Source organism: Myotis nattereri (genome assembly GCF_964212035.1).
Source record: "Myotis nattereri genome assembly, chromosome: 9".
Classification (NCBI taxonomy): Eukaryota; Metazoa; Chordata; class Mammalia; order Chiroptera; family Vespertilionidae; genus Myotis; species Myotis nattereri.
The window spans coordinates 3,670,516-3,728,111 of record NC_138084.1 but is presented as its reverse complement, the minus strand read 5'-3'; the positions used below and the strand labels follow the sequence as shown (position 1 = coordinate 3,728,111).

Below are 57,596 nucleotides of genomic sequence, written 5' to 3'. Positions count from 1 at the left end.
GATTAACATGAAAAAGTATTCAGAGCTCATTAAAGAAAAGAGCAAAATCATTGACTCCTCCAATGACATTGGTGAAAGGACAGAACCAAAGCTCAATAGTGTCATCTCCTGGCCCTTCTTCCCTGTCTTGTCTTCTCTCTCCCTCCCTGGCCTCCCCCTGCAGTTCCTGATACTCCTGTGTCTGATTCCAGGGGAGAAGTCTGAGGCTGGCGCCCCCACCGGCTTAGGGGAGGTGAAAAAGGAGCTCCTGGTGGAAGTGGTGGGAAACTGCTCCTATAAGGTCAACAACCACTTGGACCACCTGTACAAACCACGGCCCATAGAGGAGATGCTCATATCTGGGATTGTGATGATTTATATGAAGTACAGTGACCTGAGCAGGAACTGTGAGCGCTTTGTCACGGATCTGAGATACGGCAAAGCCCACAGCCGGCAGGTAAGGCCCTCTCTGGGGGACTCCCTCTCTCTTCTGGAAGTCTGCTTGCAGTGGTGGTGTCAGGGTTGACTACCCAGAAGGAAAAAATTACTCTTAATGATGAAAACATGGGCTCTTGGGGCCCACTGGCTGGGAGTCAGGATGTCTGAGAGCAAAACTCAGGTCTGTTCCTGATCCACCCAGGCTCTCTTGACACATCACTTCTTCTCTGGCCTCAGTTTCCCCAAGTGCAGAAGGAGGGGATGTTTGGAGGTCCTCTGGGGCTCTGACCAGTTCTGTCCCTTTGGGATCTTTCGCCTCTAACACCCACCCTAAAAGCAGCTCCTCAGGCCCTGTGTGCTGTGAGGGAAAGTCTGGGCCAACCCTGAACCATGACAGGTCTAAGGCTCTGGCCAGCACTCTAAGGAGAGATGCTCAAGGTCTGTGGCCTCTAAGAGCTCAAAAGAGTTCTTCTGAGAAGATACTGTGCAACTACTTCCAGCTGAGTATTCCTGGGCAAGTCTCCCGACCTCTCTGACCTGCATTCCCTATGTGAGAAATGGGTGCTCCCTCCTCCTCTATGTGACCCAGTAATGTAAGATCTGGGCACAGCTTTAACCCCTTCCTCCTTGCCCTTTTACCAACACAAGCGAGTAGGGATTCAAACCCCAGTGGTTCCTGCTCTTCCTGATGAACCACAGTGTCTCCAGGGCTGGAAACCCAGGGCTTAGGTGATGAGGATCCCTGGATGGAGGAGAATAAAAAAAGGAAGAGCAGGTTGCAGATAGAAGTTAAGGATTTCTTGCTCAGGTGGGGTGTTGAGGTGACCAGTTAGACATCCAGTTGGACCTGTTGAGTAGGAGTTGGACCTGTGAGCCCGGAGGTGGAAGTTTCCGGGCTGCACTTGGGAACAGCACACAAAGCACAGTGATCCCTGAGGCCATGGTTTCCCATCCTCTCCCCTCAGCGCTGCCACCACCTCCCTCTGCAGAGCTGGAGCCCAGGTACAGTCCATACCACAGAGCCATTTCCACTTTCACCCCCAGGGCTCTGGCGCCAGGAGCCCAGGCATGAAACCCCTCCACTTTCCACCCCATTACGACCAGATGTCCCCACTACGGAAGTTCACACGGGCCCTGGAGTGGGTGGGACAGAAGTCTGGGGGTTGGTCAGAAAGACATGGGGTCACATAATCAGGAACAGGATGGCCCTGAATAAAGTCAAGGGGGAAAGATGAACAAAGGAGTGAATTCCAGAGAAGCTTCCAGGCTAAATGACCACTGTTGGATGTTGGCATGGAATGAGGGCAAAGGGAAGCTGGCCCTGGTCTCAGATTGGGCGGCCTGGGGTGAGCGCTGCAGGAGGTTAGCTGAGGTCAGACACAAACAGGAAGATAAACTGAAAAATTCTCAAATCAGGAAGCTGTGGTGCCCTGAGCAGGGACACTGAGGAGCAGGGAGGAGGTGATAAGGCAGGCAGGGAAGAAAGGGGACCAGGAAGGGTCGGGGCAGAGAAGACCCAGTGCAGCCACTGCCACCTGAGTGTCCCTGGGCAAGTCCCTCCACCTCTCTGGGTCTCAGTTTCCCCAGATGAGCACGTGGGTGCTGCTTCCTTCCCCTGGGCTTGGGAGGGTGGCAGTTTTGGTTGGAAATGTGCCCGAAGAGCCTGCTGGCGGACTGTGAGCCCTGTGCCCAGGGCAGGAAGCTGGGCAACAACAGGAGGCCTTCTCCAATGCTCAGGTGCCCTCAGGGTGCTGTCACCTGCTGTCTGTCAGCTCAGCATCTTCAAGGGTCCATGTTCTGGGGCTGGGAGGGCTGAGTGTGAGGTGGTGGGTGTTGGGTCCATGCACAGCCAGGCAAACACAGGATGGAGACATGAGGGTCAGTGTGTGAGAGCAGAGAAGCTCAGACTCACCTGGACAATGTTGTGGGGTTGAGGCTTGTACTTAGTCTCAGTTAACAGGATTTACATACAGGCTGTTGTGTTATAACCCTCGAGACACATGCACAATCGACCTGCATATGCATGTCTGCATCCTAATGTGTGTGCATGTACACACAACACACAAAATATCCATACACAGGACATTTTCTTCATAGATAGTTGAACTAAAATACAGAAAAGCTTCCTGAATAATCAGTGGAAAATTTGCAGGAGAGAACTCTGATATCCCAGGATTTTAAGTGGCAACCGTATAGAGACTGGTATGAGGGGCAGGAGGAGCTAAAGTGCTGACCCTGTGCCCACAGACAGCAACTGAAGTCCTGGAGAGATATCTCAGCTGTGGGGGGTGCCACTGAGAACTCTGAGATCTAATCCCCAAGCTGGGCCCTCCAGCAGAGAGCACCAAAACTGAGAAGGGTAACCTCATAACATCTGGCTGTGAAAACCAGTGGGGTGCTGTCTGCCAGGAAGTGACAGCTGTAAATTCAGGCGCCCTCTTAAAGGGCCAATATACAAAATTCCCCGTGGGGCCACCCACCTTGTGCTCTGGCAGAGGGAGGGTGAAGTGCATGGGAGCTGTGAGAGCAGAAGCCAGGACTGAACACTCGGGGGACAGAGCTCAGAAGGCAGACACCCCAAGTTTCCTGGGCTGAGTCATTCCCTCACGCAAGGGAGGACATGGTTCCCACATTGACATTTGCCTTGCCTGGGGAAAAGACAGGTGACACACCCTATTTGAAAATACCTTGCCCTGAGGCCACTTAAGAGCTTAAAAACAATTAGCCTCCAGGCAGAAGCAAGTGCCCCACCCTGTTGAAAAAAAGACACACTTGCCACACCTGAGGATGATTGCCTGGGGGGCAATTCAAGCTGAATCCTATCAGGCTGTAGGAAGAGGTGGTCTCTGGAGGCTTTGAGTATTTGCCTGATCTAATTAGTAAGAAACAGCCTTTAGCACTGTCCTGCACTAGGGATTGAGAGGTATAGAGCAAGCTGGACAATGTGGATGAAATAGACAAATTCCTAGAAAAATATAATTTCCCAAAACTGAATCAGGAAGAATCAGAAAACCTGAATAGACCAATAACAACTGATGAAATAAAAGCAGTAATCAAAAAACTACCACCAAACAAAAGCCCAGGTCTAGATGGTTTCACAGAGAAGTTTTACCAAACATTCAAAGAACTAACACCTATACTCCTAAAACAATTTCAGAAAATCCAAGAAGAAGGAACACTTCCAAACTCTTTTTATGAGGCCAGCATCATCCTAATTCAAAAACCAGATAAAGACACTACAAAGAAAGAGAATTTTAGATGCTAAAATCCTCAACAGAACATTAGCAAGTCACATCCAGCAATATATTAAAAAGATCATCCACCATGATCAAGTGGGATTTATTCCAAGGATGCAAGGCTGGTACAGTATTCACAAATCAATAAACGTGATACATCACATAAACAAATTGAAAGACAAAAATCACATGATTATATCAATAGACAGAAAGCATTTGACAAAATCCAACACCCATTTTTTTTAAAAAAATAATCAATCTTTATTCAGATTATTACAGTTGTTCCTTTTCCCCCCATAGCTCCCCTCCACACAGTTCCCACACCACCCCCTCTCCTTACCCCCCCCCCACTGTCCTCGTCCATAGGTGTACGATTTTTGCCGAGTCTCTTCCTGCACCCTCCAAACTCCCTTCCCCCCGAGAATTGTCCGTCCATTCCCTTTCTATGCCCCTGATTCTATTCTATTCACCAGTTTATTCTGTTCATCAGATTTTTTATTCACTTGATTTTTAGATTCATTTGTTGATAGATATGTATTTGTTGTCACTTTGTTGTTCATAATTTTTATCTTTACCTTTTTCTTCTTCTTCCTCTTCTTAAAGAATACCCTTCAGCATTTCATATAATACTGGTTTGGCAGTGATGAACTCCTTTAGCTTTTTCTTATCTGTGAAGCTCTTTATCTGACCTTCAATTCTAAATGATAGCTTTGCTGGGTAGAGTAATCTTGGTTGTAGGTTCTTGCTATTCATCACTTTGAATATTTCTTGCCACTCCCTTCTGGCCTGCAAAGTTTCTGTTGAGAAATCAGCTGGCAGTCGTATGGGTACTCCCTTGTAGGTAACTGACTGTTTTTCTCTTGCTGCTTTTAAGATTCTCTCTTTGTCTTTTGCTCTTGGCATTTTAATCATGATGTGTCTTGGTGTGGTCCTCTTTGGGTCCCTTTTGTTTGGGGTTCTCTGCGCTTCCTGGACTTGTAAGTCTATTTCTTTGACCAGGAAGGGGAAGTTTTCTGTCATTATTTCTTCAAATAGGTTTTCAATATCTTGCTCTCTCTCTTCTTCTGGAACCCCTATAATTCTGATGTTGGTACGCTTGAAGTTGTCCCAAAGGCTCCTTACACTATCTTCATATTTTTGTATTCTTTTTTCCTTTTGCTTTTCCATTTGGTTGTTTTTTTCTTCTTTGTATTTCAGATCTTTGACTTGATTCTTGAGATCCTCTAGTCAGCTGTTGGATCTCTGTATATTATTTTTTATTTCAATCAGTGTATGCTTAATTTCTAATTGGTCCTTTTTCATATTCTTGAGGGTCTCACTATATTTCTCAGAGGTTTTTTAGAAGATTCTTGAGTAACCTTATAACCGTGGTTTTGAACTCTATATCCAGTAGTTTGCTTTCCTCCGTTTCTTTCATTTGTGACCTGTTTCTTTGTCTTTGCATTTTGGTTGCTTCCTTGTGTTGACAGAGTGGCTTTGTGTGCTAGGTGTCCTATAGGGTCCAGTGGCTCGGATTCCCTAATACCTGAGGTGGACACTCTTGGTGCACCCCTTTGTGGGCTTTGTGCACAGTCTTGTTGTAGTTAAGCCTTGATTGTTGTAGGTATCACTGGGAGGACTTGACCTCCAGGCCAATTGGCTGTGAGAATCAGCTGTGTCTATGGTGGGAGAACTTCTGTGCTGTAGACACCCTTATGGGGCAGGACTTGCTTCAGTGGGGCTTTGGTGCTCACTGAGTCTGCCCCCTGAATGTGTCTCTTATGGATGTGAAGAGTTGTAATCTGGATGGTCTCACTCTGACCACTGGGTAGACTGGCTCTTGGATCTCCAAGGAGGTGCAAAGTCCGCCACTGCCTGATGCCACCCAGCAGGAGCTACAGAGAGATCTGCAGATTCCTCCTCTTTGTTTGGGGTTTGGAGATGCCCAGATGAGGCGCAGCTGTGGAGTAATGCAGGCTGCTGACAAGCCTTAAGCCAGTGGTTCTCAACCTTGGCTGCACATTAGAATCACCTGGGAATCTTTTTAAAATCCTGATTTCTGGGCCTCATCCTCTGGAAATTCTGTTTCTTTGTTATGGGGTGAGTCCACAACATTAGCCAAGGTTGAGAACCAATGCCTTAGGCCATCTTTTGGAAACTCTGTGGTTCTCTGACCCAGCTACCCAGTTTGACAGGTTTTTAGGCGGAGAAAGGCCAGGCCATTAGTATGCAAAAGCCTCTGTGCACAGCTTGGGTGGGGTTGTAAATTGGGTGAGGCGTGGTCTCAGGGAATCACAGGGCGATGCAAACAGCAATGGCCTTCCCCCGGATAAGTCCCTGGATCTCTGTGTCCCATAGCCCTATGCGGGAACAATAAATGCTGCAAGCACCTCTGCAAGAAAGCTGCCCTCACGCTCCAGCCCTATGCCAGACAGTACAGTTTCTCTCCATATAAGTCTGGGTCCCCAAATTCTTGCCAGGAGCTGGAGTTCAGAGGAGTCGGGAGCTTGTATCTCCCTCCTGGTTGAAAAAGACAACAGCATACCCAGCTGCCAGCCCCTTCTGCGCGCCTCCGTACCTCCACACTTCCACACCTCTGCACCTCCTACCGGACTCAATGCGCTTTTCTCTTTCCTTCTAGTTGTAGTATTTCTACTCAGCCAGCCTTCCCGTGGTTCTGAATGATATTCGTTTTGTCTTTTAGTTGTATTTTTAATGTGGTTGTGCGCGGCAGCAAGTTCAGGTGTTTACTTATGCCACCACCTTGGTTGTCTCTAACACCCATTTTTGATAAAAATTCAGCAAAGTGGGAATAGAGGGAGCATATCTCAACACAATAAAGGCCATATATGACAAACCTACAGCCAACATCATACTCAATGGGCAAAACCTAAAACCATTTCCCCTAAGAACAGGAACAAGACAGGATGCCCACTTTCATCACTCCTGTTCGACATAGTACTGGAAGTGCTAGCCATAGCGATCAGACAAGAAGAAGAAAAAGGCATCCAAGTTGGAAAAGAAGAAGTAAAACTGTTGTTATTTGCAGATGGCATATACTGTACATAGAAGACCCTAAAGACTCCATCAAAGAAATACTAGATTTAATAAATGAATTCGGCAATGTAGTAGGATACAAAATTAACACCTAAAAATCTATGGCTTTTTTATACACCAATAGTGAACTCACAGAGGGAGAAACTAAAAACAATAATACCATTTACCATTTCAACAACAAAAAATTAAGATACCCAGGAATAAACTTAACTGAGGAGGTAAAAGACCTGTAGTTGGAAAACTACAGGATGTTGAAAAAAGAGCTGGAGAAAGACATAAACAAATGGAAGAATATAATGTGTTCATGGATTGGTAGAATAAACATCATTAAAATGTCCATACTACCCAAAGCAATCTATAGATTCAATGCAATCCCCATTAAGATACCAATGGCATATTTCACAGGCCTAGAACAAACTCTCAAAAATATTTATATGGAATTAAAAAAGATCCCGAATAGCTGCAGCAATCCCAAGAATGAAGAACAAAGTTGGAGGGATCACAATACCAGATATCAAGCTATATTGCAAAGCCACTGTTCTCAAAACTTCCTGGTACTGGCACAAGAACAGACATATAGACCAATGGAACCGAACATAGAACCCAGAAATCGACCCAAGCCATTATGCTCAATTAATATTTGACGAAGGAGGAAAGAGCATACAATGGAGACAAAATAGTCTCTTCAATAAATGGTGTTGGGAAAATTGGACAGATACATGCAAAAAATGAAACTAGGCCACCAACTTATACCATACATAAAAATAAACTCAAAATGGATAAAGGACTTAAATGTAAGATGGGAAACCATAAAAATCTTAGAAGAATCAATAGGCAACAAAATAGCAGACATATGTCATAGCAGTATCTTTACCTATACAGCTCCTAGGATAGTGATGGCGAACCTATGACGCGTGTCAGAGGTGACACGTGAACTCATTTTTTTGGTTGATTTTTCTTTGTTAAATGGCATTTAAATATATAAAATAAATATCAAAAATATAAATCTTTGTTTTACTATGGTTGCAAATACCAAAAAATTTCTATATGTGACACAGCACCAGAGTCAAGTTAGATTTTTCAAAATGCTGACATGCCGAGCTCAAAAGTTTTGCCGTCAGAGGACAATGGAAACTAAGGAGAAAATAAACAAATGGGACTACATCAAAATAAAAAGCTTCTGTACAGTAAAAGAAACCATCAACAAAACAACAAGAAAGGCCACTGCATGGGAGAACATATTTGTCAATGTTGTCTCAGATAAGAGTTTAATCTCCAAATTTTACAGAGAACTCATACAACTTAACAAAAGGAGGATAATCCAATAAAAAAAATGGGCAAAGGACCTAAACAGACACTTTTCGAAAGAAGGCATACAGAAGGCCAAGTGATATATGAAAACATGATCAAAGTCACTAATCATCCGAGAGATCCAAATCAAAAACTACAATGAGGTACCATCTCACACCTGTCAGAATCGCTATCATCAACAAATCAACAAACGACAAATGCTGGAGAGGATGAAAAGGGAACACTCATGCACTGCTGGTGGGAATGCAGACTGGTGCAGCCACTGGAAAACAGTATGAAGTTTCCTGAAAAATTTAAATTGGAACTCCTATTTGACCCAGGAATCCCATTTCTAGGAATATATCCCAAGAAATCAGAAGCACCAATCAGAAAGGATATATGCACCCCTATGTTCATAGCAGCACAATTCACCATAGCTAAGATTTGGAGACAGCCTAAGTGACCATCAGCAGATGAGTGGATTAGAAAACTGTGGTACATGTACACAATGATTCAAATACTACACTGCTGTAAAAAAGAAGCAACTCTTAACATTTGCAACTGTACGGATGGAACTGGAGAGCATTATGTTAAGTGAAATAAGCCAGAGAAAAATAAGTATCACATGATCTCATTCATTTGTGGAATATAATGAGCAACATAAACTGATAAACAAAAATAGAGCCAGAGGAAAAAATATTTTAGCATATAATTGAAGTAATTTGGTTATTTGCAGATTATGAATATTTCCTACAACTTTAGTGATATTATACTGGTACTATATTAGTACGGTTTTGGTAATATTATTATACTTAAAATCTTTTTTTCTTGAAATATTAATGTTTATTGCAAGGAATATAATTATATTTAAAATCATTTTTCTTGAAATATTAATTTTTATTGCACGTAAATGGATAATTATTTTGTATCTACAATCTGGTAATAGATTTATTTTGTATATTGTAAAAAACAAACAAAAAAAACCAAATATCCATGCACAATACACATATGCCCACATGTATTACACACACATTCTGGACAAATCTTCCCTCCCCCAATGTATAAGGTCATTTTTCCAGGCTTCCATTATTCAGAAATTAACCTCTAGAGTCTAGAAGCTACAGCAGGCTGAGGACCTCACAGGGGACAAGAGTCCCGCAAACTCCCCCCCCCCACACACACACACACATACAAACACACATTCTTCCCATGGGGTGACCATCAGTAAGCAAATCCCCACAGAGCTGCAGCTCCCAGCTCAGGCCTCTGCAGCTCCCTAAAATCTGTCTCACCTTCCTGGCTGTTTTCTTGCAGTTCCGTGAAGACCCCAAGCTAGGAGACCTGATTGAGATTTTACACATCGGCTACTCGCACTGGGCCCTCTATGTGGGCGATGGTTATATGATCCACCTGGCTCCCCCAGGTAAGGGGGGTTGAAAGTATAACTTTCCAGAGATTTGTTACCATGAAGAGAACAATTTAAGGCCAAATGCCACCCTGGGAACCAGCGTTGCTTTCTCCCTGAGCAGTTCTTGTGCTCACAGCTCATCTGTGTTCCTTGGAGGCATCTAAGTGGTCCCTCTTGGTCTTGACCCAGCAGGGAAAGAGATCCATGGGCCAAGGGAAGCTGGGCTGGGGCCACATTGGACGCTCTCCAGCTCCGTGACCTTAAGCTGGGCGCGCAGACAGATTTTTAATAAACCAGCAGCGACTCTGGGTGTCCCGGTCTCATAAAGGAGAAGGGTCAAAGATGGTGGATGATCAACTAGATGATGCCCATTCATATCATGGAGCGCAATAGCAGCCACTGACCATCAGAATATTCATTAGTTTGAAAAAGTATTCACAGCTAATTAAGTAAGGAGTAAAATCCATGAATCTTCCAATCACATTGCTGAAGGGACAGACAGCAAAGCTCAATAGAGTCATCCGCTGGCCCTTCTTCCCTGTCTTGTGTCTTCTCTCTCCCTCCCTGGCCCCCCCTGCAGTTCCTGATACTCCTGTGTCTGATTCCAGGGGAGAAGTCTGAGGCTGGCACCCCCACCGGCTTAGGGGAGGTGAAAAGGGAGCTCCTGGTGGAAGTGGTCGGACACTGCTTCTATAAGGTCAACAACCACATGGACCACCTGTACAAACCACGGCCCATAGAGGAGATGCTCAGATCTGGGAAGGAGATGGTCGGTAAGGAGATGGAGTACAGTGATCTGAGCAGGAACTGTGAGCACTTTGTCATGGATCTGAGATACGGCAAGGCCCGCAGCCGGCAGGTAAGGCCCTCTGTGGGGGAATCCCTCTACCTTCTGCAGGTCTGTTTGGGGTAGAGGAGACAGGGCTGTGCATCCAAAAGAAAAAATACCCCCAATGATGTAAAATTATGCTCCCTACCTCCTCTTAGATCGGAGTTAGGATGTATGAGAACAAATCTCAGGTCAGTTTCTGATCCATTCAGGGTCTTTGAACAGGTCACTTCCTCTCTGGCCTCAGTTTCCCCATGTACAGAAGGAGGTGATGTTTGGAGGACCTCTGGGGTCTGGCCACCTCTATCCCTTTAGGATTCTTCGCCTCTAAGGCCCACCCTAAAGGCAGCTTCTGATGCCCTGTGTGCTGTCAGGGAAAGTCTGGGCCAACCCGGGACCATGACAGGTCTCCTAAGGCCCCAGAGAGCCCTCGGGCAAGAGATGCTTAAGGTCTGTGGCCCATGTAAGAACTCAAGAACATGTAATGTAAGATCTAGACACATCCTGCCTGCTTACTAAAGCACAGCTAGTTAAGAGGCAGAAGCAGGATTCAATGCCCAGTGCTCCCTGCTCTTTCTGCTGAACCACAGCACCTCCAGGGCTCACAGCCCCTGTGATTGGGTGACGGGCAGCCTGGATGGAGGAGATGAGGGAGGAGGAGCAGGATTGGGAGGGAAATTAGAGATTTGATGCTCAGGTGGGGTGTTGAGGTGACCATTAGACATCCAGGTGGACCTGTTCAGTATAATTTGGACATGTGAGTTGAGTCAGGCCTGAAGTGGGAGTGGAGATAGAAGTTTTTTGTGAACAGTTCACAGAGCACAGTGATCCCTGAGGCCATGGTTTCCCCTTGTCTCCCCTCAGCTCTGCCACCACCTCCCTCTGCAGAGCTGGAGCCCAGTTAGAGCCCAGACCACAGAGCCATTCCCACTTTCACCCGAGAGCTCTGACCCAAGCCCCGGAGGGAAGCCTCCTGCCTTATCCAGCCCTGTCACCACCAATTGGCCCCACCGAGGAGGCTCACCCAGGCCCTGGAGTTGGTGGGACAGAAGTCTGGGGGTTGGTCAGAAAGACATGTGGTCACAAAATAGGGAACAGGATGGCCCTGAATAAAGTCATGGTGGAAAGATAGCCAAAGAAGTGAATTCCAGAGAAGCTTCCAGGCTAAATGACCACTGTTGGATGTTGGCATGGAATGAGGGCAAAGGGAAGCTGGCCCCTGGTCTCAGATTGGGCGGCCTGGGGTGAGCGCTGCAGGAGGTTAGCTGAGGTCAGACACAAACAGGAAGATAAACTGAAAAATTCTCAAATCAGGAAGCTGCGGTGCCCTGGGCAGGGACACGGAGGAGAAGGGAGGAGGTGGTAAGGCAGGGAGGGAGGGAGGAAAGGGGACCAGGAAGGAATGAGGCAGAGAAGACCCAGTGCAGCCACTGCCACCTGAGTGTCCCTGGGCAAGTCCCTCTGCCTCTCTGGGCCTCAGTTTCCCCAGCTGAGCACGTGGGTGCTGCTTCCTTCCCCTGGGCTTGGGAGGGTGGCTGTTCGGGGGGAAATGTGCCCGCAGAGCCTGCTGGGGGACTGTGAGCCCTGTGCCCAGGGCAGGAAGCTGGGCAACAACAGGAGGGCCTTCTCCAATGCTCAAGTGCCCTCAGGATGCTGTCACCTGCTGTCTGTCAGCTCAGCATCTTCAAGGGTCCGTGTTCTGGTGCTGGGAGGGCAGAGTGTGAGGTGGTGGGTGTTGGGTCCATGCACAGCCAGGCAAACACATGATGGAGACATGAGGGTCAGAGTGTCAGAGCAGAGAAACTCAGACTCAGCTGGACAATGTTGCGGGGGATGGGCCTGGACCCCAGCCTCAGGGAAGGGGTTTACATACAGGCTGTTGTGTTACCACCCTCCAGACACATACAATACACCTGCATATACATGCCTGCATCCTAATGTGTGTGTTTGTGCATGCAACATACAACATATCCATGCACAATATAAACACAAGCACACATGCATCACACACACATTCTGAACAAATCTTCACTCTCCCAATGCACAAGGTATTATTCCAGGCTTCCAGTTACTCCGAGGCCAACCTATAGAAGCTACAGCAGGCTGAGGACCCCACAGGGGACATGAGGTTCCCCCAACCCCCCCCCCCACCTACCCCCCTCCACACACACACATTCTTCCCATGCGGTGAGCATCAGTAAGCAAATCCCTAAGCAGAGCTGCAGCTCCAGCCAGGGCCTCTGCAGCTCCCTGACATCTGTCTCACCTTCCTGGCTGTTTCCTTGCAGTGTCGTGCAGAGCCCAAGCCTGGAGACCTGATTGAGATTTCCCACATCAGCTCCTCGCACTGGGCCCTCTATGTGGGCGATGGTTATGTGATCCACCTGGCTCCCCCAGGTAAGGGGGGTTGAAAGTGTAAGTCTCCAATTATTTGTTAACAGGATGAGAACAATTCAACACCAAATGCCACCCTGGAAACCAGTATTGGTTCTCCCTGAGCTGTGCTTGGGTTCCCCCTACATCCAAGTCCTTTGGAGGCATCTCAGTGACCCCTCAGGTCCTGACCCAGCAGGAAAAGAGGTCCGTGGGCCTCAGTGAAGATGGGCTGTGTCAGTATTCGGAGCTTGCCAGCTCCATGCCCTTTAGCTGGACATGCAGACAGATTTCTCTAAACCAGCAGCGTCTCTGGGTGTCCACAGTCTCATAAAGGAGAAGGATCAATGACGGTAGATGATCAACTAGACGATGTCCGTTCATATCATGGAGCACAATAGAGCCACTGACCATCAGAATAGTCATTAGATTGAAAAGTATTCACAGCTCATTATGTAAAACTAGTGGCCTGGTGCATGAAATTCGTGCATGGGGGAGGGGTGTTCCTCAGCCCAGCCTGCACCCTCTCCAATCTGGGATCCCTCAAAGGATGTTTTACTGCCGGTTTACAGGGATCAGGCCTAAAACAGCAGTTGGACATCTCTCTCGCAATCCGGGACTGTTGGCCCCTAACCACTCACCTGCCTGCCTCCCTGATTGCTCCTAACCACTCTGCCTGCTGGCCTGCTCGCCCCCAACCACCCCCCACTGCTGGCCTGCTTGCCCCCAACTGCCCTTACTGCCGGCCTGCTCGCCCCCAACCACCCCCCACTGCTGGCCTGCTTGCCCCCAACTGCCCTTACTGCTGGCATGCACACCCCCACCTTTCCTCCCCACTGGCCTGCTTGCCCCCAACTGCCCCCCTGCTGGCCTGCTCACTCCAGACTCCCCCCCGCACCTGCTGTCCTGATCACTTCCAACTAACCCCCACTGATGGCCTGCTTGCCCCCAACTGGCCCCCCCGGTGGTCTGCTTACCCCCAACAGCCCCACCCCCCACCAGCCTGATCACCCACAACTGCCCTCCCCTCTTGGCCTCTAACTATCTCTACCTCAGCCCTGCCACCATGGCTCTGTCCAGAAGAACGTCCAAAAGGTCTCCTGGAAGGTCTCCCAGTCTAATTAGCATATTACCCTTTAATTAGTATAGATAGAGCCTGGTGCATGGGTGGGGGCCAGCTGGTTTGCCCTGAAGGGTGTCCCGGATCAGGGTGGGGATTCCCTTGGGGCGTAGAGCGGCCTGGGTGAGGGGCCTGTGATGGTTTGCAGGCCAGCCACGCTCCCATGGGGTGAGGGTACACGATGGGGTGTGTGGCCAGCCTGGGTGAGGGGCTGATGGCTGTTTTCAGGCTGGCCACACCCTCTTCAGGGTAGGGGTCCCCACTGGGGTGACTGGCCAGCCTGGGTGAGGGGCTGAGGGCCGTGTTCAGGCTGGCCACACCCCCTTCAGGATGGGGGGGGAGGTCCCACTGGGGTGCCTGGCCAGCCTGGGTGAGGGGCTGAGGGCTGTTTTCAGGCAGGCCACACCCCCTTCAGGGTGGGTGTCTCCACGGGGGTGCCTGGCCAGCCTGGTGAGGGGCTGATGGCGTTTGCAGGCTGGCCACAGCCCCAGGCAAGCCAGGCTCCCAGACCCTCCTTGAGCAGAGTCCACAGTGGCTGGAAGCAGGTATCTGGGATTTATTTGTCTTCTATACTTGAAACATTTTAGCCTTGAGTGGAGCCCACAGCCAGCCAGGGCAGGCAGGAAGCTTGGCTTCCTCCATTGGCAGGGGCAACCCAAGCCTCCTGTTCGCTCCAGCTCCGTGGCCACCACCATCTTGGTTGGGTTTATTTGCATACTCGCTCCTGATTGGTTGGTGGGCATGACTTGTGGGCATAGCTTGTGAGTGTAGCAGAGGTATGGTCAATTTGCATGTTTCTTTTTTATTAGTTAAGATGAGTAAAATCCATGAATCCTCCAATCACATTAGTGAAGGGACAGGCACCAAAGCTCAATAGTGTGATCCCTGACCCTTCTTCCCTGTCTCATGTCTTCTCTCTCCCTCCCGGGCTTCCCCCTGCAGTCCCCGATACTCCTGTGTCTGATTCCAGGGGAGAACTCTGAGGCTGGCGCCCCCGCCGGCTTAGGGGAGGTGAAAAGGCAGCTCCTCGTGGAAGTGCTGGGAAGCTGCTCCTATAAGGTCAACAACCACTTGGACCACCTGTACAAACCACGGCCCATAAACGAGATGATCAGATCTGGGAAGGAGATGCTTGGTATGGAAATGGAGTACAGTGATCTGAGCAGGAACTATGAGCACTTTGTCACGGATCTGAGATACGGCAAGGCCCACAGCCGGAAGGTAAGGCCCTTCTGGAGAGCTCCCTTTCCCTTCTGGAGGTCTGCTTAGGGTGGGGGTGACAGAGATGACTACCCAGAAGATAAAAATACCACAAAGGATGCAAATATATGCTCCCTGCCTCCTGCTGACTGGGAGTCAGGATGTCTGAGATCAAATGTCAGGTCTGTTCCTGATCCACTCAGGGCCTTTGAACAGGTCACTTCCTTGTGGCCTCAGGTTCCCCAAGTACAGAAGGAGGGATGTTGGAGGACCTCTGGGGCTATGGCCACCTCTGTCCCTTTAGGATTCTTTGCATCTAAGGCCCACCCTAAAGGCAGCTCCTGATGCCCTGTGTGCTGTCAGGGAAGTCTGGGCCAAACCGGGACCATGACAGGTCTCCTAAGGCCCCAGAGAGCCCTCGGGCAAGAGATGCTCAAGGTCAGTGGCCCATGTAAGAGCTTAAGAACATTATTATGAAAGATCTGGAAACAGATTTAACCCATCCCCTTGCCTCTCTTCTAAGTTCATTGTCCCAAATACACAGCCAGTAAGAGGCAGAAGCAGGATTCAATGCCCAGTGCTCCTGGCTTTTTCTGCTGAACCACAGCACCTCCAGGGCTCACAGCTTCTGTGATTGGGTGATGGGCAGCCTGGATGGAGGAGATGAGGGGAGGAGGAGCAGGTTTGAGAGGGAAACTAAGGATTTGATGCTCAGGTGGAGTGTTGAGGTGACGATTAGACATCCAGGTGGACCTGTTGAGTAGCAGCTGAATCTGTGAGTCTGGTGTTCAGGGTGAGGTGAAGCTGGAGATAGAAGTTTCCAGGCTGCACTTGGGAACAGTACACAGAGCAGAGTAATGCCTGAGGCCATGGTTCACCACCCTCTCCCCTTAGCTCTGCCACCACCTCCCTCTGCAGAGCTGGAGCCCAGGTAGAGCCCAGACCACAGAGCCATTCCCACTTTCACCCCCAGAGCTCTGGCCCCAAGAGCCCAGGCAGGAAGCCCCTTCCCAACCTATCCTGGTCATGGCCAAATAGCCCCACCAAGGCAGCTCACACAGGCCCCAGAGTGGGTAGGGCAGAAGTCTTGGGGTGGGTCTGTAAAACATGGGTCACATAATCAAGTATAACATGGCCCTGAATAAAGTCATGGGGGAAAGATGAACAAAGGAGTGAATTCCAGAGAAGCTTCCAGGCTAAGTGACCTCTGTTGGATGTTGGCATGGAATGAGGGCAAAGGGAAGCTGGCCCCTGGTCTCAGATTGGGCGGCCTGGGGTGAGCACTGCAGGAGGTTTGCTGAGGTCAGACACAAACAGTAAGAAAGGATAAAAAATTCACTTTTCAAGATGTGGTGCCCTGGGCAGGGACACTGAGGAGCAGGGAGGAGGTGGTAAGGCAGGCAGGGAGGGAGGGAGGAAAGGGGACCAGGAAGGGTCGGGGCAGAGATGGCCCAGTGCAGCCACTGCCAGCTGAGTGTCCCTGGGCAAGTCCCTCCACCTCTCTGGGCCTCAGTTTCCCCAGCTGAGCACGTGGGTGCTGCTTCCTTCCCCTGGGCTTGGGAGGGTGGCAGTTATGGGGGAAATGTGCCCGCAGAGCCTGCTGGGGCACTCTGAGCCCTGTGCCCAGGGCAGGAAGCTGGGCAACAACAGGAGGGCCTTCTCCAATGCTCAGGTGCCCTCAGGGTGCTGTCACCTGCTGTCTGTCAGCTCAGCATCCTCAAGGGTCTGTGTTCCGGGGCTGGGAGGGCAGAGTGTGAGGTGGTGGGTGTTGGGTCTGTGCACAGCCAGGCAAACACATGATGGAGACATGAGGGTCAGTGTGTGACAGCAGAGAAGCTCAGACTCAACTGGACAATATTGCGGGGGATGGACCTGGGCCCCAGCCTCAGGGAAGGGTGTTTACATACAGGCTATTGGGGTATCACCTCCGGACACATACACAGAACACCTGCATATGCAAGTCTGCATGCTAGTGTGAGTGTATGTACATGCAACACACAACATATCCATGCACAATACACACAGACACACATGCATCACACACACATTCTGAACAAATCTTCACTCTCCCAATGCACAAGGTATCATTCCAGGGTTCCAGTTACTCAGAGGCCAGCCTATAGAAGCTACAGCAGGCTGAGGACCCCACAGGGAACATGAGTTTCCCCCCGCCTCTCCACCCGTCCCCATCCCACACACACCCATTCTTCCCATGGGATGAGCATCAGTAAGCAAATCCCCAGGCAGAACTGCAGCTCCCAGCCCGGGCGTCTGCAGCTCCCTGAAATCTGTCTCACCTTCCTGGCTGTTTCCTTGCAGTTTCATGTAGAGCCCAACCCTGGAGACCTGATTGAGATTTCCCGCATCGGCCCCTCGCACTGGGCCCTCTATGTGGGCGATGGTGATGTGATCCACCTGGCTCCCCCAGGTAAGGGGGGTTGAGAGTGTAACTATCCAGAGATTTGTTTACATGATGAGAAAAATTTAAGGCCAAATGCCACCCTGGGACCCAGTGTTAGTTTCTCCCTGAGCTGTGCTTGGGGTCCCCCTACACCCATGTCCCTTGGGGACATCTCAGTGGCCCCTCAGGTCCTGACCCAGCACGGAAAGAGATTCCAGGGCCTCAGGGAAACTGGGCTGGGGCTGCATTGGACACTCTCCAGCTCCGGCCCCTTAGCTGGACATGCAGACAGATTTCCCTAAACCAGCAGCGTCTCTGGGTGTCCACAGTCTCATAAAGGAGAAGGAAGGATCAGTGATGGTGGATGATCAACTAGACGATGTCCGTTCATATCATGCAGCGCAATAGCAGCCACTGACCATCAGAATGTTCATTAGATTGAAAAGGTATTCACAGCTCATTTAGTAAAAAGATAAAATCCGTGAATCCTCCAATCACATTGGTGAAGGGACAGACAGCAAAGCTCAATAGTGTCATCCCCTGGCCCTTCTTCCCTGTCTTGTCTTCTCTCTCCCTCCCTGGCCTCCCCTGCAGTTCCTGATACTCCTGTGTCTGATTCCAGAGAACTCTGAGGCTGGATCCCCCACCGGCTTAGGGGAGGTGAAAAGGCAGCTCCTGGTGGACGTGGTGGGAAACTGCTTCTATAAGGTCAACAACCACTTGGACCACCTGTACAAACCACGGCCCATAGAGGAGATGCTCAGTTCTGGGAAGGAGATGGTTGGTAAGGAGATGGAGTACAGTGACCTGAGCAGGAACTGTGAGCACTTTGTCACCGATCTGAGATACGGCAAGGCCCGCAGCCGGCAGGTAATGTCGTCTGTGGGTGCTCCCTCTCCCTTCTGGAAGTCTGCTTGGGGTTGTGGTGACAGCGCTGTGCATCCCGAATAAAAATTTAACTCAAATGATACAAAATTGTGCTCTCTGCTCCCAGCTCCCTGCTGGCTGGGAGTTAGGATGTCTGAGATCAAATCTCAAGACTATTCCTGATCCACTCAGGGTCTTTGAACAGGTCACTTCCTCTCTGGCCTCAGTTTCCCCGTGTGCACAAGGAGGGATGTTTGGAGGACCTCTGGGGTCAGGCCACCTCTGTCCCTTTAGGATCCTTCACCTCTAAGACCCACCCTAAAGGCAGCTCCTGGTGCCCTGTGTGCTGTCAGGGCCAACCTGGGACCATGACAGGTCTGCTAAGGCCCCAGAGAGCCCTCGGGCAAGAGATGCTCAAGGTCTGTGGCCCATGTAAGAGCTCAAGAACATGTTATGTAAGGTCTGGGCACATCCTACCGCTCTCCTCTTTCCCTCTTAGCAAAGCACAGCTAGTGAGAGGCAGCAGCAGGATTCAATGCCCAGTGCTCCCGGCTCTTTCTGCTGAACCACAGCACCTCCAGGGCTCACAGTCCCTGTGACTGGGTGACGGGCAGCCTGGATGGAGGAGATGAGGGGAGGAGGGGCAGGTTTGGGAGGGAAATTAAGGATTTGATAGTCATGTGGGGTGTTGAGGTGACCAGTTAGACAGCCAGGTGGACCTGTTGAGTAGCACTTGGACGTGTGAGTCTGGAGTTCAGATATGAGGTGGGGCTGGACATAGAAGTTTCCAGGCTGCACTGGGAACAGTACACAGAGCACAGTGATCCCTGAGGCCATGGTTTCCCATCGTCTCCCCTCAGCGCTGCCACCACCTCCCTCTGCAGAGCTGGAGCCCAGACCACAGAGCCATTCCCACTTTCACCCCCAGAGCTCTGGCCCCAGGAGCCCAGGCAGGAAGCCCCCTCCCCTAACCCCCCTGTCAGGACCAATGGCCCCACCATGGAGGTTCACCCAGGCCCTGGAGTGGGTGGGACAGAAGTCTGGGGGTTGGTCAGAAAGACATGTGGTCATATAATCGGGAACAGGATGACCCTGAATAAAGTCATGGGGGAAAGATGAACAAAGAAGTGAATTCCAGAGAAGCTTCCAGGCTAAATGACCACTGTTGGATGTTGGCATGGAGAGGGTAAAGGGAAGCTGGCCCCTGGTCTCAGATTGGGCGGCCTGGGGTGAGCACTGCAGGAGGTTAGCTGAGGTCAGACACAAACAGGAAGAAAAAATGAAAAATTCTCAAATCAGGAAGCTGTGGTGCCCTGGGCAGGGACACTGAGGAGCAGGGAGGAGGTGGTAAGGCAGGCAGGCAGGGATGGAGGAAAGGGACCAGGAAGGGTCAGGGCAGAGAAGACCCAGTGCAGCCACTGCCAGCTGAGTGTCCCTGGGCAAGTCCCTCCACCTCTCTGATCCTCCGTTTCCCCAGCTGAGCACATGGGTGCTCCTTCCTTCCCCTGGGCTTGGGAGGGTGGCAGTTATGGGGGAAATGTGCCCACAGAGCCTGCTGGGGGACTGTGAGCCCTGTGCCCAGGGCAGGAAGCTGGGTAACAACAGGAGGGCCTTCTCCAATGCTCAGGTGCCCTCAGGGTGCTGTCACCTGCTCTCTGTCAGCTCAGCATCCTCAAGGGTCCGTGTTCCGGGTCTGGGAGGGCAGAGTGTGAGGTGGTGGGTGTTGGGGCCATGCACAGCCAGGACAAACACATGATGGAGACGTGAGGGTCAGTGTGTGAGAGCAGAGAAGCTCAGACTCACCCTGACAGTGTTGTGTGGGATGGACCTGGACCATAGCCTCAGGGAAGGGGGTTACATACAGGCTGTTGTGTTACCACCCTCCAGAGATATACACAGTCCACCTGCATATGCATGTCTGCATCCTAGTGTGTGTGCATGTAAACACACACACAACATATCCATGTAGATTACACACATACACACATGCATATCACACACTTTCTGGATAAATCTTCACTTTCTCAAAGCACAAGGTATTTTTTCCGGGTTTCCAGTTACTCACAGGGAAACCTCTGGAACTACAGCAGGTTGAGTACCTCACAAGGAACCTGAGTCCCACCCTCCCCAGCCCCCCCTCCCCCAGCAGCGCGCGCGCGTGCACACACACACACAGACACACACTCACACACACCCCCTTCCCACGGGGTGAGCATCAGTAAGCAAATCCCCAGTCGGAGCTGCAGCTCCCTGACATCTGTCTCACTCTCCTGGCTGTTTCCTTGCAGTTTCGTGCAAAGCCCAAGCCTGGAGACCTGATTGAGATTTCCCACATCGGCTCCTCGCACTGGGCCCTCTATGTTGGCGATGGTGATGTGGTCCACCTGGCTCCCCCAGGTAAGGAGGGTTGCAAGGGGGGTTGAAACTCTCTAAAGATTTGTTTACATGATGAGAACAACTGAAAGCCAAATGCCATCCTGGAACTCTCATTGGTTTCTCCCTGGGCAGGGCTTGTGCTCGCTGTACATCTGTGTCCGTTGGGGGCATCTCAGTGGTCCCTCGGGTCCTGACCCAGCAGGGAAAGAGGTCCCTGGGCCACAGGGAAGCCACTGCGCCCGCACTGGATGCTCTCCAGCTCCGGCCCGTTAGCTGGGCGCGCAGACAGATTTCCCTAAACCAGCAGCGTCTCTGGGGTCCCGCTCTCAGGAAGGGACTGCCTCTCAGCGCTGTGTCCTGTTGCTCAGAGGATGTCACAGAACAGGGCGTCCTGAGAGGGTTTCCTGAACACCCTCCATGGAGCAGCTCTCCCAGGTCCCACATCACAGAGAGTCTCACACAGACGCACACGAGCACCTGGAACCTGGATGGACCGCAGGGACAGCAGAAGCAGGATGACAGCCGGTCAGAGGAGCAGGCAGGCCCCACACTGTGTATCGTCCCTGAGAGAAAGGTGCTGGGATGAGACCGCGGGCTGGGAGCACAGGGGCTGGGGCCCTGCAGAGCAATGGCACCCACACCTCGGACAGCAAGCGTTTGCATTCTCGCTGGACAGAAACCGTCTCACGATCAGAAGAATCTGCTTGTCACTGACCAGGTTCTGTACGCTGTCACCTACACTGACAGAGTGGAAAACTGTCAGAATGGATGGCAAATAGTAAGCGAAACCCACCTAATGCAGACGGCACTTAGGAGGCTGGGAACAGGGAGCGTGAGTGTGAGGACCGGGTCCTGCTGTGTGAGTGCAGGTGGTGTTTCCTCAAGGACAGGTGCTGAGTGCAGCCTCAGCCTCAAGACTCAGCACATACAGGGAGCCTGCTGGTTCGCGTGCTCCTTAGCTCCCTCCTCTTAGAGAGCAAAACCTGGGCTCCAGGTCAATGGGATTTGGACGCTACCAGCTGGAAGCACTGTGTGGACTCTCCATGTGGCCAGAGCTGCCAGAAAAGCCTGATGATGCTTCAGGGTCCAATATCGGTTGCTGAACGGAGATGAAAGTGTTTACCATGACATTCAGAAGGAGAATAAGTGAGGGAATATATGAAATTTGCACAGCAGAGTCTGAAACACAGTGGGAGTAGAACAACTTTGATCTCTTTCTGAAACACACAAGTGCAAAGATGAACAAATACAATTTACTACCATTGTTTACAGTGGATAAGCTATGGACCAGCCAATACTAGGGACTGGTCAACTAGATGGTGTCCATTCATATAATGGAACACAGTGGCAGCCACTGACCATCACAACATTGATTAACATGAAAAGTATTACAACTTGTTAAGGAAAAGAGCAGAATCACTGAATCCTCCAATTACATTGGTGAAGGGACAGGCACCAAGGCTCAATAATGTCATCCCCTGGCCCTTCTTCCCTGTCTTGTGTCTTCTCTCTCCCTCCCTGGCCCCCCCTGCAGTTCCTGATACTCCTGTGTCTGATTCCAGGGGAGAAGTCTGAGGCTGGCGCCCCCACCGGCTTAGGGGTGGTGAAAAGGCAGCTCCTGGTGGACGTGGTGGGAAGCTGCTCCTATGAGGTCAACAACCACTTGGACCACCTGTACAAACCACGGCCCATAGAGGAGATGCTCATATCTGGGATTGTGATGGTTGGGAAGGAGATGGAGTACAGTGATCTGAGCAGGAACTGTGAGCACTTTGTCACCGATCTGAGATACGGCAAGGCCCGCAGCCGGCAGGTAAGGCCCTCCCTGGGGGGCTCCCTCTCCCTTCCGGTGGTCTGCCTGTTGTGGGGGTGACAGACCTCACTACCCAGAAGAAAAATTACCCTGAATGATGCAAACATGGGCTCTGGGGTTCCCCTGGCTGGGAGTCATATCTGAGAGAATAACGTAGGTCTTCTTCTAATCCGCTCAGATTCTTTTGACAGGGCACTTCCTCCCTGGGCCTCAGTGTCGCCATGTGAACAACTGGGTTCTGCCTCCTTCCCTATCCGCCCAAATTAATCTAAGCTCTCAGCTCAGCTTTAACCCCTTCCTCCTTGCCGTTTTAGCAACACAAGCTACTAACACAAACCCAGTGGTCCCTGCTCTTTCTGCTGAACCACAGCACCTCAGGGCGGGAGGACCAGTGATTGGGTTATCGGTGTCCTTAGATATAGAGGAACGACAGGAAGTAGAGCAGGTGGCAGATAGAAATAAGGATTTCTTGCTCAGATGGGGGTTTGAGGTGACCCGTTAGACATCCAGGTAGAGTTGTTGAGTAGCAGTTGGACAAGCGAGTCTGCTGTTCAGGGCTGAGGTGGGGCTGGAGATAGAAGTTTCCAGGCTGCTCTTGGGAACAGTACACAGAGCACAGTGATCCCTGAGGCCATGGCTTCCCATTGTCTCCCCTCAGCTCTGCCACCACCTCCCTCTGCAGAGCTGGAGCCCAGGGAGAGCCAAGACCACAGAGCCATTCCCACTTTCACCCCCAGAGCTCTGGCCCCAGGAGCCCTGCCAGGAAGCCCCCTACCCTACCCACCCCCATCAGGACCAATGGCCCCACCCAGGAGGCTCACACAGGCCCTGGAGTGGGTGGGACAGAAGTCTGGGGGTTGGTCAGGAAATCGTGAGGTCACATAATCAGGAACAGGATGGCCCTGAATAAAGTCATGAGCAAAAGATGAACAAAGAAGTGAATTCCAGAGGAGCTTCCAGGCTAAGTGACCACTGTTGGATGTTGGCATGGAATGAGGGCAAAGGGAAGCTGGCCCTGGTCTCAGATTGGGCGGCCTGGGGTGAGCGCTGCAGGAGGTTAGCTGAGGTCAGACACAAACAGGAAGATAAACTGAAAAATTCTCAGATCAGGAAGCTGTGGTGCCCTGGGCAGGGACACTGAGGAGCAGGGAGGAGGTGGTAAGGCAGGAGGGAGGGAGGGAGGAAAGGGGACCAGGAAGGGCCGGGGCAGAGAAGACCCAGTGCAGCCACTGCCACCTGAGTGTCCCTGGGCAAGTCCCTCTGCCTCTCTGGGCCTCAGTTTCCCCAGCTGAGCACGTGGGTGCTGCTTCCTTCCCCTGGGCTTGGGAGGGTGGCAGTTATGGGGGAAATGTGCCCGCAGAGCCTGCTGGGGGACTGTGAGCCCTGTGCCCAGGGCAGGAAGCTGGGCAACAACAGGAGGGCCTTCTCCAATGCTCAGGTGCCCTCAGGGTGCTGTCACCTGCTGTCTGTCAGCTCAGCATCTTCAAGGGTCCGTGTTCTGGGGCTGGGAGGGCAGAGTGTGAGGTGGTGGGTGTTGGGGCCATGCACAGCCAGGCAAACACAGGATGGAGACATGAGGGTCAGAGTGTGAGAGCAGAGAAGCTCAGACTCATCAGAACAATGTTGTGTGGGATGGGCCTGGGCCCCAGCCTCAGGGAAGGGGGTTACATACAGGCTGTTGTATTCCCACACTCCAGACACACACACAGTCCACCTGCATATGCGTGTCTGCTTCCTCCTGTGTACATGTACATGCAATATACAACATATCCATGCACAATATACGCAAACACACCCATGCCTTGCACACAGATTCTGAACAAATCTTCTCTCTCCCAATTCACAAGGTCATTTTTCCAGGCTTCTAGTTACTCACAGGGCAACCTGTAGAAGCTACAGCAGGCTCAAGATGTCACAGGGGAATAGATTCCTCCACACACACACACATTCTTCCCATGGGGTGAGCATCAGTAAGCAAATCCCCAGGCGGAGCTGCTGCTCCCAGCCCGGGCCTCTGTAGCTCCCTGACATCTGTTTCACCTTCCTGGCTGTTTTCTTGCAGTTTCGTGAAGAGCCCAACCCTGGAGACCTGATTCAGATTTTTCGATTTTACAACTCACACTGGGCGCTCTATGTGGGCGATGGTGATGTGATCCACCTGGCTCCCCCAGGTAAGAGGGCTGAAAGTATAACTTCCAGAGATTTGTTAACATGATGAGAACAATTCAAAGCCAAATGCCACCCTGGAACCCGTGTTGGTTTCTCCCTGGGCAGGGCTTGTGCTCACTGCACATCCCTGTCCCTTGGGGGCATCTGAGTGGTCCCTCAGGTCCAGGCACAGCAGGGAAAGTGGGCCGTGGGCCCTGGAAAACATGGGCTTCATCACCATTTGCAGCTCCCCAGCTCCATGCCCTTCAGCTGGGCACGCAGAGAGATTAATCCAGCATCGTATCTTGGTGTCCAGGTCTCATAAAGGAGAAGTATCAGTGAAGGTAGATTGGTCAACCAGATAATGTCCATTCATACAATGGAGCATAATAGCAGCTTCTGGCCTTCAAAATATTCATTAGCTTGAAAAATTATTCATAGCTTGAAAAATCATTAAATAAATCAGATTGGTGAAGGGACAGGCACCAAGGCTCAATAGTGTAATCGCTTGGCCCTTCTTCCCTGTCTTGTGTCTTCTCTCTTCCTCCCTGGCCTCCCCCTGCAGTCCCCGATACTCCTGTGTCTGATTCCAGGGGAGAAGTCTGAGGCTGGCGCCCCCACCGGCTTAGGGGAGGTGAAAAGGCAGCTCCTTGTGGAAGTGGTCGGACACTGCTTCTATAAGGTCAACAACAACTTGGACCACCTGTACAAACCACGGCCCATAGAGGAGATGCTCAGATCTGGGAAGGAGATGGTCGGTAAGGAGATGGAGTACAGTGATCTGAGCAGGAACTGTGAGCACTTTGTCATGGATCTGAGATATGGCAAGGCCCGCAGCCGGCAGGTAAGGCCCTCTGTTGGGGGGCTCCCTCTACCTTCTGTGGGTTTACTAGCGATCATATCACAGAGCTGACTATCCTGAAGAAAAAATTACCCTGAATGATTCAAAATTATGCTTTCTGCTCCCTGCTGGCTGGGAGTTAGGATATCAAAGAACAAATCTTGGGTCTGTTCCTCATCCACTCAGGGTCTTCAGACAGGTCACTTCCTCTCTGGCCTCAGTTTCTCCATGTGCAGAAAGGGGGGATGTTGGAGGACCTCTGAGACTCTGGCCACCTCTGTCCCTTTAGGATCCTTTGTATCTGAGACCCACCCTAAAGGCAGCTCCTGATGCCCTGTGTGCTGTCAGGAAAGTCTGGGCCAACCCGGGACCATGACCGGTCTCCTAAGGCCCCAGAGAGCCCTCGGGCAAGAGATGCTGAAGGTCTGTGGCCCATGTAGGAGCTCGAGGACATGTTCTGTAAGGTCTGGGCACATCCTTACCGCTCTCCTCTTTCCCTCTTAGCAAAGCACAGCTAGTGAGAGGCGGCAGCAGGATTCAATGCCCAGTGCTCCCAGCTCTTTCCTCTGAACCACAGCACCTCCAGGGCTCACAGCCCTTGTGAGTGGGTGACAGGCAGCCTGGATGGAGGAGATGAGGGGAGGAGCAGGATTGGGAGGGAAATTAAGCATTTGATGCTCAGGTGGGGTGTTGAGGTGACCAGTTAGACATCCAGGTAGAGCTGTTGTGTAGCAGTTGGATGTGTGAGTCTGGAGTTCAGGGCTGAGGTGGGGCTGGAGATAGAAGTTTCCAGGCTGAACTTGGGAACAGTACACAGAGCACAGTGATTCCCCTGGTTTCCCATCCTCTCCCCGCAGCTCTGTCACTACCCTCTCTCTACAGCGGTGGAGCCCAGGTAGAGCCATTCCCACTTTCAGCCCCAGAGCTCTGGCCCCAGTAGCCCAGGCAGGAAGTACCCTCCCCTGTCCATCCCATTAAGGACCAAATGGCCCCACCATGGAGGCTCACACAGGCCCCGGAGTCGGGGGGACAGAAGTCTGGGGGTTGGTCAAGAAAACGTGGGGTCACATATTCGGGAACAGGATGGCCCTGAATAAAGTCATCGGGGAAAGATGAACAAAGAAGTGAATTCCAGAGAAGCTTCCAGGCTAAATGACCACTGTTGGATGTTGGCATGGATGAGGGCAAAGGGAAGCTGGCCCCTGGTCTCAGATTGGGCGGCCTGGGGTGAGCGCTGCAGGAGGTTAGCTGAGGTCAGACACAAACAGGAAGATAAACTGAAAAATTCTCAAATCAGGAAGCTGTGGTGCCCTGGGCAGGGACACGGAGGAGCAGGGAGGAGGTGGTAAGGCAGGCAGGGAGGGAGGGAGGGAGGAAAGGGGACCAGGAAGGGTCGGGGCAGAGAAGACCCAGGGCAGCCACTGCCAGCTGAGTGTCCCTGGGCAAGTCCCTCCACCTCTCTGATCCTCAGTTTCCCCAGCTGAGCACGTGGGTGCTGCTTCCTTCCCCTGGGCTTGGGAGGGTGGCAGAGTGTGAGGTGGTGGGTGTTGGGTCCATGCACAGCCAGGACAAACACATGATGGAGACATGAGGGTCAGTGTGTGAGAGCAGAGAAGCTCAGACTCACCTGGACAATGTTGTGGGGGATGGGCCTGGTCCCCAGCCTCAGGGAAGGGGGTTTACATACAGCAGCGGTTCTCAACCTGTGCGTCGCAACCCCTTTGTTGGTCGAACGACCCTTTCACAGGGGTCGCCTAAGACCATCCCTCATATCAGATATTTACATTACGATTCAGAACAGTAGCCACATTACATTTATGAAGTAGCAACGAAAATAATTTTACGGTTGGGTCACAACATGAGGAACTGTATTTAAAGGGCCAGAAGGTTGAGAACCACTGACATTCAGTCTGTTGTGTTACCACCCTCGAGAGACTCACACAATACACCTGCATATGCATGACTGCTTCCTAGTGTGTGTGCCTGTACACACAACACAAAACATGCCCATGTACAATACCCACAAACACACAGTACTGCACACACATTTTGGACAAATCTTCACTCTCCGATTGCACAAGGTCATTTTTCCAGGCTTCCAGTTACTCACAGGGTAACCTCTAGAACAGGGTTATGAATCCTAATGTAAATATATGATATGCAGATGGTCTTAAGCAACCCCTATGGAAGGGTCTTTCTACCGCCAAAGGGGTCGCGACCCACAGGTTGAGAACTGCTGCTCTAGAAGCTATAGCAGGCTGAGGACCTCACAGGGGACAAGAGTGCCCGCCCCCTCACCCCCGGGCCCCCCCCCATCCCCCCCCCCCCCCACACACACACACACGCTTCCCATGCGGTGAGCATCAGTAAGCAAATCCCCAGGCGGAGCTGCAGCTCCCAGCCCGGGCCTCTGCAGCTCCCTGTGATCTGTCTCACCTTCCTGGCTGTTTCCTTGCAGTTTCTTGAAGAGCCCAAGCCTGGAGACCTGATTGAGATTTCCCGCATCGGCTCCTCGCACTGGGCCCTCTATGTGGGCGATGGTGATGTGATCCACCTGGCTCCCCCAGGTAAGGGGGGTTGAAAGTGTAAGTCTCCAGAAATTTGTTTACATGATGAGAATAATTCAATGCCAAATGCCACTCTGGAAACAAGTGTTAGTTTCTCCATGAGCTGTGCTTGGGTTCCCCCTACATCCCTGTCCCTTGGGGGCATCTCAGTGACCCCTCAGGTCCTGACCCAGCTGGGAAAGAGGTCCATGGGCCCCAGGGAAGCTGGGCTGGGGCCGCATTAGACGCTCTCAAGCTCCGGCCCTTTAGCTGAGCGCGCAGACAGATTTCCCTAAACCAGCAGCATCTCTGGGGGTCCCGGTCTCATAAAGAAGAAGGATCAGTGAGAGTGGATGGTCAACTAGACGATGTCCGTTCATACAAGGGAGCACATTCGCAGCCACTGACCATCACAGATTTCATTAGATTGAAAAGTATTCACAGCTCATTATGTAAAATGAGTAAAATCCGTGAATCCTCCAATCACATTGGTGAAGGGACAGGCGCCAAGGCTCAATAGTGTGATCCCTGGCCCTTCTTCCCTGTCTCGTGTCTTCTCTCTCCCTCCCTGGCCTCCCCCTGCAGTTCCTGATACTCCTGTGTCTGATTCCAGAGGAGAACTCGGAGGCTGGTGCCCCCACTGGTTTAGGGGAGGTGAAAAGGCAGCCCCTCGTGGAAGTGGTGGGAAACTGCTTCTATAAGGTCAACAACCACTTGGACCACCTGTACAAACCACGGCCCATAGAGGAGATGCTCAGTGCTGGGATTGAGATGGTTGGTAAGGAGATGGAGTACAGTGATCTGAGCAGGAACTGTGAGCACTTTGTCACGGATCTGAGATACGGCAAGGCCCGCAGCCGGCAGGTAAGGCCCTCTCTGGGGGGCTGCCTCTCCCTTCTGGGGTTCTGCTTGGGGTGGGGATGAGAGGCCTGTGCATCCACATGAAAAAATTACCCCGAATGATGTAAAATTATGCTCTCTGCTTCCTGCTGGCTGGGAGTCAGGATGTCTGAGAAGAAATCGCTGGTCTGTTCCTGATCCACTCAGAGTCTTTGAACAGGTCACTTCCTCACTAGCCACAGTTTCCCCAAGTGCACAAGGAGGGGATGTTTGGAGGACCTCTGGGGTCAGGCCGCCTCTGTCCCTTTAGGATCCTTCGCCTCTTAAGACCCACCCTAAAGGCAGCTCATGATGCCCTGTGTGCTGTCAGGAAAGTCTGGGCCAACCCGGGACCATGACAGGCCTCCTAAGGCCCCAGAGAGCCCTCGGGCAAGAGATGCTCAAAGTCTGTGGCCCATGTAAGAGCTCGAGGACATGTTCTGTAAGGTCTGGGCACATCCTACTGCTCTCCTCTTTCCCTCTTAGCAAAGCACAGCTAGTGAGAGGCAGCAGCAGGATTCAATCCCCAGTGCTCCCGGCTCTTTCTGCTGAACCACAGCATCTCCAGGGCTCACAGCCCCTGTGAGTGGGTGACAGGCAGCCTGGATGGAGGAGATGAGGGGAGGAACCAGTTTGGAGGGGAAATTATGGATTTGATGCTCAGGTGGAGTGTTGAGGTGACCAGTTTGACATCCAGGTGGACCTGTTGAGTAACCTTTGAATGTGTGATTCTGCTGTTCATGTCTGAGGTGGGGCTGGAGATAGAAGTTTCCAGGCTGCACTTGGGAACAGTACACAGAGCACAGTGATCCCTGAGGCCTTGGTTTCCCGTCCTCTCCCCTCAGCTCTGCCACCACCTCCCTCTGCAGAGCTGGAGCCCAGGTAGAGCATGAACCACAGAGCCATTCCCACTTTCACCCCCAGAGCTCTGGCCCCAGGAGCTCACGTAGAAAGCCCCCTCCTCTGTAATCCCAGTCAGGACCAAATGGCCCCACCATGGAAGTTCACACTGGATAAGTAATTGTAGGAACAGAAGTCTGGGGGTTGGTCAGGAAAACATGGGGCAACATAATCAGGAACAGGATGGCCCTGAATGTAAGTACATGCAACACATAGCATATTCATGCACAGTAAATACATACACACATGTATTACACACACATTCTGGACAAATCGTTATACTCCCAATTCCAAGGTCATTTTTTCAAGTTTCTGTTACTCTCAGGGACACCTCTGGAAGCTATAGCAGGCTCAAGACCTCACAAGGGACTAGAGTCCTCCACACACACACACACACACACACACACACACATGCTTCCCATGGGCGAGCATCAGTAAGCAAATCCCCAGGCGGAGCTGCAGCTCCCAGCCCGGGCCTCAGCCGCTCCCTGACATCTGTTTCACCTTCCTGGCTGTTTCCTTGCAGTTTCGTGAAGAGCCCAAGCCTGGAGACCTGATTGTGATTTCCCGCATCGGGTCCTCGCACTGGGCCCTGTATGTGGGCGATGGTGATGTGATCCACCTGGCTCCCCCAGGTAAGGGGGGTGAAAGTGTAACTCTCCAGAGATTTGTTTACATGATGAGAACAATTCAAAGCCAAAGGCCACCCTGGGAACCCATGTGGATTCTCCCTGGGCAGGGCTTGTGCTCACTGTACATCCGTTTCCCTTGGGGGCATCTCAGTGGTCCCTCAGGTCCTGACCCAGCAGGGAAAGAGGTCCGTGGGCCCCAGGGAAGCGGGGCTGGGCCTGCACTGGACGCTCTCCAGCTGCGGCCCATTAGCTCGGCGCGCAGACAGATTTCCCTAAACCAGCAGCGTCTCTGGGGGTCCCGCTCTCAGGAAGGGACTGCCTCTCAGCGCTGTGTCCTGTTGCTCAGAGGATGTCACAGAACAGGGCGTCCTGAGAGGGTTTCCTGAACACCCTCCACGGAGCAGCTCTCCCAGGTCCCACATCACAGAGAGTCTCACACAGACGCACACGAGCACCTGGGACCTGGATGGACCGCAGGGACAGCAGAAGCAGGATGACAGCCGGTCAGAGGAGCAGACAGGCCCCACACTGTGTATCGTCCCTGAGAGAAAGGTGCTGGGATGAGACCGCGGGCTGGGAGCACAGGGGCTGGGGCCCTGCAGAGCAATGGCACCCACACCTCGGACAGCAAGTGTTTGTGGTCTCGCTAGACAGAAACCGTCTCACGATCAGAAGAATCTGTTTGTCACTGACCAGGTTCTGTACGCTGTCACCTACACTGACAGAGTGGAAAACGGTCAGAATGGATGGCAAATAGTAAGCGAAACCCATCTAATGCAGAGGGCACTTAGGAGGCTGGGAACAGGGAGTGTGAGTGTGAGGCCCGGGTCCTGCTGTGTGAGTGCAGGTGGTGGTTCCTCAAGGACGAGTGCTGAGTGCAGCCTCAGCCTGGAGTCTCAGCACATACAGGGAGCCCGCTGGTTCGCCTGCTCTACTTTTTTAAATTTTTTATTAAGTTATTACCATATGTGTCTTTATCCCCATGTTACCTCCCTCCCCCCCCCCACTCATGCCCTCAACCCCCTGTTTTCTGTGTCCATTGGTTAGGCCTATATGCTTGTATATAAGTCCTTTGGTTGATCTCTCCCCCCCCCACCCCCACCTTCCTCTGAGGTTTGACGGTCTGATCGATGCTTCTCTGTCTCTGGAGCTGTTTTTGTTCATCAGTTTATGTTGTTCATTATATTCCATAAATGAGTGAGATCATGTGGTATTTATCTTTCTCTGACTGACTGATTTCACTTAGCATAATGCTCTCCAGCTCCATCCATACTGTTGCAAATGGTAAGAATTCCTTCTTTTTTACAGCAGCGTAGTATTCCATTGTGTAGATGTATCACAGTTTTTTAATCCACTCACCTACTGATGGGCACTTAGGCTGTTTCCAAATCTTAGCTATGGTGAATTGTGCTGCTATGAACATAGGGGTGCATATATCCTTTCTAATTGGTGTTTCTAGTTTCTTGGGATATATTCTTAGAAGTGGGATCACAGGGTCAAATGGGAGTTCCATTTTTAGTTTTTTGAGGAAACTCCATACTGTCTTCCATAGTGGCTGCACCAGTCTGCATTCCCACCAGCAGTGCACGAGGGTACCTTTTTCTCCGCATCCTCGCCAGCACTTGTCGATTGTTGATTTGTTGATGATAGCCATTCTGACAGGTGTGAGATGGTACCGCATTGTCATTTTGATTTGCATCTCTCGGATGATTAGTGACTTTGAGCATGTTTTCATATGTCTTTTGGTCTTTCTTCTATCTTCTTTCGAAAAGTATCTATTTAGGTCCATTGCCCATTTTTTGATTGGGTTGTTTATCTTCCTTTTGTTAAGTTGTATGAGTTCCCTGTAAATGTTGGAGATTAAACCCTTATCGGTGATAACATTGGCAAATATGTTCTCCCATGAAGTGGGCTTTCTTGTTGTTTTGTTGATGGTTTCCTTTGCTGTGCAGAAGCTTTTTATTTTGATGTCGTCCCATTTGTTTATTTTCCCTTTAGTTTCCATTGCCCTAAGAGTAGTATCCTGCTCCTTAGTTCCCTCCTCTTAGAGAGCAAAGCCCGGCTCCAGGTCAATGGGATTTGGACGCCACCAGCTGGAAGCGCTGTGTGGACTCTCCATGTGGCCAGAGCTGCCAGAAAAGCCTGATGATGCCTCAGGGTCCAATATCGGTTGCTGAACGGAGATGAAAGTGTTTACCATGACATTCAGAAGGAGAATGAGTGAGGGAATATATGAAATTTGCACAGCAGAGTCTGAAACACAATGGGTCTAGAACAACTTTGATCTCTTTCTGAAACACACAAGTGCAAAGATGAACAAATACAATTTATTACCGTTGTTTACAATGGATAAGCTATGGACCAGCCCATAATAGGGACTTGGTCAACTAGATGATGTCCATTCATATAATGGGACACAGTGGCAGCCACTGACCATCACAACATTGATTAACATGAAATGTCTTCACAGCTCATTAAGAAAAAGAGCTAAATCATTGAATTCTCCAATCACGTTGGTGAAGGGACAGAACCATAGCTCAATAGTGTCATCCCCTGGCCCTTCTTCCCTGTCTTGTGTCCTCTCTCCCTCCCTGGCCTCCCCTGCAGTTCCTGATACTAGTGTTTCTGATTCCAGGGGAGAAGTCTGAGGCTGGCACCCCCACCGGCTTAGGGGAGGTAAAAAGGCAGCTCCTCATGGAAGTGGTGGGAAACTGCTCCTATAAGGTCATCAACCACTTGGACCACCTGTACAAACCAAAGCCCATAAAGGAGATGATCAGTTCTGGGAAGGAGATGGTTGGTAAGGAGATGGAGTACAGTGACCTGAGCAGGAACTGTGAGCACTTTGTCACCGATCTGAGATACGGCAAGGCCCACAGCCGGAAGGTAATGTCGTCTGTGGGTGCTCCCTCTCCCTCTGGAGGTCTGCTTGGAATGGGGTTAATGGGTCTGACTAGCCAGAAGAAAAATTACCCTGAACGATGCAAACATGGGCTCTTGGGGTTCCACTGGCTGGGAGTTAGGTGTTAAAAGCAAAATTCAGGTCTGCTTCTAATCCCCTCAGGGTTTTTGGACAGCACACTTTCTCTCTGGGCCTCAGTTTCCCATGTGCAGAAGGAGGGGATGTTTGGAGGACCTCTGGGGCTCTGGCCACCTCTATCCCTTTAGGATCCTTCGCCTCTAAGACCCACCGTAAAGGCAGCTCGTGATGCCCTGTGTGCTCTCAGGGAAAGTCTGGGCCAACACTGCACCATGGCACGTTGGCTAAGGCTCCAGGGAGCCCTCTAAGGAGAGATGCTCAAGGTCTGTGGCCTATGTAAGGGTTCAAGAAGGTTCTTATGAGAAGACGTTGTGCAGCCAATTCCAGCTGAGTGTTCTTGGGCAAGTCTCCCTATCTCTCTAATCCTCACTCCCTATGTGAAGAAATGGGTGCTTTCTCCTCCTCTACCCAACCCAATAATGTAAGATCTGGGTACAGCTTTAACCCCTTCCTCCTTGCCCTTTACCAACACAAGCGAGTAGGGATTCAAACCCCAGTGGTTCCCTGCTCTTCCTGCTGAACCACAGCACCTCCAGGGCTGGAGGCCCAGTGAGTGGGTCTTAGGGGTACCTAGATGGAGGAGAATAAGCGGGGGAGAAGCAGTTTGGGATAGAAATTAGGGATTTGATGCTCAGGTGGGGTGTTTGAGGTGATCAGTTAGATACCCAGGTAGCAGTTGGACGTGTCAGTGTGGAGTTCAGGGTTGAGGTGAGGCTAAAGATAGAAGTTTCCTAGAGGCACTTGGGAACAGTACACACAGCACAGTGGTCCCTGAGGCCATGCTTTCCCATCGTCTCCCCTCAGCTCGGCCACCACCTCCCTCTGCAGAGCTGGAGCCCAGGTAGAGCATGAGCAACAGAGCCATTCCCACTTTCACCCCCAGAGCTCTGGCCCCAGGAGCCCAGCCAGGAAGCCCCGTCCCCTATGAACCCCTGTCACCACCTAATGGCCCGACCATGGAGGCTCACACAGGCCCCGGAGTGGGTGGGACAGAAGTCTGGGGGTTGGTCAGGAAAACATGGGGTCACATAATTGGGAACAGGATGGCCCTGAATAATGTCATGGAGGAAAGATGAACAATGAAATGAATTCTCGAGAAGCTTCCAGGCTAAATGACCACTGTTGTATGTTGGCATGGAATGAAGGCAAAGGGAAGCTGGCCCCTGGTCTCAGATTGGGCGGCCTGGGGTGAGCGCTGCAGGAGGTTAGCTGAGGTCAGACACAAACAGGAAGATAAACTGAAAAATTCTCAAATCAGGAAGCTGCGGTGCCCTGGGCAGGGACACTGAGGAGCAGGGAGGAGGTGGTAAGGCAGGCAGGGATGGAGGAAAGGGACCAGGAAGGGTCGGGGCAGAGAAGACCCAGTGCAGCCACTGCCAGCTGAGTGTCCCTGGGCAAGTCCCTCCACCTCTCTGGGTCTCAGTTTCCCCAGCTGAACACGTGGGTGCTGCTTCCTTCCCCTGGGCTTGGGAGGGTGGCAGTTATGGGGGAAATGTGCCCGCAGAGCCTGCTGGGGCACTGTGAGCCCTGTGCCCAGGGCAGGAAGCTGGGCAACAACAGGAGGGCCTTCTCCAATGCTCAGGTGCCCTCGGGGTGCTGTCACCTGCTCTCTGTCAGCTCAGCATCTTCAAGGGTCTGTGTTCCGGGGCTGGGAGGGCAGAGTGTGAGGTGGTGGGTGTTGGGGCCATGCACAGCCAGGCAAACACAGGATGCAGACATGAGGGTCAGTGTGTGAGAGCAGAGAAGCTCAGACTCACCTGGACAATATTGCGCGGAATGGGCCTGGCCCCCAGCCTCAGGGAAGGGGTTTACATACAGGCTGTTGTGTTACCACCCTCCAGACACATACACAGTACACCTGCACATGTGTGTCTGCATCCTAGTGTGAGTGTATGTACATGAAACATACAACATATCCATGCACAATACACACAGACACACATACATTACACACACATTCTGTGCACATCATCACTCTCCCAATGCACAAGGACATTTTTCCAGGCTTCCAGTTACTCACAGGGCATCCTCTAGAACAGGGGTGGGCAAACTTTTTGACTTGAGGGCCACAATGGGTTCTTAAACTGGACCGGAGGGCCAGAACAAAAGCATGGATGGAGTGTTTGTGTGAACTAATACATGTTAACACTGCTGCTGGTGAAGGAGCGGAGGGGAGAGCAAGAGAACCCTCCGCTCTTTCGGCTCCGCGGGCCGGAAAGAACAGCCGAACGGGTCAGATCCAGCCCGCGGGCTGTAGTTTGCCCATGGCTGCTCTAGAAGCTACAGCAGGCTGAGGACCCCACAGGGGACTAGAGTCCTTCACACACACACACACACACACACACACACACGCACACACACGCACACACACACTCTTCCCATGGGATGAGCATCAACAAGCAAATCCCCAGGCAGAGCTGCAGCTCCCAGCCCGGGCCTCCGCAGCTCCCTGTGATCTGTCTCACTCTCCTGGCTGTTTCCTTGCAGTTTCGTGAAGAGCCCAACCCTGGAGACCTGATTGAGATTTCCCGCATCGGCCCCTCTCACTGGGCCCTCTATGTGGGCGATGGTGATGTGATCCACCTGGCTCCCCCAGGTAAGGGGGGTGAAAGTATAATTTTCCAGAGATTTGTAAACACGATGACAACAATTCAAAGCCAAATGCCACCCTGGGAACCCGTGTTGGTTTCTCCCTGGGCAGGGCTTGTGCTCACTGCACATCCGTTTCCCTTGGGGGCATCTCAGTGGTCCCTCGTGTCCTGACCCAGCTGGGAAAGAGGTCCGTGGGCCCCGGTGAAGTCGAGCTACGTCAGCATTGGGAGCTCTTCAGCTCCGTGCCCTTGTGCTGGGCGTGCGGAGAGATTTCATTAAAACAGCCGCGTCTCTGGGCCCCACAGTCTCAAAAAGAAGGATCAGTGACAGTGGATGGTCAGCTGGATGGTGTCCGTGCATACAAGGGAGCACAATGGCAGCCACTGACCATCAGAATGTTCATTACCTTGAAAAAGTATTCACAGCTCATTCAGTAAAAGATTAAAATCCGTGAATCCTCTAATCCAGCGGTTCTCAACCTGGGGGTCCCAAACAATGAAAATACATCCTGCGTATCACATATTTACATTACAATTCATAACAGTAGCAAAATTACAGTTTTTACGTAGCAACAAAAATAATGTTATGGTTGGGGGTCACCACAACATGAGGAACTGTATTAAAGGGTCGCAGCATTAGGAAGGTTGAGAACCGCTGCATCACATTGGTGAAGGGACAGACAGCAAAGCTCAATAGTGTCATCCCTGGCCCTTCTCCCCTGTCTTGTCTTCTCTCTCCCTCCCTGGCCTCCCCTGCAGTTCCTGATACTCCTGTGTCTGATTCCAGGGGAGAAGTCTGAGGCTGGCGCCCCCACCGGCTTAGGGGAGGTGAAAAGGCAGCTCCTGGTGGACGTGGTCGGACACTGCTTCTATAAGGTCAACAACCACTTGGACCACCTGTACAAACCACGGCCCCTAAAGGAGATGCTCAGATCTGGGAAGGAGATGCTTGGTAAGGAGATGGAGTACAGTGATCTGAGCAGGAACTGTGAGCGCTTTGTCACGGATCTGAGATACGGCAAGGCCCGCAGCCGGCAGGTAAGGCCCTCTCTAGGGGGGTCCTTCTCACTCCTAGACATCTGCTTGGGGAACCGGAGAAGAGAGGGCTTCGGATCCAGAAGAAAAACTTACCAGAAATGAGACAAAATTATGCTCCCTGCTCCTTGCTGGCTGGGAGTTAGGATGTCTGAGATCAGATCTCGGATCTGTTCCTGATCCACTCAGGGTCTTCGAACAGGTCCCTTCCTCTCTGGCCTCAGTTTCCCCATGTGCAGAAAGGGGGGATGTTGGAGGACCTCTGGGGCTCTGGCCACCTCTGTCCCTTTAGGGTCCTTCGCCTCTTAAGACCCACCCTAAAGGCAGCTCATGATGCCCTGTGTGCTGTCAGGAAAGTCTGGGCCAACCCGGGACCATGACAGGTCTCCTAAGGCCCCAGAGAGCCCTTGGGCAAGAGATGCTCAAGGTCTGTGGCCCATGTAAGAGCTCAAGGACATGTTCTGTAAGGTCTGGGCACATCCTTACCGCTCTCCTCTTTCCCTCTTAGCAAAGCACAGCTAGTAAGAGGCAGGAGCAGGATTCAATCCCCAGTGCTCCCTGCTCTTTCTGCTGAACCACAGCACCTCCAGGGCTCACAGCCCCTGTGAGTGGGTGACAGGCAGCCTGGAAGGAGGAGATGAGGGGAGGAGCAGGATTGGGAGGGAAATTAAGGATTTGATGCTCAGGTGGGGTGTTGAGGTGACCAGTTAGACATCCAGGTAGACCTGTTGAGTAGCAGTTGGACGTGTGAGTCTGGAGGTCAAGGCTGAGGAGGGGCTGGACATAGAAGTTTCCAGGCTGCACTGGGAATAGCACACAGAGCACAGTGATCCCTGAGGCCATGGCTTCCCATCCTCTCCCCTCAGCTCTGCCACCACCTCCCTCTGCAGAGCTGGAGCCCAGACCACAGAGCCATTTCCACTTTCACCCCCAGAGCTCTGGCCCCAGAAGCCCAGGCACCAAGCCACCTCCCCTATCTGTTCCCTTCAGGACCAATGGCCCCACCATGGAGGCTCACACAGGCCCTGGAGTGGGTGGGACAGAGGTCTGGGGGTTGGTCAGAAAGACATGTGGTCACATAATCAGGACCAGGATGGCCCTGAATAAAGTCATGGAGGAGAGATGAACAAAGTTGTGTATTTCAGAGAAGCTTCCAGGCTAAGAGACCACTGTTGGATGTTGGCATGGAGAGGGCAAAGGGAGCTGGCCCTGGTCTCAGATTGGGCGGCCTGGGGTGAGCACTGCAGGAGGTTAGCTGAGGTCAGACACAAACAGGAAGATAAACTGAAAAATTCTCAAATCAGGAAGCTGTGGTGCCCTGGGCAGGGACACTGAGGAGCAGGGAGGAGGTGATTAGCCAGGGAGGGAGGGAGGGAGGAAAGGGGACCAGGAAGGGTCGGGGCAGAGAAGACCCAGTGCAGCCACTGCCACCTGAGTGTCCCTGGGCAAGTCCCTCTACCTCTCTGATCCTCAGTTTCCCCAGCTGAGCACGTGGGTGCTGCTTCCTTCCCCTGGGCTTGGGAGGGTGGCAGTTATGGGGGAAATGTGCCCGCAGAGCCTGCTGGGGCACAGGGCAGGAAGCTGGGCAACAACAGGAGGGCCTTCTCCAGTTCTCAGGTGCCCTCAGGGTGCTGTCACCTGCTGTCTGTCAGCTCAGCTTCTTCAAGGGTCCGTGTTCCGGGTCTGGAAGGGCAGAGTGTGAGGTGGTGGGTGTTGGGGCCATGCACAGCCAGGACAAACACAGGATGCAGACATGAGGGTCAGTGTGTGAGAGCAGAGAAGCTCAGACTCACCTGGACAATCTTGCGGGGGATGGGCCTGGGCCCCAGCCTCAAGGAAGGGGGTTAACATACAGCCTGTTGTGTTAATACTCTCCAGACACATACACAGTACACCTGCATATGCATGTCTGCATCCTAGTGTGAGTGTATGTACATGCAACACACAACATATCCATGCACAATACACACAGACACACATACATTACACACACGTTCTGTACACATCTTCACTCTCCCAATGCACAAGGACATTTTTACACACTTCCAGTTACTCACGGGGCAACCTCTAGATGCTACAGCAGGCTGCGGACCTCACAGGGGAAATGAGTTCCCCAAACACACACACTCTTCCCATGGGGTGGGCATCAGTAAGCAAATCCCTAGGTGGAGTGGCAGCTCCAGTCCGGGCCTCAGCAGCTCCCTGTGATCTGTCTCACTTTCCTGGCTGTTTTCTTGCAGTTTTGTGCAGAGCCCAAGCCTGGAGACCTGATTGAGATTTCCCGCATCGGCTCCTCGCACTGGGCCCTCTATGTGGGCAATGGTTATGTGATCCACCTGGCTCCCCCAGGTAAGCGGTATTTAAAGTGTAACTTTCCAGGTATTTTTTAACATGATGAGAACAATTCAAAGCCAAATGCCACCCTGGGAACCCATGTTGGTTTCTCCCTGGGCAGGGCTTGTGCTCACTGTACATCCGTGTCCCTTGGGGGCATCTCAGTGGTCCCTCAGGTCCTGACCCAGCAGGGAAAGAGGCCCATGGGCCCCAGGGAAGCCGGGCTGCTCCCGCATTGGACGCTCTCCAGCTCCGGCCCGTTAGCTGGGCGCGCAGACAGATTTCCCTAAACCAGCAGCGTCTCTGGGGGTCCCGCTCTCAGGAAGGGACTGCCTCTCAGCGCTGTGTCCTGTTGCTCAGAGGATGTCACAGAACAGGGCGTCCTGAGAGGGTTTCCTGAACACCCTCCACGGAGCAGCTCTCCCAGGTCCCACATCACAGAGAGTCAGTCTCACACAGACGCACATGAGCACCTGGAACCTGGATGGACCGCAGGGACAGCAGAAGCAGGATGACAGCCGGTCAGAGGAGCAGACAGGCCCCACACTGTGTATCGTCCCTGAGAGAAAGGTGCTGGGGTGAGACCGCAGGCTGGGAGCACAGGGGCTGGGGGCCTGCAGAGCAATGGCACCCACACCTCGGACAGCAAGCGTTTGCATTCTCGCTGGACAGAAACCGTCTCATGATCAGAAGAATCTGCTTGTCACTGACCAGGTTCTGTGCGCTGTCACCTACACTGACAGAGTGGAAAACTGTCAGAATGGATGGCAAATAGTAAGCGAAACCCACCTAATGCAGATGGCACTTAGGAGGCTGGGAACAGAGGGTGTGAGTGTGAGGACCGGGTGCTGCTGTGTGAGTGCAGGTGGTGGTTCCTCAAGGACGGGAGCTGAGTGCAGCCTCAGCCTGGAGACTCAGCACATACAAGGAGCCCGCTGGTTCGCGTGCTCTTTAGTTCCCTCCTCTTAGAGAGCAAAACCCGGGCTCCAGGTCAATGGGATTTGGACGTCACCAGCTGGAAGCGCTGTGTGGACTCTCCATGTGGCCAGAGCTGCCAGAAAAGGCCGATGATGCCTCAGCGTCCAATATCGGTTGTAAAATGGAGATGAGAGTATTTACCATAAAATTCAAAAGGAGGATAAGTGAGGGAATATGAAACTAGTGGCTGGGTGCACGAATTTGTGCACGTGTGGGGTCCCGCGCTGCCCCCCCTCCATGGGGGCCCATTGGGCAGGGCTGGTCGTGGGATATAATCAGGAAGCTATAGCTTTCCCCAGCTGAATGTAATTATTCTTTAAGGATGGCACAAAGAAAACCCACAACAGAACAGTTTTGCATTTCTCGTGCCATGAGATGAAGTTGTTTATGTGTTGTTTGCAAATGTATATCAAGGTGAATGATGGCCCTTGAATGATTTTTGCGTTCTTCCCTGGGCTCTGCCCTCAGTTCCCAATATGATCTTCATGTCTGTTTGTTTAAAAGTTTTTCTGTTTTTGAATGTGCCTACCCTTCGCTGTTGTTCCTGGCAGCCTGAGGGTCCCCTTTCCCACTGCTTTTAAAGAGAGATTGAAAGCTCACCTAATCTGCAAGGCACCGCAATTTCACAAAATCCCCACCCAGCCTCTCTACATTCCTCAGCAAAGGGCCGCCATCCCCTTAATGCTTAGGTTGCCCTTTTGGCTATTTTGGAAGGTCTCCTAGGGCTGCAGGCTGTGGAGGGAGAATTCCACACCTTGGCTGCAGTATTAGCAGAGCCCTCTGGAGACTCTGGTTGGGGACAGAAGGGACTGATAATTATTTTCTTGTGCTTTCACTAAATTCACATGTACCAGGGAGCCAGGCAGTGATTTAGGCGTGGGGGGTGGGGTGGAGAGGCCAGCTGAGGGGCGGTGCCGCCTGGGTGAGTGGCCAGGGTTGTTCCAGTCGTTCTGGTCATTCTGCCGTTCGGTCGCTGTACTTTTATTACATAGGACTAGAGGCCCGGTGCACAAAAATTTGTGCACTGGCGGGGGGCGGGGGGTGTCCCTCAGCCCCACTTGTGCCCTCTCACAGTCTGGGACCCCTTGGGAGATAACAACCTTCTGGCTTAGGCCCGCTCCCAGGTGGCAGAGGGCAGGCCCAATCCCTAGGTGCCTGCCCCGCAGCTCCTGGTCGGGCTCAGAGCAGGACCAATTGGGGAGTTGGGGCGCCGCCCCCTGTCATGCACAGAGCAGGGCGGATCAGGAGGTTGCAATGCCACCCTCAGTCATGCTCAGGGTAGGGCTGATTGGGGGGTTGGGGCACCTCCCCCTGTCATACTCAAGGCAGGGTCGATGGGGAGGTTGTGGCACCACCCCCTGTCACGCACAGAGCAGGGCCAATCGGGGTTGTGGTGCCACCCCTGTCACATACAGAGTCAGCTGTTCAGGGGGTTGTGGTGCCACCCCTGTCACACACAGAGCAGGGCCCATCAGGGGGGTTGGGGCTCCATACCCTGTCACACACAGAGCAGGGTCGATCAGGGGGTTGGGGAGCTCCCCCCTGTCACGCACAGAGCAGGGCCGATCAGGGGGTTGGGGATCTCCCCCCTGTCACGCACAGAGCAGGGCCGATCAGGGGGTTGGGGAGCTCCCCCCTGTCACGCACAGAGCAGGGCCGATCAGGGGGTTTGGGAGCTCCCCCCTGTCATGCACAGAGCAGGGCCGATCAGGAGGTTGTGATGCCACCCTCAGTCATGCTCAGAGTAGGGCCAATTGGGGGGTTGGGGCACCGCCTCCGTCACACTCAAGGCAGGGTCAATGGGGAGGTTGCGGCTCCACCCCGTCACACACAGAGCAGGGCCCATGGGGGGGGGTTGGGGCGCCGCACCCTGTCACACACAGAGCAGGGCCGATCAGGGGGTTGGGGAGCTCCCCCATATCAGGCACAGAGCAGGGCCTATTAGGGGGTTGGGGCGCCTTTCCCTGTCACGAACAAAGCAGGGCGGATAGGGAGGTTGTGGCCCCGCGCCCTGTCACACACAGAGCCGCAGGGCGATCAGGGGGTTTGGGCGCTGCCCCCTGTCATGCTGCTCCAGGGGCCAGGAGGCCTCGCTGCTCTGCTGATCCCAGTGCTGGGAGGCATATTACCCTTTTACTATATAGGGTAGAGGCCTGGTGCATGGGTGGGGGCCAGCTGGTTTGCCCTGAAGGGTGTCCTGGATCAGGGTGGAGGTCCCCACTGGGGTGCCTGGCCAGTCTGGGTGAGGGGCTGAGGGACGTTTTCAGGCTGGCAGGTGCCTGAAGCACCCAACCTTTCCTTTTTTACCTTTTTTTTTTTTTTTTTTTTAATTCTTGGATTTATTTACGTCTATGGCTGTCACTGGAGCTGAGAGCTGGCTTTAGCTCAGACCTCAGCTGCTGAAAGCAGGTTTCTGGCCTTTGTTTACCTTCTGTATTTGAAACTTTGTTGCGACTCCAGCTGTAAGATCCCGGCTGACTGAAAGCAGGTTTCTGGGATTTTGTTTAGCTTCTATATTTGTAACAATGTTTCTTAGAGTGCAGCTCAGAGCCCAGCAGGCAGGCGGGGAACCTTAGCTTCCTCCATCACTGGAGCAAGCAAGCCTCCCTGTTCGCATCAGTAGCCTGGCTGCTGGCCACCATCTTGGTTGGCAGTTAATTTGCATATTCCCCTGATTAGCCAATGGGAAGGGTAGCGGAGGTACAGCTAATTACCATGTTTCTCTTTTATTAGATAGGATTATCACAGCAGAGTGTCTGAAACACAGTGGGACTAAAATAACTTTAATCTCTTTCTGAAATATACAAGTGCAAAGATGAACAAATATCATTTACTACCACTGTTTACAACGGATAAACTAGGAACAGACAATAATAGGGACTTGGTCAACTAGATGATGTCCACTCATATCATGGAGCACAATGGCAGGCGATGACCATCACACCATTGATTAACATGAAAAAGTATTCACAGGTCATTAAGGAAAAGAGCAAAATCACTGAATCCTCCAACCACATTGGTGAAGGGACAGGCACCAAAGCTCAATAGTGTCATCCCTGGTCCTTCTTCCATGTCTTGTGTCTTCTCTCTCCCTCCCTGGCCTCCCCCTGCAGTTCCTGATACTCGTGTGTCTGATTCCAGGGGAGAACTCTGAGGCTGGATCCCCCACCGCTTTAGGGGTGGTGAAAAGGGAGCTCCTGGTGGAAGTGGTGGGAAACTGCTCCTATAAGGTCAACAACTACTTGGACCACCTGTACAAACCATGGCCCATAAAGAAGATCATCACGTTTGGGAACTGGTTGGTTGGTAAGACGATGGAGCACCCGGTTCTGAGCAGGAACTGTGAGCGCTTTGTCACGGATCTGAGATACGGCAATGCCCTCAACGGACAGGTAAGGCCCTCTGTGGGAGCTCCCTCTCCCTTCTGGGGGTCTCCTTGGGGTGACAGGACTATGCATCCAGAAGAAATACTTTCCAGGAATGAGGCAAACTTATGCTCCCTGCTTCCTGCTGGCTGGGAGTTAGGATGTCTGAGATCAAATCTCAGAACTATTCCTGATCCACTCAGGGTCTTTAAACAGGTCACTTCCTCTCTGGCCTCAGTTTCCCCATGTGCAGAAAGAGGGGATGTTGGAGGACTTCTGGGGCTCTGGCCACCACTATTCCTTTAGGATCCTTTGCCTCTAAGACCCACCCTAAAGGCAGCTCCTGATGCCCTGTGTGCTGTCAAGGAAAGTCTGGGCCAACCCGGGACCATGACCGGTCTCCTAAGGCCCCAGAGAGCCCTTGGGCAAGAGATGGTCAAGGTCAGTGGCCCATGTAAGAGCTCAAGAACATGTTATGTAAGGTCTGGGCACATCCTTACCGCTCTCCTCTTTCCCTCTTAGCAAAGCACAGCTAGTGAGAGGCAGAAGCAGGATTCAATGCCCAGTGCTCGCGGCTCTTTCTGCTGAACCACAGCACCTCCAGGGCTCACAGCCCCTGTGACTGGGTGACAGGCAGCCTGGAAGGAGGAGATGAGGGGAGGAGGAGGTGGGAGGGGACTTAAGGGTTTGATGCTCAGGTGGGGTGTTGAGGTGGCCAGTTAGACATCCAGGTGGACCTGTTGAGTAGCAGTTGGACGTGTGAGTCTGGAGTTCAGGGCTGGAGTGGGTCCGGACATAGAAGTTTCCAGGCTGCACTTGGGAACAGTACACAGAGCACAGTGATCCCTGAGGCCATGGTTTCCCATTGTCTCCCCTCAGCGCTGCCACCACCTCCTTCTGCAGAGCTGGAGGCCAGGTACAGTCCATACCACAGAGCCATTTCCACATTCACCCTCAGAGCTCTGGCCCCAGGAGCCCAGGCACGAAACCCCTCCACTTTCCGCCCCATTACGACCAGATGTCCCCACCATGGAGGCTCACACAGGCCCTGGAGTGGGGGGGACAGAAGTCTAGGGGTTGGTCAGAAATACATGGGGTCACATAATCGGGAACAGGATGGCCCTGAATAAAGTCAAGGGGGAAAGATGAACAAAGAAGTGAATTCCAGAGAAGCTTCCAGGCTAAATGACCACTGTTGGATGTTGGCATGGAATGAGGGCAAAGGGAAGCTGGCCCTGGTCTCAGATTGGGCGGCCTGGGGTGAGCGCTGCAGGAGGTTAGCTGAGGTAAGACACAAACAGGAAGATAAACTGAAAAATTCTCAAATCAGGAAGCTGCGGTGCCCTGGGCAGGGACACTGAGGAGCAGGGAGGAGGTGGTAAGGCAGGCAGGAGGGAGGAAAGGGGACCAGGAAGGGTCGGGGCAGAGAAGACCCAGTGCAGCCACTGCCAGCTGAGTGTCCCTGGGCAAGTCCCTCTACCTCTCTGATCCTCAGTTTCCCCAGCTGAGGAACGGGTGCTGCTTCCTTCCTCTGGGCTTGGGAGGGTGGCTGTTTGGGGGGAAATGTGCCAGCAGAGCCTGCTGCCTAAGTGAGTGAGCCCCACCTGCCCCCGCCCTGACCAGTGCAGGAAGCTGGGCAGCCACACTAGGCCCCCTGGAAGGCTTGGGGGCTGGTAGGTTGCTGTCATTTCCTGTCTCTCTGGTTGGCATCTCCAAGGGTGGGTGTCTCTGGGCTGGAGGAGGCCCGTGTTGCAGCCAAGCACATCCAGGGTCAGAGGCATGATGGAGACATGAGGGCAGTGTGTGAGGGCCGAGACGCTCGGACTCACCTGCCCCATGTTGTTGGGGATGGGCCCGGGGCCCCAGCCTCAGGTAAGGGGTTCTACATGCAGCCTGTCATGTCATTACAATCAGGACACATGTGCATCCCACATGCATATACACATCTGTATCCACTGTGTGTGTGCATGTACACACAACACACACACACACACACACACACACACACACACACACACACATCCTATGCCACCCAGACCGTGCTCCTTTCTCCATCCCAGAAGTTCGTTCTCCCGGGTTCTAGCTCCTGGTTCCCCTCAGAAAGACAAGGGATTCCCAGGGTGACAGATGATGAACAGCAGCCTGGGGTCCCCAGGCCGTGCTGCAGCTCCTGCCAGGGTCTCTGCTGTTGCCTGGCAGCCTGTCTACCATCTCTGGTTTTCCTCTTACAGTTGGTTAAAGATCCCAGACCTGGAGACATAATTGAGATCTCTCACAGTTTCTACCGTGACTGGGCGCTCTATGTGGGCAATGGTTATGTGATCCATCTGACTACTCCAGGTAAGGCCTGTTGGAAGCAGGATTCGCCAAGGCTTTGTTAATAAGATAATGAGAGCAGTTGGAATGAAAGCCCAGCACGGGAGCCTGAGTTGGGAGACACATTCTCCCTGTGCAGAGCTCACGCAGGGCATAGTCCAAGCCCAGCCCCTGTGCCCACGGGGTCCGCAGCCGCTGGGCTGCTTCAGCACCTGGACCCGCAGGCAGGGCTGGCTCCCTCTGTACCTGGGGCTCCGATGATGTGACTTAAAGCAGCAAAGTTCATCAGGAACTCACAGTCCAGGTCTTACACAGGAAGCGCCCTCAGTGTTGTGGTTTCCAAAGTGTGTGAGTTCACAAACTCGGTGTCTTAGTATTTATAATAGACTAGAGGCCCGGTGCACGAAATTCATGCATGAGGGGTGGGGGGATTATGTGTCTCTCAGCCCAGTCTGCACTCTCTCCAATCTGGGACCCCTTGAGGGTAGTCAGACATCCCTCTCACAATCCACGACTATTGGCTCCCAACCGCTCGCCTGCCTGCCTGCCTGATTGCCCCTAACCACTTCTGCCTGCCAGCCTGATCACCCCCTAACCACTCCCCTGCCAGCCTGATCAATGCCTAACTGCTCCCCTGCCAGTCTGATTGCCCTAACTGCCCTCCCCTGCTGGCCTGGTCACCCCTAACTGCCCTCCCCTGCTAGCCTGGTTGCCCCCAACTGCCCTCCCCTTCAGGCCTGGTCCCCCACACTGCCCTTCCCTGCCAACCTGGTCACCCCTAACTGCCCTCCCCTGCCGGCCTGGTCCCTTCCAACTGCCCTCCCCAGCAGGCCTGCCCCCCCCCCAACTGCCCTCCCCTGCAGAGCTAGTCGCCCCCAACTGCCCTCCTCTGCTGGCCTGGTCACACCTAACTGCCCTCCCTTGCAGGCCTGGTTCCGCCCAACTGCCCTCCCCTGCAGGGCCTGATCACCCACAACTGCCCTCCCCTGCCAGCCAAGTTGTGGTGGCCATCTTGTGCCCACATGGAGATGGCCATCTTGTGTGTTGGAGTGATGGTCAATTTGCATATTACCTCTTTATTAGATAGTATGCTGCTTAGCAGAAGCAGCTTTCAAAGTGCCCACCCAAAGGGAAAATTCTCATGAAAATGTATAGCAAGCACCTGGTAATAGTTCATCTACCTCATAAGTAAGGCAGAAGCAGGACGATGACGAGCCAGTTAGCAGGAGAACGAACGGGACTGATGCATGGTCCATGAAGACAACCAAGGTGGCTGGAATAAGCCTGCTACATCAGATGCACACTGGCCCGTGTCCCACAGAGCAATGGCACCATAACCTCTGATGCTCTGCCTTCATCCGGGGCAAATAATTGTCATCAATGTGGGAATGCTGCTTCTGCACCTTATGTGTTTCCCACAAGTCAGCATTCGTCCTGACGGTGTTGGAGGAACATAGGGATTTAGTAAAAAAAGTTAATCAAGATCATTTTACCCAGATGACACTTAGGGGCCTTGTAGGAGAGAGCATGACTGCGAGGACATGCGGTCCTTTTTATATCTGATCTCCCAGGTGTGGACAGGTTTTCTTAAGAGGATGGATTCCAAGTGCAACCTTCATCCTTGAGATTAGAAACAGATAGTAGTGTGCTTACTTAGTGTGCTCAGTAGTTACTCTTCCTCTTAGAAAACACACCAGGACTCACTATTAGAATGGAATTGGACCCCGCCAGTGTTGCTCAGTGGTTGAGCATCGATCGACCCATGAACCAGGAGGTCAGGGTTCGATTCCCCGTCAGGGCTCATGCCTGAGTTGCAGGCTCGATCTCAGATAGGGGGTGTGCAGGAAGCAGCCACTTGATGATTCTCTCATCGTTGATGTTTCTAACTCTCTCTCCCTCTCCCTTCCTCTCTCTGAAATCAATAAAGACATATTTAAAAAAAAATAATAATGGAATTGGGAGTCCATCAGCTGAGAGCTCTTCTGTGGACTCTCCCTGTGCCCGGCACTGTGCCAGGTCATGGGACAGGAGACATGGACATGCAGGGCTCCCTAAGCCCCAGCTCCGTGCGGGGGCAGGAGCCTGGCCTTCGGAGCTTGAGAGAGGAAGTGTCACATTGTGGTTCTAGGAGCTATTGCAGCACAGCATTAACAGACGTGACTGTTAATGTCCCTCTGGGCCCAATATTGGTTGCCAAATGGAGATGATAATATTTTCCTTGAAGGGTACAACGAGAATTAAGTTAGACAATCTATGAAAATAGATCTGATTCTGAAGCGCACCAGGGTATGAAGATGCACAGGTTTATCAATATATTCCTAACAGAACTGCTTCTCATGGCTCAGCTTTCCATCAACCCAAATGCTCAGTAAAAGGCCATGTGTCACATTCACACAACACTATGACATTGTCTTGTGACCCAGCCATTGACAATCATGTCATTTATGACATGTGAAAATAATTCAGGACACCTTGCTCAGGGAAAGAACAGAATCTGTGACTCTTCGCATCCTTCCTGGGAAAAGTTACCACACAAACCACCATAACTGGTAGGGTGTGTGCCTTTTGTCTCCTGCCATTGTCTCCCTATCTCACCTGCCTGTGATTCGCTCTGTGGTTCCAGGTGAATCGCGCAGGATTGGGCCCCTCAACATGCCTATGTTTCTGAGTGGCAGGGCTGAGGTCACAAAAGAGCCTCTGCAGAAGGCGGCTGGCGGCTGTTCCTACAAGGTCAACAACCACTTGGACCATAAGTACAGACCCCGGCCTGTGCATGAGATCATCACGTCTGCCAAGGAGATGATTGGTAACCAGAAGGCTTACTTAATTCTTCGTGAAAATAGCGAACGTTTTGTCGCTGATCTGAGATATGGCTGGCCCCGCCGTGAGTTGGTAAGGCCCTTCAAGGGGTGACCCTTTCCCTCTGGAGTTCTTCCTCAGTGGGAAAATGGGTGGGATTGGGAAAACCACCAGTGAAGCCTGTGTGGTATTTGTTATATTAATACTACAGCATTCATTATTACAGTAATACTACAGCATTAATTCTCATAATGACCCCACAGTATTAATTCTCACAGTAAATATGCAGCAGTCATTCTCACAGTAATACTGCAATATTGGATATCACAGTAATGCTGAAGTATTAATTCTAAAGTAATGCTGAAGTATTGGTTCTCAGAGTAATGCTGCAGTATTGGTTCTCACAGTGATGCTGCAGTATTGATTCTCACAGTGATGCTGCAGTGTTGGTTCTCACAGTGATGCTGCAGGATTGGTTCTCACAGTGATGCTGCAGGATTGGTTCTCACAGTGATGCTGCAGGATTGTTCTCACAGTGACGCTGCAGGATTGGTTCTCACAGTGATGCTGCAGTATTGGTTCTCACAGTGATGCTGCAGGATAGGTTCTCACAGTGATGCTGCAGTGTTGGTTCTCACAGTGATGCTGCAGTATTGGTTCTCACAGTGATGCTGCAGGATAGGTTCTCACAGTGATGCTGCAGGATTGGTTCTCACAGTGATGCTGCACTATTGGTTCTCACAGTGATGCTGCAGGATAGGTTCTCACAGTGATGCTGCAGTATTGGTTCTCACAGTGATGCTGCAGTATTGGTTCTCACAGTGATGCTGCAGTGTTGGTTCTCACAGTGATGCTGCAGGATTGGTTCTCACAGTGATGCTGCAGGATTGGTTCTCACAGTGATGCTGCAGGATTGGTTCTCACAGTGATGCTGCAGGATTGGTTCTCACAGTGATGCTGCAGGATTGGTTCTCACAGTGATGCTGCAGGATTGGTTCTCACAGTGATGCTGCAGGATTGGTTCTCACAGTGATGCTGCAGGATTGGTTCTCACAGTGATGCTGCAGGATTGGTTCTCAGAGTGATGCTGCAGTATTGGTTCTCACAGTGATGCTGCAGGATTGGTTCTCACAGTGATGCTGCAGGATTGGTTCTCACAGTGATGCTGCAGTATTGGTTCTCACAGTGATGCTGCAGTACTGGTTCTCACAGTGATGCTGCAGTACTGGTTCTCACAGTGATGCTGCAGGATTGGTTCTCACAGTGATGCTGCAGTATTGGTTCTCACAGTGATGCTGCAGTATTGGTTCTCACAGTGATGCTGCAGTATTGGTTCTCACAGTGATGCTGCAGGATTGGTTCTCACAGTGATGCTGCAGGATTGGTTCTCACAGTGATGCTGCAGGATTGGTTCTCACAGTGATGCTGCAGGATTGGTTCTCAGAGTGATGCTGCAGGATTGGTTCTCAGAGTGATGCTGCAGGATTGGTTCTCACAGTGATGCTGCAGTGTTGGTTCTCACAGTGATGCTGCAGGATTGGTTCTCACAGTGATGCTGCAGGATTGGTTCTCACAGTGATGCTGCAGGATTGGTTCTCACAGTGATGCTGCAGGATTGGTTCTCACAGTGATGCTGCAGGATTGGTTCTCACAGTGATGCTGCAGGATTGGTTCTCACAGTGATGCTGCAGGATTGGTTCTCACAGTGATGCTGCAGGATTGGTTCTCAGAGTGATGCTGCAGTATTGATTCTCACAGTGATGCTGCAGTATTGGTTCTCACAGTGATGCTGCAGTATTGGTTCTCACAGTGATGCTGCAGGATTGGTTCTCAGAGTGATGCTGCAGTATTGATTCTCACAGTGATGCTGCAGTATTGGTTCTCACAGTGATGCTGCAGTATTGGTTCTCACAGTGATGCTGCAGGATTGGTTCTCACAGTGATGCTGCAGGATTGGTTCTCACAGTGATGCTGCAGTATTGATTCTCACAGTGATGCTGCAGTATTGGTTCTCACAGTGATGCTGCAGTATTGATTCTCACAGTGATGCTGCAGTATTGGTTCTCACAGTGATGCTGCAGGATTGGTTCTCACAGTGATGCTGCAGGATTGGTTCTCACAGTGATGCTGCAGGATTGGTTCTCACAGTGATGCTCCAGTATTGATTCTCACAGTGATGCTGCAGTATTGGTTCTCACAGTGATGCTGCAGTATTGGTTCTCACAGTGATGCTGCAGGATTGGTTCTCACAGTGATGCTGCAGGATTGGTTCTCACAGTGATGCTGCAGGATTGGTTCTCACAGTGATGCTGCAGGATTGGTTCTCACAGTGATGCTGCAGGATTGGTTCTCACAGTGATGCTGCAGTACTGGTTCTCACAGTGATGCTGCAGGATTGGTTCTCACAGTGATGCTGCAGGATTGGTTCTCACAGTGATGCTGCAGTATTGGTTCTCACAGTGATGCTGCAGTACTGGTTCTCACAGTGATGCTGCAGGATTGGTTCTCACAGTGATGCTGCAGTATTGGTTCTCACAGTGATGCTGCAGTATTGGTTCTCACAGTGATGCTGCAGGATAGGTTCTCACAGTGATGCTGCAGGATTGGTTCTCACAGTGATGCTGCAGGATTGGTTCTCACAGTGATGCTGCAGGATTGGTTCTCACAGTGATGCTGCAGGATTGGTTCTCACAGTGATGTTAGAGAGCCCAGCATGTGAGATCTCCCAGCTCACTAAGTCCTGACCATCAGCCATGGGGCACACAGAGTTCAGGCAACTTCTCCAACGTGTCAGACATGAGGTGAGGAGTGAACCTGGGTGTATTCGTCCCTGAAGAGCACCTTTCAGTCTGGAAGCACATTCCAAGGCATCATCAGCCCAGGACAGTGCTGTGGGCCCCGTGCTCTGAAAGTCACGGACAGCCAGTCCGGTCTCACACTGTGGCTGCCCAGCCGGGAGACCTTCCTCAGGGCCCTTCACCCAAGTCTGTCCAGGCCAGTGATCTGGTCTTGTCCTAAGTGAAGAGGTGCTGGGCAGTCTGGCCCTCATGCCCTGCTCTTACCATTCCCCAAACCAGAGGCGCTGGCAGAGAGGCACAGAAAGTTGTATCCAAGCCATCTGTGCACAGAGGAGGGCAGCTGGTCCAGCCTGAGGCAGTGAGGTGCCCAGAGGAGAGACTGTCTGCTGGGAGGAGAGTGTGTGTCACACGGGGAGGGCTCGGAGGGTGTAGGAGGGAGAGAGAACATGGCGTCAGAGGAGCCGGAGAGAGAGCGTGAGGTGGAGAAGCACAGGTAGCTCAGATAGAGCAGACAGAGGGAAGAGAAGAGGGAGGAGGGTGAGAGGGAGGAGGGTGAGAGGGAGGAGGGTGAGAGGGAGGAGGGTGAGAGGGAGGAGGGTGAGAGGGAGGAGGGTGAAGAGAGATCAGGGGGAGGGGGAGGAGGGAGACAAGAAGGTGAAGAGAGATCAGGGTGAGGGGGAGGAGGGTGAAGAGCTGGACCATGAGCTGCCTAAAGGGTGTGGACAGCATTCCGAGGGTCTAGGTAGGTCATTGCCCGATGTTCCCTGTGAAGGTCCCACTGGACAACACGGGTGGGTAAGGAGTGAGTGGAATGAAACCCAGGTTAGAGGGAGGGGGATGGAGGAAGGTGGTGTTGAAGGCACTTGGTACTTGGACGTGGGGCTGAGGGAGAAGGAGGAGGGAAGGGTGACCAGGCCTCTGATTAGCAGGCTGGGCTGAGTGACGCCAGAAGGACGGGGACAGAACGAGCAGAGGGACAGAGCAGGCTTCATTCCATGGGGACTGGATGCCCTGTGGGGCGGACACTCATTCGCTGGGAAGGCGTGTGAACGTGGAGAAAAGCAGCCTCGATTGGGGGCGGGTGTGGGAGCGGGAAGGGCAGACTGCTGTCCGGCTGAGCCATCTGGGGTAAGTCCCTCAACCTCACCAGTCCCCGTGCCCACACCCGGGAGTGGGGACCTGTTGGGCCCTTTGGCCTGAGGTGCTGTTGGCTGAGTGGGTGCGTGTGATGGAAATGTCCCACTGGCAGCTGTGTGGTCGCCACCAGGGAGCGTGCCTGGCCCAGGTGCCCACTGTGTGGCCCTGGGGAGCCTTCAGTTTGTGTCTCTATGAATGAGTGCCCGGAGGTTGGGACGGAGTCTGAGGAGGAGGCTACTCAGCACCGCTATGGACAACCTGCTGGAACACCTGCGTCTTAATAGACTCGTGGAGGTTCAGTAAGGCAACCGGTCAGGAGAGGATTGCAGAGGAGGAGACAGCTGTGACTCCCAGCTCCCAAGAGGAGGGGGCATGGCCGCCACCCAGGGCCACATGAGGGGGCACTGGGCTGGGGAGGAGGCAGAGAAAGTGGGGAGGGAGACAGGGAGGTGAAGAGGGACGAGGGTGAAGAGCTGGACAAGAGCTAAGGGCAAGAGCCTGCCGGTGGTGTCTGTGGGAAGAGTGACTGGGGCGGGCAAGCAGGCTTAGGACTTGCTGGTGGAATGCTTTCTGCAGGCTCTGGGGCGGAGGCACTGTCTCTAGGTGACTTGTACCTGGACCTGGGGGCATTGGGGTAGGTGGAGAGTGGCCTGCAGTGAGCTCTGGATTGGTTTGTTTGCCTTGAACAGACCGTTTAAGGGGCTGCTGTGAGCTGATGATCTTCAGGAACTGGCTAGCCGTCGGGGGGGGGCGGGGGGGGGGGTCTCTCAGCTGCAGTCAGACTCAGGATGTGGAAGTGTCAGAGCAGAAGATGAGAGCCACGCTAATGCCCAGCAATGGGGCGGGAGCAATGGGGCGGGACAAAGTGCTCGGGCCCCGAGCAGAAAGGCTTCCGCCCGACTGTGTCCAGGCTTCGTGTCCCTCCTGCCCCCAACGGGGCTTCTCTGAGTGACAGCAAAGCGGTGGCCCCAGCAGTCCCGGAGGCTCCTCTCCCGGGGCTGCTACTAGGTGCGGTGTGGCAGGGAGCAGCCTGCAGCTCTCCAGCCCCGTCTCTGAGGCTTCCTTCCATCTGTCTACCCTCTCTCTGCTTTTCTGTTGTAGTCAAGCGAGGACCCAATACCTGGAGACCTGATTCAAATTGGAGATGTTTACAAGCACTGGGCTATCTATGTGGGAGACGGTTTTGTGATTCATGTGAAATCAGGTAAAGATGAATTACTTGTTTAATCACCAGCTTTATGATGAGAAAAGGGAACAAAAGAGAACTCATTGCTGTGGTAATAGCATCCTTTTCCTTTTGAACTATGACATGTCAGATCTTTACTCGCTAAGGAATGGAATGTGGACTCCATCGGCTGACAATTCTGTTGTGACTCTCTCCTAAGTGTCCAGAACGAAGCCAGGTGATAGTACGTAAGGAAATGATGAGAAGTGCCCTCTTGCCATGGGGCCCACAGTTTCTGCACAATAGTAGAAATCGCTAGGCCTTTGGAGTTCTTTCAAATACTTGCTCCACAACTTTTGTCGCTTAAGTTCTCTGGCTCAGAATTGGTTCTGTGAAATGGAGACAAGTTATCACCTGGGAGGGGTTGTAAGAGAATCAGCTGAGACTGGCTTCTTCCAGGTAGATTCTAAAAAACTCAAAAATGTGTCTGAGTCAGACCCATGCCCAAAGATGCGTCATCTGCAAGTATTGTTATGATATCATTGTGTGTGGTCAAAATAAGTTTAAACAACTGAAATACCCAGCAATTGGACATTTGTTAAATGCATCAAAGTCTGACATCAGTGGAACCCCATGGCACCCATTCTAAGTTATGATGGAGTTGCCATTTGTTGCTCTGGGAACATGTTGGCAACAGAGCCTTAAGTAGTTAAGTTACAAAATTGTGGCTCAAACAATTGCACTCCTGCTAAATTTAACTTCCAGCAAGAGGGAATGATAGTAGAAGGAAGGGACAGTGACCTGAGATGTCAATAGTGGGGCGTCCTCGCTTCTTCCCCTCCGTGTCCAACATGGCACTGCTGAGCATGGCAGCATCTTAGTCTCTCTGTGATGCCAGGTGTGTCCTCCGGGTCTAGCTCTTCCGACCTTGAACATGGCTATGTGGTACTACAAGACATGGTGAAATGTGAACCTCTGGAGGAAGTGGCAGGGGGTAACACGTACAAGGTCAACAACTTCTGGGATGACAAGTACAGACCCCGGCCTGAGCATGACATTGTCAATTTGGCGAAGAAGAAAATTGGTGAAACCTGGAATGACAATTTTTATTTCCCAACTGTGAGCACTTTGTCGCTAAACTGAGAAATGGTCGCCCTGCAGCCAACAGGTAAGAGCCCTATGGGGTGATTCCATTTGGGGTTCCCTTGACAGGAGGATGAGGGGCGGCTCTTGGTAAATATCAGGGACCAAGCACTTAAGCAGCCCCAGGCCCCAAAGCTACGTGCACACTTCAGAGTGTGAACCAACTGCTTTGACTCCAAAACCAGTGTTTTGTCCACTGAGTCTGACTGCTTTCTGCTCTTTGAAGAGCCCTTTTCAGTGGGGAAGCCTTTTGCGAAGGGTCGCCAGTGCAACCCGGGGAGGCCTCCTTGCCCTGCAGGCCAGGAAAATGGGGTGTAGATTCTGGCACTACCCCCCGACCAGCCAGGAGACCTGCTACAGCAGAGGTTCTCAACCTGTGAGTCGCAAAGAATGAAAATACATCCTGCATGTCAGATATTTACATTATGATTCATAACAGTAGCAAAATTACAATTATGAAGTAGCAACAAAAATAATTTTATGGTTGGGGGTCCCCACACCATGAGGAACTGGATTAAAGGGTCGCGGCATGAGGAAGGTTGAGAACCGCTGCGCTACAGGATCACTTTCCTGCCTGGACTCGGTTTTCTATCCAGAGTCGGCCACGTGCCTCTATCCCGTCCACGTCACGGTTTCCTGTGGGCATTACATGACTGGGAACGAGCCAGGGTTGGGGGGGGGAGCTCCACTCAGATGTGAGCCACTCTGACTAGCAGTTGCTCCTCCCACAGGCCTGTGGCCAATCAGGCAGCATTTCTTGCCCCAGCCTACAGAGGAGGAGCCCAGGCTCAGAGGAGAACATGGTTCCCGAGCTCATCAGCGTAGCTGCCGTGCCCCCGCAGCCGCCTGCCGCCGGATGCACTAGGGTCCTCTCGCCCTCTGTGCTCTCAGCTGCCTGGAGCCCTTCCGAATACGGAGCTGCCTGTGAATAGCAGACGCCTAAGCTCAAATCCCAAACCAGCTTCCGGTCCACTGAGGGCTTGGGACAGGTCACTGCCCCTCTCCGGGCCTTCCTCGTGTGCAGAATGAAGGGTCAGAGGAGGACCTGTGAGGGAGGGCCTGGCTGGCTCTGCGCATATGCAGTCCTTTACCTCTGAGCTCGGCTCTGAAGGCAGATCCTGAGAAGTCCTGTGGGTTGTCAGGGAGAGTCTGGAATGAGCCAGGGTCCGATAGGATCACCTTCCCCCCAGAGGGCCTCCAGGGCCAGAGCTGCTCAGACGTGAGCTCTTGGGGACACAGTCCACTTCTTTCCTGGGGAAAGGTCTCTGGGGTGGACAGAAGTCATGTGTCTCTGTGTGACTCGAGAGGGAGGGACCATCAGTCTCGGACTCCTTTTAACTCTGAGCAATGCACTGCTCTCCTCCTCAGAGTGGAGTTTCTGCGTCAGCTGGTGCTTCTGTGGCGGTGCCACCAGTCCTGGCTACTTCTTCGCAGTGCTCCCAGCAACAACAGCTGCTTGAAGAAGCCACTACACAGTCTCCAGTTAGAGGCCGCTTCAAGGACCAGCTGACCCCCTCTGTGCCTGATGCTCTCTCCCACTGGCGTTTCCAGGGACTAATTCTAGCAAGACCATAGCTTCTTGAAGAAGAAAATGAATGAATCCAGTGATCCCTTTACCAAATATTTCCACTACTTTCCTGCAAACTCAAGAATCTTTGGATATTCCTGAAATATTAATGTTTATTGCATGCAATCCTATCTAATAAAAGCCTAATATGCAAATTGTCCCCTCAACCAGGAGTTTGTCCAGTGGACGGGGCTGGCCAACCACCGTGGCCCCTCTCCCCAGCCGGCCCTGCTCCTTCCAGTGGCGGCAGGCAGCTGGGAGAAGTGAGGCCCTGGCCAGCAGCCGCTAGGGACCCCACCTGTGCACAAATTTCGTGCACTGGGCCTCTAGTATTATTATATGTAAAATTATTTTTCTTGAATAATTGGTGTTTATTGCATGTAACATTAGTATATTTAAGGTCATTTTTCTTGAAATATTAAGGTTTACTGCATGTAACATTATTATATTTTAAATCATTTTTCTTAAAATAAATAAATAAATAAACTGGAGGGGAAAAAACCTCTTTGGAAGGGAAGCATCTACAATTGAGTACCCGTTGGCCACTTCTACTGGCTGATCTTGAAAAAGACTCTTGAAATCTGAGCTTCAGGTTTCTCTTCTGTAACACGGGGTGAGAGTGGCTGCTTCACTTGTTTCCTTGAGGTGATGTAAATGCCTTAGCACATTGCTGACCATCAGCAGATGTTCAATAAATTGGCTCCACACACTTTTGCTTCTGCCTCGATTAATTTTACTCTCCGGGTGGACAAGGGACTAAAATTCCTCTGGCTAACCCCAGCATCCGGCGAGTGAGTCCAACATCCAGACCAGAGGGCCACCTCCCGCCACACCTGCAGTGCCTCAGTGGGCCAGCCTGCATTGTTATAAAGGATGGCATTTACGACACCGGGTCTAGCCTTACCTGCCCGTGACTATTGCGTGAAATCACTGTTACTTCATGGGCTCAATTAGCATGGGTCAGTCTATTCCGGGTTGGATTTCTGGAAGGTTCTTTTCTTGATATCACTCGCAGC

At 52.2% G+C, this 57,596-nt stretch overlaps 1 protein-coding gene across 1 annotated transcript; it reads left to right on the top strand.

Moving 5' to 3' along the window:
• Nucleotides 1-24,738: 24,738 nt before the first annotated feature.
• Nucleotides 24,739-57,289, top strand: LOC308524734 (uncharacterized protein; the record flags this gene model as incomplete). Its single annotated transcript, XM_081099287.1, has 15 exons — nucleotides 24,739-24,858; nucleotides 25,080-25,358; nucleotides 27,814-27,922; nucleotides 28,515-28,765; nucleotides 30,207-30,315; nucleotides 32,948-33,198; nucleotides 35,840-35,948; nucleotides 36,731-36,981; nucleotides 39,219-39,327; nucleotides 43,432-43,682; nucleotides 45,887-45,995; nucleotides 48,595-48,863; nucleotides 53,807-53,909; nucleotides 54,769-55,038; nucleotides 56,382-57,289. The coding sequence occupies 14 exons, from the start codon at nucleotides 24,739-24,741 to the stop codon at nucleotides 55,011-55,013; spliced, it is 2,565 nt and encodes an 854-aa protein (XP_080955413.1). The 3' UTR covers nucleotides 55,014-55,038; nucleotides 56,382-57,289.
• Between the last annotated feature and the right edge of the window lie 307 nt (nucleotides 57,290-57,596).